Source organism: Bidens hawaiensis, unplaced genomic scaffold (assembly GCF_021521415.1).
Source record: "Bidens hawaiensis isolate Kalapana, Puna unplaced genomic scaffold, B.hawaiensis_p1.1 tig00020589_1, whole genome shotgun sequence".
In the NCBI taxonomy this organism is placed as follows: domain Eukaryota; kingdom Viridiplantae; phylum Streptophyta; class Magnoliopsida; order Asterales; family Asteraceae; genus Bidens; species Bidens hawaiensis.
The window spans coordinates 275,255-347,343 of record NW_027493151.1 but is presented as its reverse complement, the minus strand read 5'-3'; the positions used below and the strand labels follow the sequence as shown (position 1 = coordinate 347,343).

Genomic DNA, 72,089 nt, shown 5'->3' with positions numbered 1-72,089 from the left:
TCAAGTCCCCCCAGTCCAATGTTCTTCTCATGAATGTTTAATAAAGTGAGGTGAACTTTTGGACTTTAAGCAAGGGGTTTTGAAAAGGGTTTTTAGTTTTAAGGTTCTCCGTGGGGATTCTTCCCGCGGGTTTCCTAATGTCACTTGCAAAAATTCCCGATTTTTTTGCTTGATCTTTGGGTATGATGCGGGTAGGTATGTAACCTTCTCGCAAGTCAGGAGCGTTGAGTCTCACTTGTGTGGATTCTCCCTGAGGTTTTGGTAGTTTTGAACATAGTGATCAATTATGTTTAAACCACCAATTCCATCCTGGAGCCTCAAACAATGTAGTTCTCGACGTTCCCGCTATGCGGGGATGTTATTTCCGTTTCCTCAAGCATTGCCCAGAAGATCCTTCTTGGTTTCAATTCCCTGCGGAGCGCTAGGTATGTGAAGGGTTTTGCCTTAACACTGTACCCGCGCTCGTCTTACGGTTACTTTACTTTCAAGGTACCCCTGGCGTCAATTCCCTGCGGGTGCTAGGTATGTGAAGGGTTTTGCCTTAACACTGTACCCGCACCCGTCTTATAGTTACTTTGTTGCCGGGGTATTCTTGGCTTCAATTCCCTGCGGGTGTTAGGTATGTGAAGGGTTTTGCCTTAACACTGTACCCGCATCCGTCTTATGGTTACTTGGTTGCCAAGGTAAGGGGTATTTTCCCGCTTACTTTTGAATCTTTTAGAATTTTGAATTTTGAAATTCGAAAGGTTGGTGAGGATAAGAACAGTCCAAACATCTGAAACGTCGTGCGACGGTTTCTTCTGACTGTGTCAGGACGTGCAGGAAGTTATGGTGACGTGACAGTACATGGTCATTCCAGACGCTTTTTCAGGCGCGTGGGCGCGATTTTTCGGGCGCGTGGCCGCGAAATTAATGGTACGCGTCCTGTCAACAGCTGTTGCCAGCCTGCTTTTTGCCACGTGTCATAGTTTCATTGCACCTTCGATTTCTCTCTCCTCCGCATTAAATTCATCGCATTAATTGCGATTAGTATATAAAGGGGGAGAGGGCTCTTTGCAATCCACACCTTCACCCTTCTCTTCTTCTTCTTAGCGATTTCCGGCAAATACTCCCCTTTTCAGGCAAGCATTTTCCCGAAATCGCTTTCTTTCTGCAAAATGTCTTCTCGTGATCTTGAGTCTTCGGCCGATGACAAGAGTACTGCTGGTGAGTGCCAGTGTGCTCTGCCCGGCGATCAGTACCGGTATGTTGTTAGGAAGTTCATGCTCGATCCTTTCGAGCCTGAGTTTCCTGAACCCCATCAGACCGTGTACGATGCCCCCAGAGGCAAGATCGGGGTTTATGCAGCATTCTTTGTCTATGGGAATCTTAGGTTCCCATTGACAAAGTTTGTTTACCGTGTCCTTGAGAGGCATGGTGTTCATCTGACCGAGTTGCACCCCATGGCGATCGCCAAGATTCGCCATTTCGAGTGGGTGTGCCGGATTCTGGGCATTGAGCCCTATGTGGACCGCCTGATGACCTTCTATACTTGGAGGTGCATCCAGGGGTGGTACACCCTGACAACCCGGATCAAGGGTTTGAAGATTTGCGCGACCGAGCGCAGTCTCCGATCGTGGAAGCGGGAGTTCTTCTACATTTTTGCCCGCGCCATCCCCATTGCCATGAAGTTTAAAAATGGCCAAGCAATTCCGAGCCACCACGCCACCAACTACCAGGAGGCGGAATGGTTTGCGAAGATATCCCGGGTCCAATCTCCGGTTTACCGGTTTGCGGAGTCCGGGATGGTGATGCTGGGGATGAGCCGGGTATGGAAGGAGGCGTCTCAGGTTCCCATCCTTCTCGAATACGGTTTGAACTCTACTCCTTATGGTATGTCTTGTCTTTCTTGCTGATATGAGTTTGTCTTCTAACTGTTTCTTTTCTTTCAGAGGGGAACAATTTGGAGTCGCTCCTGTACCCGCGGGAAGCTGACGGTCCCGTGCGGGTGGGTACTCGTGCTCTTGACGAGAACGAGTTGCCCATCCTGGAGCAAACAGCGGATCGGTTTGTGGAGGTCTATCCGCTGGGCCACGAGATCCTGAGCCACCGGCGGCCAGGTAAGGCGTTATTCTCTCCTCCCCCCCTCAGTGCTGTACCCGCTGCTGGAATTCCTGACATCCTGTCTTCTTCTGAGGAATCCGCAGATAGTCCTCCGTTAGTGCGGAAGAAGAGGGCTGCCGGCGGGAAAGGGAAGGAGAAGGCGGCCTCCACAGCCGATCCAGTGCTCCTATCTGACACTGAGTCAGATAGTGAAGAGGTGGCGGGGAACCCCGGTGGTGAGAAGACCACTGTTCCGGAGGCTACGGCTGTTACCTCCGGAGAACCAATGACGACGACGGTGACCGGCATCAAGAGACCGGCTCCATCGGGTTCGTCCCCGCCCGTCCGTACGTTCAAGCTCAAGAAAACCCGTAAGTACAACTCTCTTAGCTTTTATCTTCGTAGTTTAATCCTCAAGTCTTTTAACACTTTTCTTCTTTACGCAGGCGTGGATGTTGGCGCATTCCAGGGTGAGGGGCCGAGTATTACCTCTCCGCCAATGACGGTAGGCTTGGTCAGCCTACCTGAGGCGTCGACCCAGGCGCCTGCGCCTGCTTCCGCTGGTTCAGTTGCTCATTCTGAGCCGACTGTTCCAGCCGAGATGACGTCACCGCCGGCTGTGAGTGCGATTTTTACAGCATCCTTCACAGAGCCGGCGGTTACTTTTGCCGCGGATTCTGCGGCAGCGACCGCGGCGGCGACCACGGCGGCTGCTACCATGCCCCCGTCATCGGCAACGACGGCCGGTCCCTCAGGTACGCGTGGGGCTTCTCGCATCTTTCCGCCACCTTCCCATCTGCCTGACCTCTTGGATGGATTTCCATTGGGTTCAGGTGATGGGTTCGGCGGCTATCGGCCTGTAATTGACCCTACAGGTGCGTAGGGTTCTTTTGGCCCATTTTTCTATATATATTTTATCATCTTTTCCTAACTGCTTTTTGTTTTCTGCAGTGTCAGATTCCAATGAAGTGTATGTTCCGCGATGGAACATACGCCGAGGAACAACCCTTCGTACCCCTGTGGAGTGCGTGGAATGGGCTCGCCACGCTGCTCCCCATGGTGCGTTGGGGGAAGCCATGGCTAGCTACCAGGAAGGTAGGCTAACCAACGAGCTTCGAGTTCTCCAAGCCCGAATGCAGCCGCGCGTCGAGCTGCTTTGTTGTGAAAACGACAAGTTGAAAGCAGCTCGCGCCAAGGAAGTATCTCAAGCGCGGGCTCTTCGGGAGGAGAACCAAAAGCTGTCCGCAGCTGCTGCGGAGAAGGAGAAGGCCTTCAAGGCCCTCGAGGTTGAGGTTCAAGCGCGACTCGAGGCCCGCTCCAAGGCTGCCTATGCTGTTAACGAACAGCTTCGGCTGGCTAAGGAGACTGTGAGGAACGCAACCGAGAGGGCCACCAAGGCTGAAGCCGTTGCTGAGCCTTTGCGTGTGGAGAATGAGGAGCTCAAGGCCAAATTAGAGGCTCTCCAACGTGCTCATGATGCCTTGGCGATGGAAGATGCCAAGAAGCTCCAGGAGATCTTGGACCAGAGGGGCGTGCTTGACCATACCGAGCGGAAGCTTAAGGGCGTCGAAGAGGCTGCCGCAAAGGAAGTTCTACTTGCCAATCTTAACAAAAGCGAAGCCGAACGCGCCTGCACCCAAGCTCAAGCCGCCCTTCAAGAAGCTCTGGTTGCCAAGGAATGGCTTCTTCGAGAAGCGTTGTCTCAGGTAAGTCTATCTTCATGTCTTCACGCTTTTCTTTGTAAATAGGGTGTTGACACTTGTATATTTTCTTATGTAGGTTGTGCATCGGGTCTTCTCAGAGACATCCTACGACGATGCTATGAGCGCAGCCCTCAACGCTTCTCACGAGGATGGGGAACGGGTCGGCTTCCTGCTTGGTCTAGGGTTTGTTGAGAAAGGCGTCCCGCCATCCAACTTCCCTTTGTACAATGTAGATACTGAAGCCATATATGACCAAGCAGTAAATCAATACGCCGCCTTCCCGCATCCGGTGGTGGAGAAGGTGAATGAAATTGCTGCTGCTGATGATGGGCTGCCTATCCTTAAGGCTTTCCTTGAACAGCCACGCTCTACTGACGGCGCTGGTCCAAGTGGAAGTGGCCCTGAAGCCTGATCCTGAAGATCCCTTCCCGCTGCTAGGATAGATTTAGTTTGTATAGATTTACTTTCTTGTAGGCGGGTAGTCACCCGGCCATTCTTGTAACGAATATTTATGAAATGTAAATCTTTGTGCGGCTAAGACCGCTTGATTCATTGGATTCCTTGCTTTATAAACTTTATATGACTTGCATACTTTAGTTTAAATTAGCAATTTTCCAAGTGTTTAGGATAAGTTAACCTTTGAACGTGGTAGATAGGTGTGGAGTTTTGCTTCATCTTCCGTGATTGTGCGGGTAGGACCGTCACTTGCACGTAGTAGGATGGCTAAACTTTACCATCTGACCTGCGTGTAGGTTTTCCTCATCTTTGAGGATAAGTTAACCTTTGAACGTGGTAGATAATCGGTGTGAAGTTTTGCTTCCTCCTTCGTGATTGTGCGGGTATGACCGTCACTTGCACTTAGTAGGATGGCTAAACTTTACCCATATCTGACCTGCGTGTAGGTTTTCCTTATCTTTTTTTTTTTTTTTTTTTTTTTTTTTTTTTTTTTTTTTTAGGATAACCTTTGAACGTGGTAGATGATAGGTTGAAGTTTTGCTTCCTTGTTCGTGATTGTGCGGGTAAGACCGTCACTTGCACTTACAAGGATGGCTAAACTTTACTTACATCATACCTGCGTGTAGGTTTCCCTTATTAACGTTGTGTTTATGCGGGTTTTTTCCGCCTTCCACACGTAACGACTTACTTCTTCCCGTTTACGCGGTGAATACCTGTATCAGTGGGAAGTTCATAAGTATAAAGGTAAACACATTATGAAAGGAGAATCATTTCCATTAGAAGTGGCTCTAGGCCTTTTCTTTACAAGTTTTGGAATTGATCTACATATAACATTTGCGTAATTGAGCTCCATTCCATGTTCTTGGGATGGGAGTGCCATCGAGCCTTTCGAGCCGGTATGCGCCCTTTCCCAGGACTTCTTTGATAATGTATGGCCCTTCCCAAACCGGGGCCAGCTTTCCCGGGCGCTCTTGGTTTGAAGCCTCGTTGTTACGCAGTATGTAGTCTCCTATCTTGAAGTTGCAGAGTTTTACCCGCGTGTTGTAGTACTTTTGCATTTGTCGTTTGTAGTTCTCTTCACGCACTGCGGCTAAGTCTCTGCGTTCCTCGGTTAGCATAAGATCCAACCGTCTTTCCGCATCATTGTCTTCTGGCTGAATCAAGACCCTTGGTGAGGGTAGACCAATTTCGACCGGGACCATGGCTTCAGTGCCATAAGTGAGGCTGAACGGGGTTTCTCCCGTACTGGCCTTCTTCAGCGTTCTGTTTGCCCAAAGGACGTGCGGAAGCTCGTCCACCCAGCCGGATCTGTGTTCCGATAGTCTCTTCTTGATGCCTTCGACGATGCTCTTATTTGTTCTTTCCACCTCACCATTACCTTGCGGGTGTGCCACTGAGGTAAAGGTGTGGGTGATTTGAAGTTCTTTTAGCCACTGTTGTAGCTTCTTATCAGCAAAGTTGGTGCCGTTATCGCTCACCAAATTCTGTGGAAGTCCAAAACGACAAATAATAAATTCCCAAATAAATTTTTTGATATGTTTCGCGGTTGTTTGGGCTAAAGGTTTTGCTTCTATCCACTTGGTGAAGTAGTCGATGGCTACCACTAGGAACTTAACATTTCCTGCTGCTGTAGGAAATGGGCCTGTCACATCGATGGCCCACTTCTGAAATGGCCATGAAGAAGTGACTGGAACCAGTTCATTCTTCGGGCGGTGCGTGTTGGGTGCGTAAAGCTGACAAGACCTGCATTTTCTGATGTATGCCAGTGCATCCGTAAGCATCCCCGGCCAAAAGTATCCCGCGTTGTTTAGCTTGGCTACAACAGCGCGGGGACCTGCGTGTACTCAACAGATGCCTTCGTGTACTTCCCTTAGGAGGTAGTCAGCATCTTGGTTGTCCACGCATCTTAATAGTGGGCCAAGAAAGTTACGTCTGTAAAGGATGTCATTGACGAGTTGATAATTCAGTGCTTTACAGCGTAGTTTTCTTGCCTGTGTTCTTGACTCTGGTAGTGTTCCTGCTGCAAGGTAATTTATTATTGGTGTCATCCACGTTTCTGTACCGGTTTGGATGACACAAATTTCCTTGTGCGGGACTGATGGTGCTTCGAGGAGTTCAATGCGGATGTCCTTTCCCAAGTGGGTGAAGGCTAGTGATGCAAGCTTGCTTAACGCATCCGCAGATTTGTTTTCGCTGCGCTTGACGTGTATGACTTTACAATCATTAAAATAACGCATAAGGGTTTTTGCCTGGGCGAGGTACAGGGCCATTGTGTCGTTCACAGCCGTGTACGTCCCATTTATTTGGTTGGCCACCAGCATGGAATCCACGTGGGCTTCCAAGTTTTTCACTCCCATCTTACGCGCAATTCTCAATCCGGCCAAGAATGCTTCATATTCGGCTTCGTTATTCGTACTTGGAAAATCCAACCGAATAGCGTAAGTATATTCTTGGCCTGCTGGGTTGGTTAATTTTAACCCTGCGCCTGAACCCTCGTTACTGGCTGCTCCATCAGTGTAGAGTCGCCAGACATCATTGATGTCCTGTGCTGGGGAGGGTTGAGCCTCCTCCTGGCACTCTTTCTCCCGCGAAGCGGGGACTTCTGCAATAAAATCGGCCAGGACCTGGCCTTTCATGGCTGGTCTTGGCTTGTACTTAATTGCATATTCTCCCAATTCAATTGCCCATTTGGCTAGACGTCCCGATAATTCGGGTTTGCCTAGAACGTTTGAGAGTTTGAAGTTGGTGAGAATGGTGATTGGGTGGCCCTGGAAATATCGTCTTAACCTGCGTGAAGCGTGTATAAGTGCTAAGACCAATTTTTCGAGGGTAGAGTACCGGGTTTCTACGTCTGTTAGTACACGGCTAACATAATAGATTGGCATCTGGATGCCTTTTCTTTCTATTAGCAGGACTGCCCCGGTTGCTCTATCTGTTGCGGAAAGGTATAGGATTAACTCCTCTCCCGCTTGTGGTGCTGTAAGTGTTGGGAGTTCGATCAGGCGTGACCGAATCTCCTGAAAAGCTGCTTCCGCTTCTGGTGTCCAGCGGAAGTGCGTTTTCTTTAAGCAGTTTCTCAATGTTGACACGAAAGGAAACGACTTATCCGCATGGTTTGCCAAAAAGCGATTAAGTGCGACTAGTCGTCCATTCAGTGTCTGAGCCTGTTTGATGGTGGTAGGTGATTCCATTTTAACAATAGCTTCGACCTTTTCAGGGTTCGCTCTGAAGCCATCTTTAGTAACAATGACTCCTAAAAACTTCCCTTCTTCCATCCCAAATGAACACTTGCTCGGGTTGAGCTTCATGTTTATCTTTCTGAGCGTGTTGAAAGTTTCTTCAATGTCTTTCAACATCGCTTCTGGCTCGGGGCTTTTGATGACCAAATCATCCATATAGACTTCCAAGTTTCTCCCGATTTGGGCATGAAACTCTTTGTCCATCAGTCGTTGGTACGTGGACCCTGCATTCTTAAGTCCGAATGGCATCATTTTATAACAAAATGTACCATCGGGCGTCCGAAATGCGGTTTTGTCCTGGTCATCTACGGCCATGTGGATTTGATGGTATCCCTTATACGCATCCAAGAAGCATTTAAGGCAAAATGGTGCCAACGAATCCACCTTAAGATCAATTTCTGGTAACGGATAACAATCTTTGGGGCATGCTTTGTTCAAATCTTTGAAATCTATGCACATGCGCCATTGTTTGTCATTCTTCGGTACCATTACAGGATTTGCAACCCATGTTTGATATCTACTAACGCGTACGATGCCTGCGTCAAGGAGTTCCTTGACTTGGGTTCTACACGCGTTAGTTTGTTCAGGCCCCATTACTCTGCGCTTTTGTACGACTGGCGTAACAGCCGGATCGCACTTGAGCTTATGCTCCGCCTTACTTCGGGGTACACCAGTCATGTCAGCTGGTGCCCACGCAAAGATGTCAGCGTTTTTCTGCAGTAAGCGTTTGAGTAGGGTGCGGGTGGGATCAACGATTGTTGGTCCAATGGTAACGGCCTGGTCGGGGTATTTGCCATTGAAGGCCCATTTTTCCGGTTCGGTGATGGTTGGTTTAGCCATTTTCGGTTTGGGTTTAGATGAGACAGATGCGATGCATACCTGGGGAATGCCAGTGATCATCGCTACACCCTCAGCTGTTGGCCATCCCATCATGCCGTGGACTGAAGATACCACGGCGTTGAATCTTGCCATCCCGTCTCTTCCGAATAGGATGTCGTACGTGTGGTGTGGCTTTCTCATCACGACAAAATCCACGTCTTCTGTGCGTGAATGATTCCCATCGGTAAGAGTAACGGGGAAAGATAGGATACCCAGGGGGGTTTCTGTGCTGCCGTCAAACCCTTCCATTGAAGCGTAAACCGTTTCCAAGCGTTCTTTGTCTTCATCATCCAGCTTGTCAAAGAACTGCCTGTACATCACTGTCGACGAAGCGCCGTTGTCAACAAGAGTGCGGGAAGTGATGTAATGCCCCAGCTGGCTTTTGATGACGATGGGGCCTTCTTTGCTGGGGCCTCCTGGCACTCGCGGGAAGCGCACCTCAGCTTCCTTCCACGCGCATGGTTCTGTCACTCGTCTTTTTCTTCCTCCGACCTTGCCATGAACCATGTTGATGCTGATGTCGACGGGCTTTCGTCCGTTACCTCTGTACCGGTTGTCATTCCTTCCTCCCTTCCTGATTGATGCCACGAGATGTGCAAGTCTTCCATCCTTGACAAATGTCTCAACAATATCCTTCAAGGATGTGCACTCTTCAGTACTATGACCCTTTGTCCCGTGGAAATCACAGGACTTGCTTTGATCCGCATTAGGTTTCTGCCGGATCAATGGGGCTTTTGGCCATGGCAATTTTTCCGTGGCAAATATCTCCGTGACGCTCTTGGTGAGTGGCGTCCACCGGTGTTTTCGGTTTGAAGGGTGTGTGTTGTCCCTTCCGCCAACAAGAGGGCGAGAGCTGGATGAGGTGTCAAAGTTTACCCTTGACTGCCAAATACCCAGCCGCCTCTTTTTGTTCTGCCGGGCGGTCCTAACGTTGTTCTCCCTTGTCCTCTGCGTGTAGAGGTGTGTACTCTGGGGAAGATCTCTTCCCAGCTGCTTCTCCGTCTCGGCAAAGCGCTTGGCTGCCGTCATGATGGCATCCCATGTGGATGGCATGCCGTCCTTACCCGTCAATGTGCGGATAAGCTCTGGGTACTCGGCGCCCTGGATGAAAGCGGCGCGAACAAGATCTTCACTTACGTTGCCCAGACTCAGCTTCTTGGAGTTGAAGCGGGTGATGAAGTCTAGTAAAGATTCATCCTCCTCTCTAACGCAGTTGAGGATCGTCCACTGCTCTTCAGTATACTTCCTCTGCTGGCTGAAGTGCTGGCTGAACTTGTTCTGAAAGTCCGCCCACTCATATATGTGGTGGACCGGTAAACGATCGAACCATGCCCTGGCTGCTCCGACCAGAGTCATCTGGAACATGTAACACCACGTGGGTTCCGTCCAGTTACTGACGGTAGCCCCTGCAATGAACCTGTTCAAATGGTCGTCTGGGTCGGATAGACCATCATAAGTGCCAATGTTGGACATTTGTTTGGCACTTCTCGGGGCAATTGCTTCCGCAATGTCCCTTGCAAATTTTGACTTTCCTGCATTCGTAGCAGTTGGTCTAAAGGTTTTGGAGAAGTCACGCGGGTTTCTCTCCGCATTTGTTGGTTTAAAGGCTTCCCCAAAATTCCTTTTTGGCTGGGAGTCCGTTTCCTTACGCTTCCCTTTCGCCTTATGGCGAGGGTTTGCGTCGGTATCGGACTCCTCCCTCTCGTCGTCCGAGTACTCGCCCTCGCTGTTCATAATGAGGTGTTGGCGAGTACTGCCGAATTCGTCAGCCTGTTGAACTGAACGCAAGCGTTCGTCCAATTCAGCTTGGAACTCTTTCTGACGTGCTTCGGCCCACGCCTTCACTTGATCTAGTGTTTGGCGAGGGACCCTCGTTCGTTTTTCCAGCTGGGTATCGGTGAACCCCAGTGGAATATTTACTGCACTTGCCCCGGCTTGGGTAGTCGGGGTAGTGTTCGTAAGGATTGTATAACCGCCGGTGTTCCCCCCAGTTGCTGGGGTTGTTACCGGGGTTTCTTGGTCGGTTACTGGCTTTTGGACCGGAGTAACGTTAACCATTTCTTCAGAAAATTCGAAAAAACTAAATTAGTTCTAGCTTTTATGCACGGATGGCGCCAATGAAGAAACACTAAGCGACCCGGTGCAGATTATAGATAATCTGGGGGTTAAGTAATGTTTCCCACGGATGAGATCTAGCTGAGAAGGTTGTTCTTCAGGAGACCTGCAAAACAGACACCGTAAGCTCGTCACTGAGAAGGGGGGGGGGGGTTCCTCCTTGTGACCACCCTCCGGCGTGAGAATCAGACTAGGTTGCTCTGAATATAAGAGTATATTAAGAGATTGCTAGATAAGATTGAGATATCAGATGATCTTACCATTCCAAGATGTTGGAGTATTTATAGCCGAAGGTAGGTTTCCTAGAAGGTACAGCCGGCTGAATAGTATTCCTGTTCTACCAACAGTGGATTATGCACAGGCCATACTGGTTGGTGGATAGGTTACGGCCAACAGTAACAAAGTCGGCTGCACTATTCCACCAACTGTAGATTATGCACGTCCCACCTACTGTGGATTATACGCAGGCCATGCTGGTTGGTGAATAGGTTACGGCCAACAGTAACACTATTCTACCAACTGTAGGCTACGCACGCCCCTCAGTAAGAGTTGGTGAGTAGGCAGCGGCTAATAGTGACAAACAGTACTAGAGGGTGCTCCTCCTCGTACTGTTGTCGGTGAGCTGTCACCCTGTGATTGGCTCATGGGTTGTTCTGGTCAGATCGTCTGTCCTATCCATACCTTGGTAGGTATAGTACAAAAGATCTTTCAGAATCATACGGACTGGCTCATTTTGGCGGGATTGTTCCCGCCTTGCTCATTCCTTCATGTGACTACTGAAGTAGCTATTGCCTTGTGCGTGTAGCCCTGCTGTCTGCGGGTAGCCTTCCCTGATGGCTTGTATCCGCAACTGCGGGAACAGGCGGGGTACTTCACCATTGGGAGGCTTTCCCTGCGTGTACAGCTTGCGTACTGCGCGTAAGATTCTATGAGCATGGTGGGTCCTGCGGGAGCAGATGGCCTTTGCGCAGACGTCCCTGTTCAAGGTGAGTCTTGCGGGACCAACTGGTCTCTGCTGGGACCTACCTCTTCAGTATAGAATTATTCAAGACCTTTTAAATGTTTCATATTCCATTAAATTTATTGTTATTAGTTTGATTCAAGTTTTCAGAATACTAGAAGTTTGTGTACATGTTCACTATATTTCATTTCAAACATCTTTCTCCTAAAAGTTTACAATATATTACACGTTTGTCTAAAACTACTAATTTGTTAACAAGATATATTGTTTATAGCCTTCGAATTTGTTTCTTATTAAAAATTTTAGAATGAATATTAAATAAACTAATTAATGAAATTACTCGATGTTCGATCGAAAAATGCTCGATTCGGTTTTCGCTTGGTTCGAATTTCAGCCGTTTGGTTCGGTTCGATTGTAAATGAGCCAAGCAACGAGCAAGCCTTTGCTCGGTTTGGCTCGGCTCGTGAACGACCCTAATCCATGCCATGTCACGTGACAATGTCCCATTCCTTAGACCAGGCCCGGCCCAAGGGTGCGGCTGGGTAGTCGACGACCATAGGCCTGACACCCCGATAGGCCCGAATTTTTTTTTTAAAATATGTATTTTTATGAAAAAAAAACTATGTATAATCAATGTTTAAATACATTTACATAAACACAAGCTTGGTCTAGTGGCAAGAGGTATGACTTATAACCAAGAGGTTGTGGGTTCTAGTCTTATTTAAGACATTTTTTAGTTTTTTTTTACACAAAAGTTTTGTACATAACTCAAATCATAACCAAGTAAGCCCACTTAAAATTTAATTGTTTAAACACAACAAAATGTTCTTTTTACTTAAGGGCCAAAAAAAATTTCGCCTTTGGCCCAATAAAAATTTCGACTTCTCGAAGCCGGCCCTGCCTTAGACTTTTGCTATCAAACTTTCGCATGTATACATTTTGGCCCTTTAACTTTATTTACAAATTTGGGCTATTTTACTTTTACCACAAGGGTTTCACATAATTATTATTTGACACCTCAACTTTAGTTTCACATATTTACATTTTAACTCCTCAATTCTAGCACATAAACTTTTAACCTTTTAATTTACATCCTTATTTTTTTGTCCCTCAACTTTGGTAATGAAACTTTTGCCATAAAACATTTACTGTAACAAATAAAACTAATACCGGCCGACTTCCCGCCGAATACCTACCGCACAACATGGTAGCTTTCAAACATGTATTGCATTTAATCTGTTCTACCGCAATGAACAAATAAAAATACTTGTTTTTAACTATATTTCAATACAACTCCTTTTATTTGCGAGTTGAACATTGTGTAAGTCGAATCGATAAAGTCCTAACAAATTTAACTCTTGTAAAAAAATGGCGAAGCGTGACCTAACATGCAATTAATATGCACGTGAAACGATTGAAAAGACAGATAAATCAATTGACGATAACTTCAAAGCCCACTAATACTAAAATAAGTTATATTCTCATTTTTCTCTCTTTTTCGAACTATGAACTTCTATAAACAAAGGTTGAAGCTGCAAGCATCCTTGACAACGCGCGTTGAAACAAACTAGAAGAAAAACAATTACATCAAAAGGAATTTACACCAATTAAACCAAGTAATCGACATATATAGAACTTAATCTATGCTTGTACCAAATGAGACTAGAACATCTAATATCTTTGGCTTTTACCTCTTTACCTTTAAAAAACTTGGCATTGCGGGCCCTTCCAAAGCACCAACACGCAACGATGACGATACCATGAAAAACCTCATTTTCCCTTGGCCCTATCCCCACATGGTTATAAACTTCTAAAAGATATCTATCCGAGAATGCAAAGAAAGACTAAGGAATTACACATGGAAGTCAAAGTGTCCCATGCCTCCCCAGTTATTGAGCAACCGGTGAAAATGTGCTATGAGGACTCAAGCAGTTCTGCCCAACATTACAAAAACAGGATGACTAATCCATAAGGGGAATATTCCTGCTAATAAGAGCTAATTGTGTAGGAATCTATCCATTTCCGGTCTCCAGGCGTGAATATTGATGGGCTAGTTTACTCCATTTCAAAACATTATTTGGGTTGTTGTCCATGCTTGTTATAAGTAAACTTTTATCCGATCTAACAGAGAAGGATCTCGACGAATCCCCCGACACCCATCAACCATCTCGTTAATTCAAGGTGGAAGGATACCTCTTCCGACCCAATTTCCATCTGAATTGACTGTTATGCCAGAAGAACCTCTCGTTTATTTTGCATTTCTTGTTCTTTTCCAGTTGAAGTTGAAAGAGTCAATCAAGGACTAACTGGAGAGGTATTATACCTCTAAAACCATTTTGTTAAAAGTGAAATGATGGCATCTCTAAGTCTCGAGATCCCAAGGCCGCCTCTATCTCTAGTAAGCGACACCCGGTCCCAAGCCACCCAATGCACCTTGTTATTATTGTTGGTGCCTCCTCATAGAAATCTTTGCATAATGCTTTCGAGAGAGTCCAACGCTTGTGATCAGGGCTTTAAAGAGGGAAAAGTAGCATACGGGAAAAGGCTAAATTCAAATAAGAAAAATGATTTTTGCAAGAACACAAAACTTTCTATCTTATCATAACTCTAATGGAAACTACATTCATTTATATTTATAATATACAAACATATTTACCAAATAAATTATAATTAAAATAAAATGCATGTCGAAAAACTACAAATTCTTCAAACAAGCATCTTCAAATATATATATCAATATGTGACAATCCAATAAACTAAGAAGCCTTAAGAGTTGGTAGAGAATTTATGAACAGTGATATAACTTGAACTTTTAAAAGAGGCTGAGAATATTTAAAATTAATATTAAGTACTTAAATATAAAAAAACTAAAATTTTTCCGTCAAATAAAGACCATACTAGAAAAAATACTTCTTTTAATTGGTTTGATTTGAACTATCAAAATCATATATTATCACTCCTAACCCAAAAAGACTACTTGAATATGAATTTTATTGACCGAAAATATATGGCTATATTTAAAAGTTCTGAGCTCAAAAATAGGCGGCTGAAACCCCTTTTCACCCATATAGAGTTCCGCCCTTGCTTGTGGATATGGCCTCCATAAACAATTTTCAGTATTGTGCACTCTTACAAAGCCATTGTCCAGAGTAAAACAACCGAAACAATAGTATAGTTGCAGACGGTGTCACAATTTCAAGATAGCACTTATTCTTTATGTGTTTTATCGAAGAAAAATGAAGAATGAGTAGTTGTTTGGTAACTAGGATAAGATTTATCTTTTAGTTATATGGAATAAACTCTATTTAGAGAGTACTTATTTCTTATTTTGTGTATATTTTGTCTATTTGTATCTCTACAAAATGAAACAGAGAGTACATTTTATAGCTAAGCCAAAAGAAAACTGTTCGATGGTTTTTCACAAATAAGTAACCAAAAGGTTTTGGTCTAGCGATATTGATGGCCCCCTCTGTTGTACCAGATAAGTCTTTCATTAGTATTTATATAATATCTAAAAATATAACATTTTTTTTACGAAAAATAATATACAACATATTTACCAAATAAATTAAAATTAAAATAATATGCATGTTAAATAACTACAAACATCTTCAAATATATATATCTAGCGGTATTATAGCCTATGAGCCGTAAAAAAATCGTTTTTCAACAACTAATACCTTTAATCTGCAATGTTTAATAATAATCAAGAAAACCAATTGTTTCATTAACAATAGCGGTTACAACAGTACAAAACCCAAAGTGTTAAGTGTTTTGGTGTGATATCTATGCCCACATTTCGTCAACATTCTCAAGACAGAGATTTTAATATTTATTGAAAGTGGTTGGAGTAAAGAGAGATTTTAATAATTAATGTATAAAAAATATATAATTTAATTGAAAAAAATATTGTGATTTTTAATGTAAATACACGGATAAATATGTATCGGAAAGCAGTTTAGAATACCTACTCACAAAGATTTGTTATTTCCATGAATCATATTAGTATATATATTAAAAGACAACATCCTTATGCATTATCTATTGTACCACTAGCTTATATTGTTGTACATAACATCTGATCTCCGTATCCTTACGGGTGTGTTTTTTATTTTAACAGCTCATGAAGTCATGTAACCACGTATCCATCTATTCAATTATCCTTAACAGAGGAGATGATAGAGAGAGAGAGACGAAACGGCTCACCTCATCGGAGACGAAACGGCAGCAAAAGACGTTGTGATCACATCAGCCTTAGTAACCGAATGCGATGGTTAGTGTATAGCCCTTCCAACATCTATTCGTCTTTCTTACTAACTGCACATTATACAAAATTTTACATATTAGCATTAAAGCAACAAAAGGTTGAGCTATATAGTTGCTAAAAATCACATACATTGTCCCTGTAATGTACCAAATTTTCCAGTTTCCCCCCCAAAATTGAGCACTGTAGCATAGAGTTCTCACTGGTGCCATGGGTCAAGTTGCAAGAAGGTAACTTAGTTGATCATACTATCCTTGGTCACACTATTATATTGATATCTTAATTCTTACTTTTGACAAAGCAATGTGCTGATCGTAACCGTGGACGGGTTGTATCAGTTGCACATACTCATATTCATTTTAGCGGTTGTACACGTTGTATGCACCACTATTACAATGGCTCTCAGGAGATTAAAGGTACATTACATTTACTAGCATTTTGTCACTTTGTTATCCATTTTATAAACAAATAATGACTTATTTGTGATTATAAAAGTAGGTTTAATGTTATGTGTATCCCTTTAATTTGTATAGCCGAGGCTGGAAGCAATAGGAGGAGACATTATCATACGACTACGAATTTTCTAATGGTAATATTGTTAATATTGTTTTTATCGACTTTTTAATAAAATAATTAAATAAAGGACATCCCATTGTTAATTATTAAATTTATGGAAATTGCAGATCCTTCACAATTTCGGCTTACACATGAGACATCTATCGTGAGAACACATACAAGTTTTTGGACTCGAATCCTGATCTTCTTTTACATTGTAAGTTGTCATGTACTTTGCTAAACTCTTGATGCCCATTGACACATATCGGGCTATAATAAGCATATTTTATGCTATTTCTTTCTCCTCATGGTAGTAGTTTTTTTATATCTAGCGATGGTTCTTCCGTCAATTTTTTAGGTCCGTTAGTAAAATCCGATTATATGACTTTGCTAAATTGATTCATAAACGTGAGACTTTTGTTTTATTTTTCTTTCCCTCTTTATATTAATACAAAAATAAGATAGTAAAAGATTGGTTTTGGCAGTGCAGGTCTAAGGTTTTTTACTACAAAGGTGCAACATGATCTAGGACGTTCTTGGCTACAAATTAGCAGCAAGCTTTAACATACTGTAAATGCAAGTACGAGAACACAATATTCTTCTGTATATTTTATTACACAAAAACTTGCAATTTCAATCATATTAAACATGTTTCCGTCATTTCTTCAATGTTTATTTGTACTATGAAGTCCTTGGTATGTTTGGGATGCTTACAAAGTTTTAAGACCATGTTCACAACGGATGGAATGTGAAGTGAATTTGAAAAGAGCTATGCGCCCATCTCCAATTCATTTAAAATTCTTAATTCAACATTTAATAAAATTTGATTGACGCAAAACACCTAATCAACCTAATCAGTTTTATCAACACAAACCAGTGCAACGCGCGGGTTCTAAAATCTCGTTCAAATATATTTCATAATAACTATTAATCTTCTAGGTGTTTAATATCAGAAGACAGGAGGAATATGCTTTATGAAAAAAAAAGCTATTATTGTTTTAGTAATACATCATGATTATATTAAGTGTTGTGATTCGTTGTAAAAATGTAGTCTTTTGTTTTCTTTTTAAACAGCCATTTAGATCACTGATCATTGCCTAGTGACCACCCGATCATCTTTATTCCATCTTCATAAAGAGATCGACCTATTACGGGTGAGGAAACCGCATTGCATAACCTCTGAGAAAACCCCCTTTAAATAATGTCTCTGAATATATTACCTCAACCACTTAAACTTGTAAAATGTTAATTATAATAATACAGTATAAAAATTAGTCTTTGTCTGTTATATAATATTTTTAATCATCAAATATATCAACTAATAAATATTTCTACTAATGTAACAAAATAACAAATGTTTTTACCCTTAGACGGTCATTATAAATGTTATATTGCACACATATAGTAGCTTATGCCCTATTATAATAGTTGTACAAGCTCATATACGCTAGTTTATGTTATATTGATGGGATGCAAAAATACATCGGTAGGGGAGCGTTACGTTTTAGAATGAAGCACCCGCGCGAGTGGCAGTGGACAAAGCTGAAGCGAGAATGTCGGCTTGAGTAACACATACATTGGCGAGAATCCAATGCCCTGAAAACCTAAGGGTTCCTCCGCAAGGTTCGTCCACAGAGGGTGAGCTAGGGCCTAAGATCAGGCCGAAAGACGTAGTCGATGGACAACATGTGAATATTCCTATACTACCCCTTGTTGGTCAGGGGACGGAGGAGTCTAGGTTAGCCGAAACATGGTTATCGTTTCAAGGACGTAAGGTGACCCTGCTTTTTCAGGGTAAGAAGGGGTTAGGAAAATACCTCGAGCCAATATTCGAGTACCAGGCGCTATAACGCTGAATTAGCCCATGCCATATACTCCTAGGAAAAGTTCGAACGACCTTCAACAAAAGGGTACATGTACCCGACACCGACACAGGTGGGTAGGTAGAGAATACCTAGGGGCGCACAGACTGTGTTTAGTACGGTTTCATTAAATTAACTAATACGTTTTTACATAACCATTGTCTATGATAAATAATCGAAATAGTAGTACTACTGGTACTAAATCACTTCATGATTTTTGTTGTGTTGCATAGTTTGTTTGTTAAAAGAAGAAGAATGAATAGTAGTTTGTTGACAAGCAGAAGAATCGAATCTCCTGATATTGTTGAACGGAATGCAACTTTGAAAGTACTCGTCTCTAATTTCATTTCTAAGTTCATTTTCAGTCCATGTAGTTTGATCGATAAATTCCCACTTTAGTTCTAAAGCTAGATGATCAACTACGCAAACTCAAGACACCATAACGTACATTATTTGATAAGATCGGGCAACATAAGATGCTAATAAATCATGAGATGCACACGATCCATACTTGGTTTTTTGTTAAAACGTGTAGAATTTCAGCCTTTTTAAAAACGGCTACACAAACAAATCCACAAACTAGTGATGATTTTGTGGATAGTGCAAAAGAGAATATGTTCACTTCAAAACACATGAATATGCCAATTTCAAAATTACATTCTAATACGGTATGTGTTTCGTAAATGAGTTATTTTCCTTAGCTAAATAACAAGCCAGAAAGAACATATTCTCCCAATATCATTTCATTTGATTTTACCACGTGGTTCTTTTTATTTCCTAAATCATTCATGTATTAGTTTCCTTCTTATTCTTCTTCTTTATTTTTTTGATGATATCAACATGCATCAATTCTAGATTCTAACAACTAACTATGAGCTTTGTTTTCAAATAAGGTAAATTGAATTTTATTAATCGTGTATTTTGAGATAGCCCGAATAATTTCATCTCAGAAAATTGTTGTCATTGGTTCCACCTTTCACACTAATTTCAAGCTGATGCTCTAATGCTCTTGATCGAAAAGAGAATACAAATCGATTGATGTAAAACGGCTTGTTTTTTGTTATTTGGAAAGTTCAAACACCCACATTGAAAAACAATTTCTTCCTTTGGAGCACTAGTAATTCGAGGTAGAATTTGCACCAATTGATTCGTGCCATCCTTTCTATCAAAAGCCCTAAAGTATTAGATTGAAATCCATAAAAACTTAACGGAGTTAAGTTTATAATATTGGGAGTCAATTAAAAACAAGTAGTGTGAAAAGTGAGAGCACTGCTACATTTAATGAGATGAATTTTTTATCAGCCAACATAAAAGATTTAAAATTAATAAAGTTTAATTTTCCTTTAAATAACAACAAACCTTTAACCGTTTACATAAATAATAATCATTTTGACCTTGATTATGGATGATTCTATTCTGTTTGACCAAACTTACTGTTACTTAAAATAAATGAAGAAAATATTAAAAACAAAATTCGCCCAAAAAGCAAACGACAAAAATGATTTGTTACGTGTATAAATAAATTTTAAATTGAAAAAGTATAGTTATTTCGTCGGATTGTGGGTGTTGAAAGCCATTATGGGCAATATATTTATTTATTTAGACGAAAAAGGGATAGAGAAAAGCAAATCTAAATAATTCATTTCAATAATTGAACACGTATTTTGGGATTTCAACTTTTAAGTTTTAACAACCATTTTATTTTGTCTCGTAATTTTTTTTACAAGTACCAAGTACAACACCGAGATATGAATGATTTTCTTATATTTTTTGGTTATATTCATTTTGATGTAAACATGTTACAAGTGGAGGTGCACAAATTGATTTATAACCCTAAACAGCTTCAGGTTGAAACCGGTTCGGTTCCAAGTTAAGTTCTCGAGTTGTATCGATTAACCAGTTTTCTTGTGCACATCAAATTAAGAGTACAAGGGTGAAATCCCTACGTTGTTTTATTTAAGTTAACATCAAAACCGCAAACTTTACACTAGCTCCATCTATGCTTAGTTTCATTTGTTTTTGTTGAGGTTCTCCTTAATGACTTTATGTTTGAATTGTGTTAACTATTGATTGTAATGTCTAATCAGGTAGAAATTCGTCTTTAACGGTTTTGGGAGCCACCGATGTGTTCATGTTTATATAATCAATGACAATGAACAAATGAACAAAACTCACGTCTATCATCAATAATTTAATTTTGTTTTAACCAATAATGCTGTAATTGGTTTCCAATGAAGGAATATGTGGTCTGCATGAAATTTGTTTAGAGAGAATGGATGGAGAATAGGTGACATATATGTGAGTTTTTATTGGAGTCAAATTAGTGTTGGATCTTGAATTTAAGACCTAAACTTGTCAAATTAAAGATCACGGTATGCTTGATATGACATGGTCTAAATATGATACAAGATGTTGATACGAAGATAATACAAAGGATGTTGACAAGGGTCTAAAGATGATACAACATATTGATAACATTAGTCTAAAATTTAAGTCTACTGTAATTGATATACTTAAGTTAATGTCAACATGTCAACTAGTCAATGTCAATTCATGTGTTCGGTTAAAGAAAACGCTTTGGAGTTTGGACAAATGTTTCTTGTTTGAAGTTCGAGTATTCTCGCATAAAGTTCAAGTTGTCAAAGAAATTGTTATCTCGAGTCATAGAGTATTGGTGAATGTTTATAGTGTTTGTTATCTTTAGGTGCTTATTTGTAATCTTATCATATCTTACTATACTATTAAATAAAAATAATGATGCTTAATTGTTCTAACAACATTCTATCCTAGTATAAATCTTCTAATCTCTCTTCTCCTTAATCCGTGCTATCCATGGGTCATGGGTGAAAATAGTTTGACCCATGAGTTACCACATTTTCAATATATTTAGATATCATGCACACATTAATGACCATTTACAACAATTTAATATCTAAAATATATCAATCAATCAATCAATCATACCCAGTGAAGTCCCACCGACAGCAAAACTATAAGTAGGGTCTGGGGAGGGTGGGATGTAGGCACACCGTACCTCTATCCAAAGGGATAAAGAGGTGGCTTCCAGAGAGACCCTCGGCTCTAAATACATATGTATGAAGCAAAACAAAGGAAATCAAAGTTCAACAGTTATATAAAAACTAATAATAATAATAATATATGTAAGGAAAATACCATTATGGTATGTGACCTAAATAAGTTAAGTATACGCCCTAAGGTATTCATTTCTTTCTAAAAATCCTTAACTTTAATTCTACTTCTCCAAAAATTCTTATCCTCAACCATGTCCTCGAAGAGGTTTAGGTCTATCAAATCATGCCTAATCCTCTCATCCCAAGTCAATTTAGGTCGTCCTCTACCCCTCGTCCCCTCTATAGTAATGTTTTCTACGGATCTAACATGATTCGTCGCCTGTCTTCTCTTCACATGTCCAAACCATCTCAATCTCCATTCTCTTATCTTGTCTGCTATGTTTGCTACCCCTAATCTCTCTCGAAACACAACGTTTCTTATTCGGTCTAGCCTTATTTAATATCTAAAATATATTTAATCTATACCTTAGTTTTTATTAATATATCTAAAATATATGTTTAATATCTAAACACAATACTTTAGATATATTTAATATCTAAAATATAATTATGTTTAATCTATACCTTAGTTTTTATTAAAGATGACAACATTTTTAAAGAATAAGGACTCATGAATTCAGTTTGAATTATACAAAGTGTTTCACTTCATATATGTATAAAACTTTAATTATGTTATTTAATTTAAATTTTCAATTATGTGATTATTTAATTTTGAATCTTTAATTTTATATTCGAAAGATAAATCAATTAAAAAAAACTTTTAAACATTAAAACATGATTAATTATAACTAAAAAATTTAGAGACCTACAATTCGTGTTTTTTGCTGAAAAGTTATAATTCGAGTTAGAAACCATCAATTCGTTTTTTTTACTTAACAAACACCTATCACATAATAAATTTCAACAAAAGAAATAGGATCACATACAAAAACAACTTTTCATTGTAGTTGCTTTCATATGATATGTATCAATCATTCTATGTACTTCTAATTTTTTGGTTTTATTATTGTTGTGAATTCGTTTGGATATGTTTTTACTGCTTCTTCTAACTCATAGTGGTATTGAATTTATAACATTATTTATTTCGTGTTTATGTTTTCCATATGAATGTAAAATTGAGATTCTAGCATTTTTATTGTTTGTATTACATATATCATTTTTTACCTTTAATTTCGCGTCTATATTTAAAATAATGAACTTTATTAATGTTTTCACTTGACAAATCCTGTGTAATACACGGGTTTTAAAGCTAGTTAGTCTAATATAGGATTAGACTATAAATAGAAAGATATTTTTAGGGTTTTAGGTAACACAACACTAGAAAGATATGGGGTTTTAATTGTATTCATCTATTCAAATCAATTCAATGGTTTTATTGTTATAAAGGTGTGACAACAATATTTAGTTTATAGTTCTACAGGATTACTAGGGAAAGTAGTCACTAGCATGATTTTACATACAAAAGCAATAATTATGAAATAAAATATTAAATTAGTAGAAAACAAAAAGGAAAAAACCATGAAAAGCAATAAAAAGTATAAGCATAAAATAATAGTAAAGGATCATTGCCAATATCAACATCTTTTCCATGCTTAGTATTCCACTTATGTACTAATTATTCATATTCAATTCTCTACACATCTTTTCACACATATAAATATATATACCAACCCAATAAGTCTAAATGTATATGTATATATATACATGCACTTACATTCAAACAAGGCAAAGGGTAGTTCCTAACACATCTTCTTCTACTTGTTTTAAGAAGCTTCAACTAAAAGATGAGTTCTCCGACTAAGTCGCCGGAGAAGAAGTCGATAACTATAATATTCCGGTATGCGGATTTGTTCGACAAGTTGCTCATATTGTTGGGCACACTTGGAGCCATTGGTGATGGAATGTCTACAAATGTTTTACTACTTTTTGTTAGTAGACTTTTTAACCATTTGGGTTATGGTAGAAGTGTTCAAAAGAACCAAGACAACTTCATGGATGAAATCTCAAAGGTTAGCATGTATTTTATTCAAGAACATATTATTTGTCTTCTAAAATATGTAAAATGGTGGTGAAATCATCATCATCATCATCATCGTACTCAGTAAATCCCTCCAATAGCAAAGCTATGGCTGGCTCTGAGAAGGGTAAGATGTAGACAGCCTTCCCTCTACCCTGTAGGAATAGAGAGGCTGCTTCCAGTGAGACCTCGGCTTATTAGTAGTTTTGCATCAAGCCTTGGACATAAGGCACATAACACTAAACCATCGGGACATCGGCCGATTGGTGCATGTACCCTTGTCTTTCAGCTATCAACGCCACCACATGATGCCTGATTAACCTTCCGCCACTTTTTAACGTTATTTTCACGATATTAGTAAAATGACGTCAAAATTAGTGCAATTTTACTTTAGTCCACCCGAGGGTTCACACATATATAGATTATATGCGCGCACCGCAAGTAGGACATTTGGTGAATGCTACAAACTGATTATAATTTCTCATTTTATAATTCCTTATTAAAATTTAGTTTTCTTAGTAACGATGTATATATGGCGATTGCATATTCCGCCGCAAATGAGTTTTTTTTTCTATTTTTTTTGTTAGGGGTGGTAATTCCTGACAAGACCTAAAAAATTATAATATCTAACCCGTTTAATATTATTGTGCTAAGGTCATGTTCCAGTTGATCAGTTTAACCCGATTAATTAACCGAGTTATGTAGAGCTGACTTATTTAACCCTTTTCATTTGTTTTCTTTTGTGTTTGTACAGTGTAGCTTAGCTTTTGTTTACATTGGATTAGGAGTTATGGTGATGGCTTTTATGGGTAAACTTCTCTCTTTTGTTTTTGTTTTATTTTGTTATATATTTTATATGTGTATACGGTATATGCACAACTACGATTTCCCAAATTGTATAAAGAAAGTATCTTTATGTGTTTTGTTAATATTATTTAATAAAATCGTGGCCTATGTCATACAATATAAGCACACAAAACCAATAGTGAGATTTGGTTTTCATTCTCATGGAATTCTCGTTTACAGAGGGGTATTGCTGGAGTAAAATAAGCGAACGACAAGTTTTGAAGATCCGATACAAGTATTTGGAGGCTATTTTGAGACAAGAAGTCGGTTTTTTTGATTCACAAGAAGCAACAACTTCGGAAATCATCAATAGTATCTCCAAAGACACCTCCCTCCTACAAGAAGTTCTTAGTGAAAAGGTAAAAGAAAAATAAACACTCGGTTTCTTATAAACACGTTACTTTTTGTTGTATTTATCTCAAACGGGTCAAATAAAATTTTTACCCGAGACTGCTCTAGTCATCTCAAAGCGTCAAATGAGCCGAAAGGTCAAACGTGTTAAAAGTTATCCGAATTCTATTTTTAGCGCATTTGTTTAAATTCGTAATAAAGACTCAAATTAGTTATTTATAAACTTTTTAAAAAAAGTAAGTGTTTTCATGTCAACCCGTTCCAGCCCAGCCCGGCCCGGCCCGGCCCATTAATATAAGCATCATGCTAATGTTTTGTTTCACCATGTTATAGGTGCCAAAATTCTTGATGCATACATCAGTGTTCTTATCAGGACTCGCATTTTGCACATACTTCTCATGGAGAATGTCGATAGTAGCATTCCCGACGCTAATCTTTTTGATAATCCCGGGCCTAATCTATGGGAAATACCTCTTGTATTTATCAAAAAAGTCGTTCCAAGAATACAGCAAGGCGAATAGTATCGTGGAACAAGCTCTTGCTTCTATAAAAACCGTCTACTCATTCACGGCTGAGAAGACGATTGTCAACAAGTACTCAACGATCTTGGACCGCACAACTGAAATGGGCTTGAAGCAAGGCATTGCTAAAGGCCTTGCCGTTGGGAGTACCGGGCTTTCTTTTGCGATATGGGCTTTGATCGCTTGGTATGGGAGTCGGCTTGTAATGTATAAAGGCGAAAGCGGAGGGCGCGTTTACTCAGCCGGGCTTTCTTTCATTTTGGGTGGATTGTAAGCACCTTCACTAAAAATTTTTCTTAGTAACCATTTCGCTATACGGGCCGGTTCAGTTCGGTTATGGGCTAATATTGAACAATATAAGTATATAACCAACCCAATATTGCAGCTTTAAGATTTTTATAAACTATGTGTGGATTCAAGCTACTTTTAATTAATAAATCAAATTATATTTCATTAAAAATATTAAGAATTTTTTTAACTTTTAGAGTATTTAAAAAAATAATATGTTTTCATATATAATAAAAAAAATAAAACTAAAATATCATACTTCAAAAGAATATATAATGAATCTTCAGACAGATAACATATTATTATTATATATATATATATATATATATATATATATATATATATAAAAGAGAAGTTTTGTGCCACTAACCAAGTGACGGCATCAAACTTGTCCATACCATTTTGATTTTCTTTTTTAGTATCGATAGCATAGCGAACGTAACGAGAACTGACCTAACGTCAATTTTTGTCTACGTAACGGAAACAGACTGAATTCGTGTAAACTCACTGCATCAACGCCCGGGACTGGCAATGCTAGGGTTTTGATGTCATTTGGTTTTTTTGTTTCAGTTCCGGTACCATAACGAATGTAACGAAAACCGACCGGATGCCAATTTTCTTTTTTATTTTTTGTTTTAGTTCCGGTACTGTAACGAACGAGAAAGAAACCGACCAAATTCGCGTAAAGTCAGTGCCTTTTGTTTTGGTTCCAGTACCACCGTAACGAAAACCGACCAACTGCCATTTTTGTTTTAGTTCTGGTATCGTAAGAAACTGACTGAATTCACGTCGACTTATCATCTCAACGCTTGAGTTTTACCACCACCCAGATTTTACCGACCTTCTCGGTTCAACGCGCTGGGTAACTTCCTAGTTATTTATAAAAAAAATAATGATTGGTTTTACTGTCAAATCAGTTTGGATAATTCGGTTATTTCATATACGTTTAACCATAACCAAACGATAAAACTGAATCGCTTTCTCAATAGGTTAGGTTTTTTAAATTATAGTTCGTTTATTCGATTTTCTGCTCACCCTTATATTTTAGTCAACACAACCCGACCCGCATAATTCAACTGACCCGCCCATTTTGAAACATTTATCAACAGATCACTTGGTATGGCATTACCAGAACTGAACCACTTCACAGATGCATCAGTAGCAGCATCAAGAATATTCCACAGGATCGACCGAGTCCCAGAAATCGACGGTCAAGACACCAACGGGCTAATACCCGAAACAATCAACGGCCAGATAGAATTCGAAAACATCGAGTTCACATATCCATCAAGACCAAACTGCATTATTCTAAAAGACTTTAACTTGAAAATAGAAGCGGGAAACACCGTTGCACTCGTGGGTGCGAGTGGGAGCGGTAAGTCAACCGCCATTGTGTTAGTTCAAAGGTTTTATGATGCAGACCGCGGTGTTATTAGAGTGGACGGGTTGGATATTAAGAAACTGCAGTTGAAATGGTTGAGATCACAAATGGGATTGGTTAGCCAAGAACACGCGTTGTTTGGGACGTCGATAAAGGAGAATATTATGTTTGGGAAGATTGATGCAACGATGGAGGAAGTTATTGCGGCTGCAACGGCTGCTAATGCTCATAACTTCATCCGACAGCTTCCGGAGGGATACGAAACAAAGGTACACTTGTTCATAAAACTAGCAAACAGCTGCCAGTGAAGTATTCGAGATCAGCTTGCTAAAAGCTTGAATGCCCGAGTTCTAGCCTAAAAATAAGCATATTTATAAAAATGAGCATATTTAGTAAACGAGTCTGAAATGAAGATCCACTTATGAGCTCGAGCTGGCTTGCGAGTCTAAATGACTCTATTATTTAATATAAATATATAATTATTTAACTATTATTATATATAATTTATGGTAAGAATAACTAAATTATATATATATATATATATATATATATATATATAGGGTAAGGATTTTTGTAAATTGAGAACTTTGAGAACTATTTTGAGCCATAGAAAAAACCTCTAAAAAATATTTAAAAACATTATAAAACAAAGAAAAAACAAAAATTTTAAAAAAGTAAAAAAAACAAAATTTTTATTTTTCATTCCGGTTCCATAAAAAAAACTTTGTGTATTATACACATGTGTATAATTTTATTTAATCTCTAGTTACGTTTTGTACACATGTGTGTAAAAAAACATGTATGTACATTTATGTACATATTGTACATATGTGTATAATTTAGCTAAACCGAGACGTTTTTTATGAAACCGGGATGATAAATAAGAATTTTGATTTTTTTACTTTTTTCATTTTTGTGTTTTTTTTATGTTTTATGATTTTTTTTTTAATTTTTGGGTTTTTTGTGGTCTAAAATGGTTCTCAAAGTTCTCAATTTCTAAATAGTTCTCACGTGATCCTGATCCTATATATATATATATTAGTTATACATAAACATTATAAATATAAACATACATAAATTATTTAATAAATAATAACAAGTAGAGCTTGAACTTGGAAAACTACTCACGGGTCAACCTCGAGTTTATTAACCAATTGACTCTATTATTTAATATAAATATATAATTATTAAATAATATATAAATTATATTAATAATAACTAAAAAGTATATATTAGGGGTTATATATAAGCATTATAAATATAAACATACAAAAATTATATAATAAATAACAAACGAGCAGAGGTTGAACTTGAAAAACTACTCATATTGACCCGTTGCCATAACTCATCTTACCGCCACTATTAATGAGTTTTTTTTAATTTTGAAGGTTGGCGAACGAGGAGCGCTTTTATCAGGCGGACAAAAACAACGAATCGCTATCGCTCGCGCGATCATCAAAAACCCCGTGATTCTTCTACTAGACGAAGCAACAAGCGCACTCGACTCAGAATCCGAAAAGCTAGTTCAAACCGCGCTTGACCAAGCATCAATGGGAAGAACAACAATGGTTGTTGCACATAAACTCGCCACAGTACGAAATGCAGATGTCATTGCAGTCATGAGCGACGGTAGTGTCATCGAACAAGGCTCGCATAACGACTTGATAGTTAGTAACACGGGTCATTATGCTCGGTTAGTTAAACTTCAACGACAGTTTAGTTCGTTTAAGGAGCCCGAAAATAATACTCCGTTGGCGGTAAGAAGCAGTGCTTCAAGGTTAAGCACTTCTAAATCTAGCCCGGCTTTGTTCGAGTCACCAATGATAGGTAACGAGTTGGCCAACTCGTTATCTTCACCGAACCACCCCCCACCGTCGTTTTCTCGGCTGCTTTTGCTAAACTTGCCAGAATGGCGGCAAGGGGTGGTCGGGAGCCTGGCTGCAGCCACGTTTGGGGCTGTGCAGCCGGTATACGCATTGACTATCGGTGGCATGATATCGGCTTTCTTTTTATCAAACCACGAAGAAATGAACGTGCGAATTAGAAAATATTCGATAATATTTTGTTCGCTTGCGGTGATATCGATTTTGGTTAATCTTATACAACATTATAATTTTGCATACATGGGTGAACAACTGACAAAAAGAATAAGACTAAAAATGCTTGAAAAAATATTAACTTTCGAACCGGCTTGGTTTGACGACGAGCACAACGCAAGTGGCGCGTTGTGTTCTAGGCTAAGTAACGAGGCGTCGATGGTGAAGTCACTAGTGGCGGACCGGATGTCGTTACTAATCCAAACGGGGTCGGGTGTGTTGATAGCTATGGTTATGGGACTAGTGGTAGCTTGGAAGCTAGCACTAGTTATGATCGCGGTCCAACCGTTAACGATACTATGTTTCTACGCGAGAAAAGTATTGTTGTCGACAATGTCGGCTAACTTTATCAAGTACCAAAACCAGAGTACGCAGATAGCAGTCGAGGCGGTTTATAACCATAGAATCGTGACGTCGTTTGGGAGTTTAGGCATTGTGTTACAAATATTTGATAAGGCGCAAGATGGGCCAAGGCGAGAGGCGAGAAAAAAGGCGTGGTTAGCCGGGATAGGGATCGGGTTGGCGCAAGGGCTAACTTTTATTTGTTGGGCTTTGGATTTTTGGTATGGTGGGAAACTAGTTGATGCAAATGAGATATCTGCAGGGGATGTGTTCAAGACTTTTTTTATATTAATAAGTACTGGTAAAGTTATAGCTGATGCTGGAAGTATGACTTCGGATATAGCGAAAGGGTCTACGGCTGTTGCGTCGGTTTTCTCCGTTTTCGATCGGCAGTCGCTAATCTCGAGCAATGTTCATGTAAGTAACATGTAAAATATCAAATCTAACACGAAAATTTTGGGTTTTGGTTTGGTATAAATGAGCCCCCAAACCCGTTTAGCTAAACGGGTCGGGTTCGGGTTGACCCGTTTAACCAATTTATTTTTATTATATGTAATAAATTAAATTGGTTGGGTATATTATTCCAAATTGTAAAACTAAAAAGAAAATTAACATAATATTTAATAATTAAAATACAAATGTTCTATATAAATTTGCATTTTTGTTGTTGTAAAATGTAAATTTTAAGTATTAATATGTTAAAATGATAAAAAGAAAAAAACTTTCGAGTCAAATGGGTCGTGTTAGAGTCAACCCCGAATATGCAGGTCGAACCCACGAACCTGTTTAACTACACGGGTCGGGTTCGGGTCGACTGAACGGGTTGACCCATTTAACCAATTTATTTATTACTATATTATGTAATAAATTAAATTGGTGGGGTATATTATTCCAAAAAAACTAAAAATAAAATTAACATAATATTTAATAATTAAAATCGAAGTGTTCTGTATAAATTTGCATTTTTGTTGTTGTAAAATGTAAATTTTAAGTATTAATATGTGAAAACAATAATATAAATAAACTATTGAGTCAAATGGATCGTTTTCGAGTTAACCCATGAATACGCGGGTCGGGTTCAGGTTCACGTGTCTTTCACAACTATCAGATTCGGGTTCACAAGTATTTCGCGAATTTCGGGTTTGAACTATTTTCGGGTTCATATCGTGTCCGGGTTCGTGTCGAGTTAGACCTGCAACCTGAGAACACAACCCGTTTAATTAAACGTATAAAAAACTTTCTTCATATCCGTTCGTTTATTAAATAAACGAACATAAACGAACGTTCACATGAACAAACGAAACATGTGCTCATATTTGTTCATTTAATTTAATTAAACGAACAAACATTTCATCAAACACCTTGCGTGCAACATTTACAGGACGGAGCCGACTCCACCGGATCAAAGCTCCAAAAACTGATCGGCGGTATCGAAATCAAGAAAGTTGATTTCTCCTACCCGGGCCGACCCGAAACCCCAATCCTCCGCGAGTTTTGTTTAGAAGTAAAACCCGGAACCAGCATTGGACTTGTCGGTAAAAGCGGGTGCGGTAAGTCGACCGTGATCGCATTAATCCAACGATTCTACGATGCGGATAGAGGCACGGTTAAGGTTGATCGAGTGGACATTCGAATGCTGAACATAGAATGGTACCGAAAGCACATGGCACTTGTTAGCCAAGAGCCCGTGTTGTATTCGGGTACCATTCGGGATAATATTATGTTTGGAAAGATGGATGCTTCGGAACATGAGTTGATTGAGGCTGCGAAAGCGGCGAATGCGCATACGTTCATCTCGTAAGTATACTGTTAAATCGAACGTGAGCTGCTCGAGATCGGCTCATAAAAAGCTTGAACGTAAAAATAAGCCTTTTCATAAATTAGTTGGAGCTCGAGCTTCACTTATTCTGTTCGAGGCAGCTTGTGAGGCTATAATTTTATATAATATACATAATATTATTATAAAAATAAAAAGGTAAATAACACATATATTGTGATATATATAATTATAATTGAAAAAAATGTATAAAAATAGTTATAAATGTAAATGGATTAAATAAAAAATAACAAACGAGTTGGGCCGGAGCCGAGCTCAAGCGTTGAAAACTATTCACGAGCGGGCTCGAGCTTTAGAAATAAAGCACGAAACTAGTCGAGTTCGAGCTCTCTATAAGTAAAACTGTACGAGTCAAGCTACAGCCTAGTCAAGCTCTGGCTCGGGTCGTTTACACCCATAAATAAATGGTTTAAAGAAATTTAAATAATAAGTAAATTCAGAAGTTAAAGCATAGGGATTAAAAAAAACTTAAAAAATGTTTTTGGGTTAAAAGGGTCGTGTTCACGTCAACACAGGAATGCACGTTAAGTGTTTGATTTCATGTGTGTGACGTGACTTCATTCTCGGATTGGTGTAAAATACCCGAGTTTGTGTCAGGTCCGACCCGACAGTCCACGAACGACCCATTTATCAGTGTTATGACTTATGAATGATGGCCATTATTTTCGATCTTTTGTAGATCACTTAAAGATGGATACGATACCGAATGTGGTGAAAGAGGTGTTCAACTATCAGGAGGACAAAAACAAAGAATCTCAATTGCTAGAGCAATTATTCGAGACCCAACAATACTACTATTAGACGAGGCTACAAGTGCGCTAGATGTCCAATCAGAGCACGTTGTTCAAGAGGCATTGGACAAGATTATGGTCAGAAGGACAACGGTCGTGGTGGCACATAGACTAAACACAATCCGAAACCTTGATTCGATTGCATTTGTTTCGGAAGGAAAGGTTGTCGAACAAGGGACTTATAACCAACTCAAGAACAAGGAAGGCGCGTTCTTCCAACTAGCTAATATTCAGAAAGCATGAGTATTATCTTTATTATATATGTAAATGTTTAGTAACGAGTGTTGTGAGAATGAAAGATATGTGCTTATAATCAGGCGACAGTCAGGTATGTAGTGCGGTTTTATGTCCATAACTAAGATGCGATGTATGACTAGAGGCTAGGACCTTTAAGCTTAACCATCTTTAAGTTGAACTCTAGCATTTGTTTTGTGAATGTGTGCATCTTTTCTTTTTAATTGAGTTTTTGCTGATTTAGGTCCATAACAAAGTATTATTTTGAAGGACTAACTTGTATATATCCTAAAGTATGAGGATCTTAAGGAGTACAAGGGTGAAAGTGGAGTTGCACACCGCAACTAGTTAACCGGTTTCTAACTGGATCCCTAACTGGTCGGTATTTGAAAATAATCGCCGATTTATTACAAGTTTTTCATTTTGACCAAGAACCGGTTACAAAAACAGGTTAACCAAAACTGGTTTTAAGTTTTTTATTATTTTTAAAAACTGATTTTCTTCCCGGTTATTTATCGTTAACCAATTCGGTTATACCCGAAACCAGTTATATCGATTAAGATTTTTGCGCTTAAAAATGGGGTAGTACCCGACCTGATTCACCGATCTAACCGGTTAGTTGACCGTTAACCACTAACTGATTATTAAATTAACCAGTTTTCGAATAACCGATTAACCAGTTAGTTGACCGTTGACCACTAACTGATTATTAAATTAACCGGTTTTCGAATAACCAATTAACCGGTTAGTTGACCGTTTACCACTAACTGATTATTAAATTAACAGGTTTTCGAATAACCGATTAACCAGTTAGTTGACCACTAATTGATTATTAAATTAATTGGTTTTCGAATAACCGATTAACCGGTTTGTGCATGTCTAAAGCTAAATAAGATAATTGTTTTGGGACTTTGGATATGTCTAGATGGGTTAGGTATTTTTTATACAAAGACATGATTGAAGCCCTTGAGCCGGTTACAAAATCAACCAACATGGATACAAATTATTGGGCTGAAATTATACTTGTGAGCCTGTGAGGGTTATTTGGAATAAACATATGGTTAATTGGGCCAGAATATGGTTTTAAGCTTCTTTTTTGTTAAAAACTAAAGTAAACCATGCATGCTCGTTGCTTGACTTTCTTTATGCTAAATTAAATATTGAATGTTTTTAGTTTCTTTAACATCATTTCGGATAAAATGTTCAATTTACAGATTATTGATTTTTGTAGGCTGGATAGTTTTTAAAAGAGTGGATTTTAATTAGCCTTTTTTTTTTCTCAAGGAGTAACGCACAATCACGTGTTTTATTGGTTCAGTAATTAAAGTTTAATATCATTTTGCAATTGTTTTAGTGTGGCTGCTTGCTTGCTTGCTTTTGTATCTTGCACTTACACCCTACTCGCGGAGCTCGCATATAATGTATATATGTGTGAACCTCCGGGTGGGCAAAAGTGAAATTGCACTAATTTTGACGTTATTTTACTATTCTCATGAAAATAACGTTAAAAGTGGCGGAAGGGTAATCATGCATCATGTGGTGTCGTTGATAGCCGAAAGACAAGGATACATGCACCAAGCAGCCGGTGTCCCGATGATTGAGTGCTATGTGCCTTATGTCCAAGGCTTGATGCAAAACTACTATCGAGCCGGGGTCTCACCGGAAGCAGCCTCTCTATCCCTATGAGGTAGAGGTAAGGTTGTCTACATCTTACCCTTCTCATATCTTACCATAGCTTTGCTATTGGTGGGATATACTGAGTACGATGATGATGATAATGATACTTTGATTTTTTAACCTATCTTTTAAATTAATCCAACGGCAAAACTACCAAGGTTCGGGGTGATTCATGTTCTCAATCATAAATGTTTTCAATTGTAACACACAGAAGAACTGCTGAGAGAAAAGAAATTTACTTGGCATCGAACTCTTAGTCGCCGAATTAATTTTTAATGGTAATAAAGTAAATTGGTTAAAACATATATTGGCCAAATTAATTTTTTGAAGCAGTATACTTTTGGTATGCAATGTGAATGGAAGTGTTCATTTTATGACTTATGGTGTTATGTTGAGTTTGGTGTTGGAGTTCTTTCAATAATAAAAGCTTTTGAGATAACACAAGTGAATGCAGGAAAAAAAACGCGTGTTTTATTGTAACACGCGGGTATATTTCCTTGTTAAATAAATTCCAAATATAAAAGATTAAAGTATATCTCCATAGAAAACAAGATTAAGTGGGAGAGACTGTATATTAAAGTATATTAGTCAACACGTACAATATATAGCGCTATTGAATGACACTGTGAAAGATATTGGGATCAAGTCTTACATGCGATAAAAAAAAAAGTGTTTGGAGGTTGAGTCAGGGAGTTTTCTCATCTTTGTTGGGTTTCCAACTAAAAGTGATAGAACTGATCGGTTGAATTAGTAGCTGAAGGATTAATCTTGAATTATTAGAAAAGTTAAAGGTTTATTTTGTTAAGTTATAATTTAGTTATTTGAATTGTATTAGGTTTAGGAAAGGTATGACTTGGTGAGCAAGTTTAATAAGTCTATATATAAGGTCTAGATTATTAGTTTTATTTGTGAGAGTTGAGAGAGAGCCAAGAGAGAGCCAAAGGAGTCTCATCTTCATCTACGTTTGATAAGTTCGTGAAGTTCGTTTGTTATGTTCGTTTGATTATATGAAAAGAGTCGAGGGTTGTTACCCCAATATCACGTGTTTGTTTGTTTGATAGGTTTGTTTAATTCGATTGTTTGATCCGTCTAGGCCAACAATTGGTATCAGAGCTTAGGCTCATTTGTTTCTAAATAAAATTCACTTGAAGTTCTTAAAAAAGAAAATTCAAAGATCGAAGTTGCGTTTTTGGTTATCAGGGTGTTTGCTTATTGAATAGCCGAGACGTCCGTTGAGGTATCGCCAGAATTTTTATGCTCCTTGATGTTTGTGTTCGATCGGACATAAGGTGAAAAGTATCTGTCCTTTAATCTCTTTTAGGAAGTTATACTCAGCCGCCGCCATATTGATTTTATTGTTGTTCATCAATTAAACAATCATTGCAACATATTACTCACGAGCTACCTCCTACCTGCTTTGGTTGGCACAATTTTTGAGTAAACACTTGATTCATACTATGAGAATTAATTTGTTATTCGTATGAGTTTTCAACAATTTGTTATATTAATCGGAAGGTGCAAGTGCATACGTTAGATTATTTTAATTGCTATAAATCAAGGGGAGTAGACAAGGTTTGTGAAGCCTCTTTTTATATTCAACAAGTGCGAGCAAGAAAATACGTAGTAAGAAAGTAATCAAGTGTGTTCTTAAAGAAAGTAATAAAGAACGTTTCTTGAAGAAAGAAAGAAAGGTTTGTGGTGTTTGGTTATTTATAGGAGATTGATTTCGGATCGGGAATCAATTCCAACTGAAATAGCAAACCGGAGAAGAAAGTAGAGATATGAAAGAAACGATGATGAATGGAGGACTTCCAATATTGACGAAATCAAACTACAAAGTATGATCGATCAAGATGGAGGGATTTCTGAAAGAGTATGGTTTTTGGGATGTTATTGAACCTATAGTCGACGTAGCTCTAGATGAAAGGAAGATGTACACAGCGTTAGGGTTCGTATGTCAAACCCTACCGGAAGACATCTTGGTACAAGTTGGCATACTTATGAATGCTGAGCAAGTATGGCGTGCTTTGAAGATTAGATATCTTGGATTTGATTATGTACGAAAGGAGGAAGATGAAAAAGCAGCTTAAGAAGCCACTGAGAAAGAAAGATTGGATAAGATTGTTGAGAAGGAAAGATTGGATGCTATTGTTCAAGAAGAACAAGCACGTAATAATGAAGCTCAGGAAGCTACAGAGAATGAAGAAGCTTTGCAAGATGTTTTGAGAAGTGAAGGAAAAGAAATGTTAAATGAAGAAAAAGAAAGAATTTCTTCAAAAGAAGAAGAAGAAGAAGAAGAAGAAGAAGAAGAAGAGAAGATGGTGAATCTTCATGTATGTTTTTCTGACTCAAACAACCTTGAAGATGAGAAAGTTGTTAAGATAAGTGAGCGGAAACAAAGATCTGCTACTAATGATGATGAGAGGAAGGATATTGTACCGAATGAAAGGAATGATGCAGCTAACTGGTCTGCAGATTTAAAAGTGTATGTGAAAGTTAACAATCGAGCAATTGTTGATGAAAAGTCAGATCTTAATGAAAGGTTCAGAAGTATTGTCATAATAAATGGCTCGATAGGGTCTGATAAAGAAGGAATGAATAGCCCATCTGCAAGTTTTGATGAGCAAAGAATGAAAAGAAAAGTGAAAAAGAAGAATGTGGAGAATGGAGTGGTATGTCAGATCAATGTGGATGGTTTAAACGATGAACGTGAAGAACTTGTTAAACAGGTTTGTTACAAACAATTGAAAAGAAAGGGTAAAGATGAACCAATGATCAAAATTGAAGAGTTGAGGGTGCTATCAGGAATTCAAGACCTTGGTGGTAAAAATTCAAGATTAAGGGGGTGAATGAAGGATTAATCTTGAATTATTAGAAAAGTTAAAGGTTTATTTTGTTAAGTTATAATTTAGTTATTTGAATTGTATTAGGTTTAGGAAAGGTATGTCTTGGTGAGCAAGTTTAATAAGTCTATATATAGGGTCTAGATTATTAGTTTTATTTGTGAGAGTTGAGAGAGAGCCAAGAGAGACCCAAAGGAGTCTCATCTTCATCTACGTTTGATAAGTTCGTGAAGTTCGTTTGTTATGTTCGTTTGATTATATGAAAAGAGTCGAGGGTTGTTACCCCAATATCACGTTTTTGTTTGTTTGATAGGTTTGTTTGATCCGTCTGGGCCAACAATAGCCTGTCAGTAATCCGAATAGCCTTTACAAAAAAAAAATTAACTATTGGATGACACAACCATTAATCTATATTGTGTGGATTGTGACATCACCATTTAATCAAGAAGAACAAGGTGATTGATTATCTTCTTGCCAATTCTTGCCAACTTTCCTGGACCCTCACTTTTTCCTTCTCTTTGTTATATGCATGTATAACATTTCTTCCCCTTGATTGTGATTTATCATCATAATTATTGAGGCATAATTTTTTCAAGCTTTAGTCCAAGATCAAAAACATCCTATGAGAGAGATGATTATGATAAAGATACAAATTAAGAGGTGTGAGAGAGGAAATCATAGGACTTAAATTAAATTTGAGGGCCATAATTTTTTTTCTCACTTTTCGCTCACTTCGGGTTCACTAATCCAATTTCGGCATGAGGCTACCCGATTTGAAGGGGTTACCCACCCGATCACCCTTATTGAAAGATAAATAAGAAAAATAAAAAAAATGAGTTTACTCTATATTATATCAAAAGTATGAATATAGAGGCTTCAATGTAAATGTTGTCATTATCTATTATACATATGTGTATATATGTAACCTCTTATTTAACTAATAAAAACTTAACAACCATAAACCGGGTGTTACAAAAATGATTACATTATCCATAAGGATCAATTATCTTTAAGAGGTTATTAGCATTTCAACTTTTCCAATCAGTTTTCCTAAGTTGCTAATTGTAGTTATATAAGGCAGAGACGTAAATGTACTTCAAAATTCTATTGTAAGAGGCATGATTCCAACTCTGATATGGACAATGTAACAGAGTTTTGCACTTTCTTTTAGTGGTATGTAACATCCAAAAAAGGAGTTTTTTTTGCATGACAAGAACAATTAGTATATTAGAAGAAGGCGCAAACGGCTCCAGCAGGAGGCTGAAAAATTGTTGAAACTTTTGCAACTTCCTAAAAATGGAGTTGCAAATAAAAGATTTGGAAACATTACAAATAAAGATTGTTGAAACTATTTTGCAGGATAGTAAAGGTCTTCAATGGACAAGTAGTGATACATTTGATGCCACTACTCACTATATTTTGACTCTCAAATGACACTTAACATACTTGTTTGCCAAGAAATTTTGCTCTAGATATTCGTTCTTATACATCATGTATCGATGGTCCCATCTTGTAGATTATTTGTTAAGATCGGGAAATGGATGACGCTTATAGAATCATTGATGTATAAGATCGATATGTGTGTGCTCTTAAACCATGTGGACGTTTCACACCTTGTTTAAATCTTTAAAGAACGATCACACAATAAGTAATGTGGTGTCATGTTACACAATTCTATAAGCCCAACATTTTTATATTAGAATTCTGTAAGATTCCTTCCTAAACGCAAGGATTAATGTTTATAGTTATTAAACTTTAATAACTAAAAACATCTACTATTGGTAAAGACATGGGACCTAATTGGTTTTAAAAACATCTAGAAAACACATTCTTATGAATGGAGTAAAGCAATTATTATATGGCAATTCAAGGTTTAAGAACATAAACTAATTTAGATTAAAACATTTATAAATCCAGATCTTTAAACAATAAAATTCAATGGCAGAGCAAGCGCGGGCCAAAGAGAAAAATAGCTCTTCCAAATCAAATAAAAAATGGGTCCTGAGGTCCGACCAGACTGGTTCCGAGTGAAGAGGGGGATATCTAGCTTTAATCATTATGTTTATACTTAATAAGTAAGTAAATTTGGTGCCATGTGTTACAATTCTATGACGACAAGATAATCTTTACACCCAGTAAATAAGTAACTTGTTACGTCACACGTCATAATTTTACGAGTACAGTAATTTTTTTCCTGCTTTTTTTATATTTTATACTTTAGAAGTCTTTTTCCTAATTTAAATGTAGACATAGTAATTTCGTGACTTTCGTCGGATTGCGTGTGTTGGATGCATTATGAGCAATAATTTCATCTTGACAAAAAAGAGAAAGAAAAGCAAATGTAAACGATTGATTTCAATAATTGAACAGATATTTTGGGATTCAACATTTAACAACCATTTTATTTTATCTCGTAATTTTTTTAAACAACTTTTAACAACCATTTTAATTAAGAAAATCCCTAAAATAATAAAAAAAAAATCATTTTTTGTTACAACTTTTAACAACCATTTTATTTTAAGAAAAATCCTTAAAATAGTCAATTTTAAATATTATTTTTCAACTTCAACCATGATTTTGAAAAAAATACTTGAAATAGTCATTTTTCTGTCGGATCCGACGTAAACAAGACCGACGGATTAACTCAGCCTATTAGAAGTCGCCATGTGTACAAATTCTCCGTTGTATCTGACGTAAAAAAATCCCCCGACGTAAAGTGAGGAACCGACGTAAAATTAAACCGTCGAGTCTGACGAATTAATCTTCCATTGTTTTTCTCTTAATTGAACTAATGGGTTCGTCACTTTCTTGAGTGGATTCTTCAACAACAAATGTGATTCGTGAAAAACAAACACTATGGTTGTGTTCTCGAAAAATTAAGTGAGACGAAAAAAATTTCATCGGACGACAAAAATCTTCATGTTTCGTCGGAAGACCAAACATCGTAATATGGGGCGATCGAGGTTTTAGAGGGCCATCTAATCCGTCAGATTCAACGGAAAAATGACTATTTTAGGTATTTTTTTTAAATTCATGACTAAAGTTAAAAAATAATGGTAAAAAATGGTTATTTTAAAGATTTTCCCATTATTTTATCCCGTAACTTATTTTGGCAACCATTTAATAGTCTACCCTATACAGGATCCAACAAATCTTAATCTGTATCTATATATACATACACATGCAAAAATATTCAAACAAAGCAAAGGGTAGTTTCATATATCTACATCTTCTTCTACTTGTTTTAAGAAGCCTTAACTAAAGGATGAGTTCTCCTACAAAGTCCCCAGAGAAGAGGAAGTCGATAACGATAATATTCCGGTATGCCGATTGGTATGACAAATTGCTCATATTATTGGGCACAGTTGGAGCCATTGGAGATGGAATGTCTACAAGTGTTATCCTACTTTTTATTATTCGTGTTTTTAATCATGTGGGTTATGGCAAAACTGCTCAAAACCAAGATAACTTCATGAGTGAAATTGAAAAGGTTAGATATATAAACTAGCATACATTTTATTCAAGAACATATTATTTGCACATTCTCTCTCTACAAAATTATAATCAAATTTACAAAATGATTATAATTGCTCATTTTGGAGTTTGAAAAGTTTTTCAATTAACATTTTTTTATTATTAAAATTTAGTTTTATTAGTAAAACGGTATGTAGGGATGACTTATTCCATCGAAAGCTATTGTTTTCAATAAGGATGGTAGTTCCTGACAGAGCCTAAAACACTTAATGTAAAATAATCAGGACTTGGTTATCATATCTAACCTGTTTAATATGATTATGCTCAAGACGTCATGCTTAATCCCGTTAATTAAGCAGGTCGTGTAGAAATGACAAATTTAAGAAATTTAAGTGGTTTCACTTATTTTCTTTGTGTGTTTGTAGTGTAGCTTAGCTTTTATGTACATTGGATTAGGAGTTTTGGTGATCGCTTTTTTGGGTAAACTTCTCTCGTTACTTTCTATTTTAACTTTTTATATATACACACACAAAACTGATAAGATACGTTTTTCGTTCTTTATGGGAATCATTGTTTGCAGAAGGGTATTGCTGGAGTAAAGTTAGCGAACGACAAGTTTTGAAGATCCGATATAAGTATTTGGAGGCTATTTTGAGACAAGAAGTAGGATTTTTTGATTCACAAGAAGCAACAACTTCGGAAATCATCAATAGCATTTCCAAAGACACCTCCCTCCTACAAGAAGTCCTTAGTGATAAGGTAATAAAACGAAGTTCATTATAAACAAGTTGCTTTGTGTCGTATTTATCTCAAACGCGTGAAATAAATTGATGAGCTAAATAATATTTTTAACCCAAACTTGTCTTGATTCGTTACATGTTTTACCATTGCCTCTGATAACGCTAACACCTGTTACCACTAGTTGTCGTAACAAAAGTAAACCAGGTTAACCCGTTTTAATACTTTGTCTTCTAAACCGACTTCCTTTAATCCAATCTCATTTTTATCGGAACTTGTTTTGACCTGAACTCATTATTACCTGGAAAATCTAGAAAACAAAGATTTTTAAGCGGGATAAAAAGAGGGTGTTTTCAAGGTTTTATTTTCTTGCTAAATTCGAGATATCTTAGCCGTAGAGCTTATTTGTCGAATCATGATTGGCTAGTTTGGACATGTCTGTTTTTCCAAATGCTAAATGTGAAAGAGTATTTTAGTAAAAATGATGGGACACAATGTTTATTTTGATGATTCCCCCTTATCACATGAACCCGTGTTGAGTTGACACCCAATCGAACAAACCCGCCGATTTTGTCAGGCTTAGTTACCCATAACCATCATACTGATGTTTTGTTTGGCTATGTTGGGTAGGTGCCGGTGTTCTTGATGCACACATCAATGTTCTTATCAGGAATAGCATTTTGCGCATACGCCTCATGGAGACTTGCACTAGTCGCTTTCCCGACACTAATATTCTTGATAATCCCAGGCCTAATCTACGGAAAATACCTCTTATATTTATCAAAAAAGTCGTCCCATGAATATAGCAAGGCAAATAGTATCGTGGAACAAGCCTTTGCTTCTATAAAAACCGTGTATTCATTCACTGCTGAAAAGACGATTGTCAATAAGTACTCAAAGATCTTGGACCGCATGACTGAAATGGGATTGAAGCAAGGTCTTGCTAAAGGTCTTGCAGTTGGTAGTGCGGGGCTTTCTTTCGCGATATGGGCTTTGATGGCTTGGTATGGGAGCCGGCTAGTAATGTATAAAGGCGAAAGTGGAGGGCGAGTTTATGTAGCCGGGCTTTCTTTCATGTTGGGTGGATTGTAAGCACTCTCCTTCACTAAAAATCTTTGTTACTAACCAGAGCCGGCTATGAGGCAGGCACGGGTGGTAGATGGACCCCGGCCAGACACCCCGATAGGCCCAAATTTTTATATATATTTTAATCATATACATATTCTTAATGTTTAAAAACCCAATTACTCAACTAATTTAAGACCCAATTTTTTTAGGCCTTCAACTCAAATATTTTTCACGATTCTCGGAGATGGCCCTGTTACTAACAGAGTCGTAGCTTAGTCGGGGTCAGGGATGGCCCCGACCCCCTTCGTTTTTCCGCAGGGTGGTGAAAATTTATCATTTTTCGACCGAAAATTTTTACATAGTGTAAATTTACTCGTTTCCGATCGAAATTTTTTAGGCCGGCCCCCTCCGTTTTTGCTCGGTAGTGTAAATTTATCCTTTTTGGGCCGAAAATTTTTATACATTGTGTAAATTTACTCGTTTCCGACCAAAATTATGAGCCCGGCGCCTCCGTTTTTTTCGCTCGGTAGTGTAAATTTATCCTTTTTCGTTCAAAAATTTATATATATAATGTACATTTATCCGTTTCCGACCAAAAAAATTTTCGCTCATCGACACCCGGCCCAACACCACGATAGTCCCGAATTTATATATATATTTTTAAAATTATATATGTATTCTTAATGTTCAAAAGCCCAATTACTTAACTAATTTAAGGCCCCTTTTTTTTCGCCGCCTAAAATTTTTTCACGATTATCTGAGATGGCCCTGTTACTAATGATTTGAGTATGTGGGTAGGTTCGGTTACGGGCAAAATCCGAACCCATAATTAGTTAGTCAATATATCTTTAACTCAAATAATATTATATATGTAGATCACTTGGGACAGCACTACCAGAACTAAAACACTTCACAGATGCATCAGTAGCAGCATCAAGGATATTTGATAGGATCGACCGAATCCCAGAAATCGACGGTCATGACAACAACGGGCTTATACCTGACAAGGTTAACGGTCACATAGAATTCAAAAACATTGAGTTCACATATACATCAAGGCCAAACAACATAAAGATTTTAACCTGAAAATAGAGGCGGGAAGTACCGTTGCACTAGTTGGTGCAAGCGGGAGTGGCAAATTAACCGCCATTGCTTTACTACAAAGGTTTTATGATGCGGATCATGGTGTAATTATGGTTGATGGGTTGGATATTAAGAAACTGCAGTTGGAATGGTTGAGATCACAAATGGGTTTGGTTAGCCAAGAACACGCGTTGTTTGGAACATCGATTAAGGAAAATATAATGTTCGGAAAGATTGATGCAACCATGGATGACGTAACCACGGCTGCCATGGCTGCTAATGCTCATAACTTCATCTGCCAGCTTCCCGAGGGATACGAAACAAAGGTACACGAAAAGAACCTCATTTCATATTTAGTTCATTGGCATTAAACTCATTTTGATCCATTACATAGAGGTCTAAACGAGCTAAGCCCCTCATGAGCTACTCAATATCTACATGATAAAAGGCGAAAGCTCAAACCAAGCTGAGCTTAAAAGAGCTCAAGCCTAAAAAACAAGCCTATTAAGTACATGAGGCTGCACCCGAGCAGCCGAGCTTCACTAATCAAGCTTAAGATAGCTTAATTGCAAGCTTAAATGAGTCACATTACACCTATATCTATAAAATGATAATTATTATATATAAATCAAGATAAACATAACTAAACAATATATAGTAAGTTCTATATACTAAATAATAGACGAGTTGAGCTCGAGCTTAGGATAACTCAGGTTTAGCTTGTTTACACCCAACATAATCGCTCCGTTTTGGTAACGAGTTTATTTGTTTTGAAGGTTGGTGAAAGAGGATCGCTTTTATCAGGTGGACAGAAACAACGAATCGCTATCGCTCTTGCAATCATCAAGAACCCGGTGATCCTTCTTTTAGATGAAGCTACCAGTGCACTTGATTCAGAATCTGAAAAGCTTGTTCAAACCGCTCTTGATCAAGCTTCAATGGGAAGAACAACAATGGTTGTTGCACATAAACTCGCCACGATACGAAATGCAGACATGATTGCTGTTATGAGTGAAGGTAGTATAATCGAACAAGGTTCGCATAATGATTTGATTAATAGCAGCATTGGTCATTATGCTCGGTTAGTCAAGCTTCAAAGGCAATGTAGCTCGTTTAACGAACATCAAAATAGTAATAGTAATAGTAATAGCCCGCTGGTGTTGAGAACTAGTGCTTCAAGATTAAGCACTACAAAATCGAGCCCAGCCTTGTTTGGTTCACCAAAGATTTGTCATGATTCAAATTCGTTATCTAAACCAAACCCATTACCCCCACCCTCTTTTTCCCGTCTCCTTTTGTTAAACTCTCCAGAGTGGCGACAAGGAGTAGTCGGTAGCCTTGCTGCTGTTGCATTCGGGGCAATAAACCCGTTTTATGCTTTGACAATTGGTGGGATGATCTCAGATTTTTTCCTAACGGATCACGACGAGATGAAGGCACGGATTAGAACTTGTTCAATAATATTTTGCTCGCTTTCGGCCTTCTCAATTCTTGTCAATCTTTTACAACATTATAACTTTGCTTACATGGGTGAACAATTAACAAAAAGGGTAAGAATAAAATTGCTTGAGAAAATCTTATCATTTGAACCGGCTTGGTTCGACGATGAACAAAATTGTAGTGGTGCATTGTGCTCTAGGTTAAGTCACGAGGCTACAATGGTTAAGTCACTTGTGGCAGACAGGATGTCGTTACTAATCCAAACGAGCTCAGGTGTCTTGGTCGCGATGGTTATAGGCTTACTCGTGGCTTGGAAGCTTGCGCTTGTGATGCTCGCGGTCCAGCCTCTTACCATTCTTTGTTTCTATGCAAGAAAAGTATTGTTGTCGACAATGTCGTCTAACTTTATCAAGTATCAAAATCAAAGTACTCAGATTGCCGTTGAGGCGGTTTATAATCATAGAATCGTGACATCGTTTGGGAGTTTAGGGATTATTCTTCATATGTTTGATAAGGCTCAAGATGGCCCTAGACGGGAGGCGAGAAAGAAGGCATGGTTAGCGGGGATAGGGATCGGTTTGGCTCAAGGGTTAACTTCTATGTGTTGGGCTGTGGATTTTTGGTATGGTGGGAAATTGGTTAATGATGGGGAGATATCATCTGGGGATGTTTTCAAGACTTTCTTTGTATTGATCAGTACTGGAAAAGCTATAGCTGATGCCGGAAGTATGACTTCGGATATAGCTAAAGGATCAACAGCCGTTGCTTCGGTTTTCTCCATCTTTGATCGCCAATCGTTAATCTCGAGCAATGTCCATGTAAGTAACTAGTAAATGTTTCTTGATTTTTATGCTTCTAATGTTCACATCTTCATTATTAGTTTATCTCACATTTACAGGACGGAAATGAATCCGGAGGAGCAAAGTTGGAGAGACTAAGTGGTGGAATAGAGATAGTAAAGGTTGATTTTGCATACCCAACAAGACCGGAGACCCCAATCTTACGAGAATTTTGTCTGGAAGTGAAGCCGGGGACGAGTATTGGATTGGTTGGAAAGAGCGGGTGTGGGAAGTCCACAGTGATTGCGTTGATCCAAAGATTCTACGATCCAGATAGAGGCGCTGTGAAGGTTGATCGAGTAGACATGCGAATGCTGAACATAGAATGGTATAGAAAACATATGGCACTTGTTAGCCAAGAGCCTGTGTTGTATTCAGGTACCATTCGGGATAATATAATGTTTGGGAAGATGGGTGCTTCGGAGAATGAGTTGATTGAGGCAGCTAAAGCGGCAAATGCTCATACTTTCATCTCGTAAGTATAATATCTTCATTTCGTTTTCTGTTCTTTTCTATCCACTTCTTTCTTTCATAAGAAAAAAAAACACAAAAAGAAACAAAGAACTCGAGAACATAATTGTATGTTAAACTAGACTTGGGAACATAATGTTAAAGTTAACAAGATATCTTCTATTTTTTTACATAAAGGTAAAAATGGTCAAATGGCAATGATGACAATTATTGGTAATCCTCGTCTTATGCCCAGTTGTAAAACCGTGCCACATAGATGACCTAAAACCTGTTAGGTAGTATTGGGCATACACATGGGTTTTCTAATATCGTTTTAAATGGGCCAGTTTAGCTAGATGGGGTTTTGGGTCGCAACCACAAGCTCGTTTCGCTAAAATGGTTTGTTTGTGTCCCCGTTGTATATCTCGGTTAAGGGGGCGTAAGACTTGGAACAATAACCTAGAGGTCCTGGGTTCGAAAACGATCCTAAGCGTCAATCGTCTTACCGCTGAATGAGGCTGATTTAGCTCTCACGTGATGGGCCTGGGACGGTCTGGCGTGGGCCGGTTAGCGTGTTCGGAACAACACGTTTTGGAACAATAAAATGGTTTGTTTGTGTCAACTTGTTCATGTGTTAGCAGGTTAAACACAACAAGTTAGTCTATTTATCACATTTTTTTAATATTTAAAAATGTTATTTATATATAATAACTTAAAACTTTTTTGCCTATTTCTATTCAAAATTTATAACTTTAAAAATAAATTGGCAGATAATTAATTAAGTTCCTCAAATATAATAAGAATAATATGTGATTTTAGAATTTTAAAGCATTCATATGTAACAAAAAAAAAACTAAATATTTTTTTCATATTAAAGGAGACATGTTAGTGTCAACCCGTGAATATGTGTGTCGTCATTCGTGTTGATGTGACGCTTTAGGTTCGTGTTGGGTCTAACCTGCCAACAAGCGAACACGGCCCATTTAGTAGTGTTATGAAATATGATCATCATTATTTTCTATCATTTCCAGATCACTAAAGATGGATACGACACCGAGTGTGGTGAAAGAGGTGTTCAACTATCAGGAGGACAAAAACAAAGGATTTCAATTGCTAGAGCGATAATACGAGACCCAATAATATTACTATTGGACGAGGCAACAAGTGCGCTAGATGTCCAATCAGAGCATGTTGTTCAAGAGGCATTGGATAAGATTATGGTCGGAAGGACAACTATCGTGGTGGCGCATAGGCTAAACACAATTCGAAACCTTGATTCAATTGCATTTGTTTCAGGAGGAAAAGTTGTGGAGCAAGGAACTTATGATCAACTCAAGAACATGAAAGGTGCATTCTTCCAACTAGCTAATATTCAGAAAGCATAAGGATTATCTTGATTACATATGTAAATTTTTAGTAACTAGTGTAGTGAGATAACCGAAGATGTTGAAGATGTATGCCTAGATGCAAGGGATTTGAAACTTACTATATTTAAGTGGAATTGTAGTATTTGTCTCATGAATGTTTAGATCATTTCTTTTCAAAACATTTTTATCTTACACCTTGTGTTAAAAAAAATGTATTGAATAGTTTTATTCAGTTGGTCTTGGAGGTTGCTAACTTCCATGAGTACAATTTTGCAAGACAACATAAACCAAAAGACAAAAGCACAAAATTAGGATAACCAAATGATCTTCATGATCGAATTATTACAATTCATACATATATACACACATATTCATCGTTTAATTTAAGCTCGATCCATCTGAGGTGAGCTCCCCTCGGGTGGCGCTTATTTCACATGCCTAGCCTAACACACACACACTCTAATTGCTCACATATACAAATGAAACAAGCAATCAATCTATTATACCAAAACCCACTTAAATGCAAAAACTACTAAACAAAGTTTTCATTTTTCTTCATACATTTAAAGTTTTCGCTTTTCTTGTCAGTTTTTGCATTTCTTATATTGATATTGCAAGTCAAATATAGTCCTTACATTTGGCTCATTTTTTGTATCACTAGCACAACTATTTTTCATTTCTGCTATTCTCAGAAACAATATAGGGTCACTTTTGCTCGTGTTTTTAAACACGTTCAATCACCAGAATCGGAATTTCCTTGGAGATTTGTAATTTGTTGTATGTTTAGGTTTTTAGTGTGTTATATCATTTTCCAGATCGTTTGTTTAGATGGATTTCATAGTTTTAGGGTTTGTTCGAGTATGTAATATGCTCATATGTATCAGATAGGGATGCTCTTAATACATGAGTCTAAATTTGAGGTAGTGAAGAAGAGGATGCTAGGGTGGATGCATGGACATATAGCTTGGACGGGGTATGAAACGAGTTTTTTAAAAAAAGAATAAGAGTGACTAGTATATCTGATAAGAGGAGGAAGATTGAGATTGTTTGGATATGCGTAGAGGAGACTTACACATCACTAGTTAGAGCCGTGGAAACCCAAAAGTCTTGTGAAATTTAAAAATGATTATACATTGCTGTTAATTGAAATTAAAAAATCACACTTGGACGCTATTTTATTCTTTCACTTTCAGAATAACATCACAAATTAAAAAATAGAAACCAACATTACAACTGCGGTTTATTCGAGACACAAGAGAATAAGAGAAAATAGACCCAAAATTATTATTTTTTCTTATTCTTTTTCTTAAACGAGATTTACAATATATAGAAAAACAAATACATAAAAATAGAAAAAGATTCAATGACACAGGGAAACCGCTCGTCACCATAGATTGCGTAAAAGAGAAAATATCGTTCAACTTCATAGATCCATAGGGCATGATTAGATCTAGTAAAAAGAGGTAATCGTGGATGCTCCCACAACAGTTCTTCCAAAGCCATCTAGGCTAAGGCTCAATGAAAGCATCAATTGTTACGGTTTATTCAGACAACCGTCAATCTCCCAAGAACACAAGAGAATAAGAGAAAACAAACCCAAAATAATAATTCTTTCTTATTCTTTTTATTAAACGAGATTTAAAATTTATAGAAAAACAAAGACGTAAAGATAGAAAAAGATAAACAAAGAAACATAATTTGAATATAATAAGGAAACTAAATAAAAGATAAACTTAAATAAGAATAATAATAAACTTATTAATGTAATAGGAACATATCAGTCATGGATAAACTTCAATAACAGAATGAGGGGCTCGAATGTGTTTTATATTATAACGAGTGAATCCGGCCTGATGAAACAAGAAAGACCATTCTTTCAAAGTCCGCTCTCTCCCTTTACTCGTGTAATTCATCATCATTATATCACACATTAATCCCACACCTTTCAACTCGTGATCTTCATCCTCTCCCACAACCACTTCTACAGCGATCACTTTTCCTGTATCTCGAGGGATGGCCTCCAAACATTTCTTTAATATGTCGATGCATTCTTCATCTCCCAAATCGTGAAGTACTTTCGGCACCATTAATACATGATTCTGTAGATTATATATAGTGCTACACAACTCTTTAATAAAAGTAACAAAAGTGAAAAGCAATTTTTTAAATGACTTAGTTTTGCTATTCAAAAAAGGCTAGCGGCACAGTTTGTTGCCCGTTTTATCTTCCATTTTGTTGTAAATTAACAATATTTTTTAATGAATGAAAACCTACTCCCTTATATTGTGATTGACAAACTTACCATCATATAGATAGCATCAGCTTTCGGAACATGATCAAACATATTGCCTCCAACATGTTCAACACCTACAGACTCCGGGGCATTAGACACAACATGTGGGAGATCGAAATTAACGCCTTTGATCCATGGACAAGCTTCCACAATCGATCTTAGGGCCGTCACCACCACCAACGTCCACCATTGTCCTTTGTCCCTCAAAAACCTCTGGACAACCCTCAATAATAGCGGCCACACCCACACAAGCATCACATGCCATTGCATTATTAAATAAATTACTAAGGTCCGGATTGCTACCGTTAATCCCCAAAAATCCGTGCCATGTGCCGCCTCAAATGGCAACTCTTTATTACTCAAAACCCAAGAACTTAACTTCTGCCATGGTGCTAACATAACCGGATTGGAGGCCAAAAGCACCAAGTCAGCCATACTATTCTTTCCATGTCTTGTCATTAGCTGAGACACTGCGGTTTGAGCATATCCGACAGATGTTTCAGATACTGGTTTTTCTTGAAATACTTAACAGTGAACCAACAACCTCATGATCCTATGCAACGATGATTGCGAACACCCAATCTCCGTTGCAAGATCAGCAAGCGTCACTGGAGCGTCACACCTTTCTAGAATATCGGGTATCCCAAGCTCAATGGCACACCTTACAACAGCCATGGGAGTGAAACTATGGATATATGTCCATATTTCTATTTGGGCTGCTGCTTCTACTTCTTCTTTTGAATTAATTTTCTCTTTTATAGTTTCTGTAGCCATGATAGGTGCCGCGAGATTCAACGAGGGTATCGCTACAAATTTCAAATGAAGGTGATGGTGTGGTTTAAACTTTAATGGCCTTAGATAGATATAAGTAAGCTGTGAAACACTAAAATAATTGGATCAATCATTTTAATAACACTAAAATAATTAGATCAAAGAATTTAATAAATGTTTCCATGAATGGTATTTCAACGTCCTTAAAAAATTGAAGAAAAGCCAGTACATTTCAAGTTAGAACTAAAAAAATCATCATAAAATATAACATGTTGTTTCTTATTTTTATATATATAGTTTTCATTAAAAATGTGTTAGGCATGCTGTTAGGCATATGCATTGGTTAGATAAGTCAATATTAATCAAAGTTTATTGTAATATTCTTTTATAATAATTAATAAAATATTATGATTATGTTTTATTTGTACTCTTTATTATTGTGTAAATATAGACTTTTTTTAATAGACCAATAATATTAACAAACTAAAGGAGAGGACAAATCGGAGTGGTCATTTCACATGACAAATGTTGGATGACCTTTCGCCTGGGTTCAAGTCTTGATACCGCCTGGATTTTACCGTTTATTTTCAGACTCGTTCTGGGTAACTCGACTGTCGTGCCTTCGGGTGGGTTGGGGCTGTCAGGTTTTACCAGTAACGTCCAAGCCAAACTCGGATGCCAGCGTGGATCCGGCTAAGATAACATCGTCTGGCCTGAGTGGGGTGGTGGGACTCCTCTTATAGGAGTTGTGATTACCCTTAATTGAGAAGGTCACCGTTCGAAAAAAGAAAACAAGAAGCCCAAAATATAGTTGACTTTTAATACTCAACTAGTTATTAGACCCCGTCCGTTGCGGCGGAGTTGTTAATCTTAGTAGCGGTGGTGTTAAGAAATTGTTACGTTGAGTTCATCATTCGTCTAGTGTTTCCAATAGAACTTAGTTCTAGCTCAATAAGCTTGCTATGTATATTTAATTATTAGTTTTTGTATTAGATTTTAGTTATTATAATCGACATGAGCAATGATTTATAACCGCTTTGCTAATCAAAGCTGCTAAAACTACTCGTGCGTTGTGTTGGGTTTTGATGAGGATAATGTATAGGCATAGACATATTGCATTATAAGCTATAAAGCTATATTGCATTATAAGTTATAATGTTATATGTAGTTACAGAAAGAGTTAAATGGGTACATAAATATTCTAGTCCTAAGTTTAAATTTGTAAAAAAGTTTAGATCGAGCATCCTATGCGTTGCGGGGCAACGTCATCGCTCATTGGAAGAACCATCACCCCTCGTTGCTGACCTTGGGATAAAAATAGCATAAGCATACTTACACATGGTATGTTACCAATCCAAAGCCTTTGTTCAGTGCAAAACAGAAATGATAACCAACTTATGAAACTGAAAATACCTGCATTATCATATTGAAAAGTCTTAAGTAACATATCGCACTTGAAGAATGTTTAGTTGTTTGTAAAAAAAAAAACATAGTATCAAGGAGTAATGTTCTGCATTTTCTAGATGGATCTCAAAGCAACTAATATGTGTATCAAAACACGATAAGAAGATGAATAGTTTTAGCAAGCAGTCCCAAACACCTAAATTTCGAATCGAGGCTCATTATTCTATCTTGCTTCTTCGTGCACAACTATTAGAATAGGTTTTGCAACATTGTGCTTACATTTTGTATCTAGATGATGTGTGTATAATGACAATCTCGTTTTCTTAAGTAACTGAACCATGACTCACAGTACATCATGTTGATTGTCATTAATATTTTCTTAATTGTATTTTCTAAGATCTAAATGAACTAAAATATAAATTTGTCATGGAAGCTACAATTGTAATCCTAATTTGTAATAAGCATACAAGCATCTAGCAGGCTGCGAGCAGTACTATCCTCAACCGAACAAAGCTCAGGTAAACACACAATGTTGCGTACGCAAACGAAAACTACAATTCTAAAGTCTAAACCCACGCAATGCGCCAGGTAGGTGACAAAGAAAAAACGCAATGCACATGTCCTAACTATCTGTGTAATAGAGTGAAAATTTCGAGTTCAAAATGTCAACTTTCCAAAGTTAAGGGACTAAAAATGTCAAAATTCCAAACTCTAGGGTTTAAAGTGAAAAATTTGTTTTATTGTCCTTTCGCGATACGCGACGGGACAAATGACAGGCCCATCGCGTATCGTGATGTGACTTGGTCAAACGTTCTAGAAGATGTCAACGGCGAATCGCCGTTGAACCAACGTAATCGCGATACGCGATGACGTGGCCTGACACGTTGTGACACATGTGCCACGTGGCAAGCGATGGCACAACGTGTGCCACGTGCCGCCACGCGTCACAACGCCTGCCACGTGTCGAAACGTGGCATGCCTATTGTGTGCGTCATCAAGCCTACGTCGCGGTACACGACGAGCTTGACAAGGAACCCATCGCGTACCGCGATGGGGTCCAAAATTTTGTCTATAAATAGCAGCCAAGGGCAGCTCATTTTCACACACCAACATCAGCTCTCAAGTCTCTCTCTAACTTCTCTCTAAAACCCGACAATCATATTAACGATCCACCTCGATTTGTGTGCCCTAATTCCTCAATTTGCGTTCCCAATACTTCGTTTTCCGTGTCGACGTTTCCTCGAAGTACGTGCCACCCTCCACCCACATTCAAACAAGGAAGATATTGTTCTCTAAAGGCGTACTATCGATTGTTGAAGATTGGTGTCGTCATTGGCATACCAAAGTTGATCGAGAAGTGAAGCGGCGTCGGGGTGCTGCTCGAGTTCCTAGGGTTTCCAATACGCCAATAAGGTTAGGCGTAACGACAAATTAATATAATATTATATTATAAGGCTTAAGCCTTAAGTCGAGGTTATTCTCGATACCTCGATAAAAGAGAAATAAACATAACAAAGAAAAGAATATGAGATTAAATTGTAAATCTGTATATATGTGTGTAAGTATATACGTATAATCTTTGTTATGGAATTATTATTTAAGCAATAATGAGTATTCTTAAATAATAAAAGAAAAAGAATACGTTTCTTGGAGAAAAAGAAACGTCGGGTTTTTATATAAACTAAAGGTTTATAATTACTTTTAAACTAAAGGTTTTCAAGTAAATGAGATATATGAACTAAAGGTTCATCGAGGTATAAAACAAGACTGAAGGTCTTAAGCCGGATTGTATATCCGACTAACAAATATTTATACTCGTACTATAGGTGCGAGATAAAAAGGGAAAGACCCTCGGACGGTGAGTGAAGCTGATCCCAAAGTGATAAGGTGAATACGCCCCCAAACTTTTATAAACTTGTTTTCAAATAAGTCAAACATGTTATATGAAAATTGTTTACAAGGAACTATGTGTTCCTAAAACCGTTATAAATAAGAGTATAAACCTAGCCCTCAGGCTGTGGTATATGTGTGTCTGGATCCTTACATAGGTGGTACTACGCGGTGGGCACACCGCACCACCCTTGTTCGTAGGACGCTCTCCTGTAGGGAGTACGACCTTTGTGTATATTTTACGGGTACTTAACTAAGTCGAACGCTGCGGTGTTTGCTGGGGTGACCTAGAGTAGAGACTCGAGTTTATAAATGTGTTGTTTGAACTTTGTTATTCCTAAATCACGTTGGGCCGAGGCAGGCTTAGTCTCGAGGGGTAATAAAGTAAAAGAAAATAAGCGTCAGCGTGTTCACCAGCATCCGTTGCTGACGTATTTTATTTACATTTTTGCAGGTGAACAAGTTTAGCGCTTGGAGTGTCGAAGTGCTACTTATATATCCGATGGCTCGGATTTATTTTGTAAGCTTGATATATTAAATGGTGGTTTGTAATTATAAACAAGTAATCTTTTGTTATAACCTAAACGGGTATTTTAAATCCCGTCTTTTGTAATATTTACAACTTTGATCCACAAGTTATAAAAGTCTTCCGTTAATTAAACGCAACTCTGATTTATTTACAATTGTGGTACCAACATAGTCGTCACACTCCTAGGCCGTGTTTTGGGGTGTGACAATCTGATGCGCACGCACACCGGACATAATGCTATAGCCTACAAACATTTAATAGGGACCATACTACAATGAATAAAAACACAATGCAGATACGCTATCAGATGGACACATAGGCAGAAACACAATAATGCACACTTGTTTACTATTAAAAATCACAGACAGAATTAGACAAACCTCAGACAAAGTAGCAACGAATAAGTAGAAATTAGTCCAAATCCCGCCACGTCACCACCACCCAACCGACCACCGGGCCCCGCCTTCAGCGAGGCGGTATCATGGCTGCAACATGCATTCCTACGCCAAAACTGAACATCATCATAGCCACAAACTGATCTGAAAGAGGGGCAACAGATTCAGCTCCGCACCATGGCTGCAACATAAGTTGCCATGCCTATGAGAGAAAGATCATCATAACCATATACGTCAGATATCCGCCATTTCAAATAACGGATTGTCATCACAGCCTAGACATAAGATTCAAGCGAATACTCGTGGCTCAGATCTCTGTTATGGCAACAACATCAGTTGCCTCCCCAAATAACGAACTGTCATCATAGCCCTCAACAAAGCAACACCAGTTTTAACGAAATTGATTTTTGACTAAAAAGCCCTTGCACTAAGCACAAAGAAAAAATGAATCGAGACAGCTTCGGAGGCTCAGATGAAATCAAATTCATCATTTCTTTACCAACCCAAAAATGTTATGGTTTTAATTACCGACGTTTTGAAGCTACGATCCATCAAGTAAATGTCTAGATGGAAACAAAGTGTAGAAATAATATTAAAAAGACCAAAAATAGCCATACTTCGGCTTCAGACACATAAATACCACAAAGCAAACGGATCACAACCTTGAACACCATTCAAGCCATAAACATCCAAAAATCGCCACTATAATGATAATAATCTCATCATTTCAGCTCTTAATTAGAGAATTTTGGCTCTCGCCATAAAAGCCTGACAGCCCGTTTGTATGTCTAATAGTACCGATTGTTAGAATATGGGATCGATTTTCTCTGTTTGTATTTTGATATTGGCTTCATCTTTGTTACACAGTAATAAACACAGCAACAATAATATTGAATGAGATTAAAGGAGAAGAGAAATAATAACAACAATATATTCATTAACAGATTGATTACAACTGAATTTGTGAATCGGTATCTATAGAGGTGAAGAGGCGCGAAGGAAAACATCGTGACTGTTGTTGAATTGAAATGCCGTTTGTTTCCCTGGTTGCATCGTTTATCACTTTTTACAACAATCATGAGTTTTGGGCCTGTTATTAAACAAAGTACATGAGGCCCATATATTTACAACTAATTAAATACAAATGGTCTTAAAAACAAGTAAACTAAAAACTCATCTAAAAGGCCCAAGCCTTTAATGGATTAAACGAGTTAACATTCACCCCCTTAATCCATAAAGGGTTGTGATATGCATCTTCGTTTATTCCGAAGAAAGTTCTTTTTCAACGAGGAAGAAGTCGTCAATTTCTTCAAGGTCCTCCAATGCATCCAACTTGTATTCTTCATCTTTGTCAGCATCTAGTAAAAAAACTTCTTTAACATCATTCATTTGAGTATCTTGTATCTTGGTATCTTCATTGGCATCTTCACAAGTTTTATCATCTTCATTAGTAATCACAACATTATTTCCTTCTTTCACATTTGTACTTGATTCTCCTTCTTCATTCTTTGCCAAACCATATCTCCAAGCCATCAATTCCAAGTAACCCGTATAGATCATCATTAGATTTGCAGCATAACTTTGTTGCAAACCCATTTTTGACACTATATCCAACCATTTTCCATCCGTTGTTGCCTTCTTATATCCACCGGCCTCTTCGACATATAAGTATAAGTCGAATAGATCAATTTCTTGCCCATTTGGAAGTTTAGGTGGATATTCCTTATTGGTTTGATTGAAATGATCCTCATAGAACCACTTTACAAATTTACCGAATTCTTGACGTAGTGATTCTTTACATAACATCACATAATTTGGTATGTGAAGGGAATCTAAAAAATATACCCAACCTTTATTGGATTGTTTATTTGGTTTTCCTTGATCCACATCAGAATCATCAACCAAAGTGCCCATATTATCCTTAGCATCATGATCAACCCATCCTTCAATTTCGGCTTCCAATTTTCCCTTTTCTAATTCAAGTATAGTTTGATCATCTAAGGCATCAAAATAATTTGGGACATAATTATTTTCAGAATTAACATTATTACTAGGTTCCCCCAATGTGTCAAACATACCGTTTATGTAACATTTATCCCCTTCAAGTGTTACTTCGAACCCTTGATCATTTGATTGAGACAAACTCAAAACATTCCTTTTAAAAGTTGGTACAAACCTAACACTTGGAATCAATTTCGGGTTTTCATTCATAGAAATTTCTATTTCACCGATCCCACGGGAATATAGAATTCCATTATATTTGCCCTTTGTTTCAATTGAAAAACAACTTTTCAAGTTTTTAAACATTGACTCTCCGGTCATATGCTTTTTGAACAAAGGATCAACAACCCATATTTTGTTTCAATTTCCAAACTCGGTTCCCTTAACCAAGTAATCTTTAGGATAATTGTTATCAAACGAAAATAATTGAGGAGACTTACTCATACAATTGGCTGCCACATGACCGCGAATACGGCACCGATAACATTTAACCCGTTTCATATTCTGTTTAGAACTTGAATTACCCTTGTATACAACCTTATCAATACCTTTGCTTTCGAGATTGATTTCCAGGTTGCCAAGGATTTCGCGGTCCCAGAATTATGGGTTTGTTTTCTCCATGTGCCTTCTCTTGGACATGATTCGATATACATGTCTGCCAAGCCCCTCGTGGTTATCTTATTCCCAAAACCAAGTTTTGAATCACTGCCAGAACATCAATGTTCAAGGCTGTCGGCAGGACTTCGAATACTCCCAGTGGCGTTACAATCGTAATGTGAATCGCCTCTGATCCTTGCTCTGATACCACTGTTAGAATATGGCATTCCCTGGATCGATTTTCTCTGTTTGTATTTTGATATTGGCTTCATCTTTGTTACACAATAATAAACACAGCAACAATAATATTGAATGAGATTAAAGAAGAGAAATAGTAACAATAATATATTGATTAACATATTGATTACAACTGAATTTGTGAATCAGTATTCATAGAGGTGAAGAGGCGCGAAGGAAAACGACGCGACTGTTGTTGAAGTGTCGTTTGTTTCCCTGGTTGCATTCACCCTAAAAACCGTTTATCACTTTTTACAACAATCATGAGTTTTGGGCATGTTATTAAACAAAGTACCTGAGGCCCATATATGTACAACTAATTAAATACAAATGGTCTTTAAAACAAGTAAACTAAAAACTAATCTAAAAGGCCCAAGCCTTTAATGGATTAAAGGAGTTAACACCAATCGTGTCGGGAAAAAAAATTGGAAAGTTTGACTGGAAACAGTTTTGGGCCTAATGCAGTTAAGTAAACCCAAGTCATGTCTAACAATCAACAATAAATGTAGAACTCAAGCTCCTTATCTTCCAAAACGTGCCTGCCAAAATAAAAAAATAAAAGCCAAATAAATAACTACAAAAAAATCTAACTGAATGAACCAAGACGACAAATTTTTTTAATTCCCAAATACAAAAGTCATGTTTTCAACTGCTTTAAACATCAAAACCTCCAACAACAAAAAAATCCAATCTTTTTTTAAGATTCAATGCAGTAATCAATCAATTAACTACAAAAAAACATGCATTGTTGAACACTTCATGATGCAACCAAATATTACAAATTAAACTCTATTTCAACATCTAACAGCATGTAAATACTGTATCAGACTAATGACACCTAAACAATCCATACCAACAGATAATAACAAATGTAAAAAGTAAAATGACAACCCAAGACGCATAGCAAAGACTTGTAGAGCAAACAATAACAAAGAAATTGATGATACCTTCAAATGTACGGGTGACCACCGAAACCGACTCCGCTGCCTTGCAAATAAAATCGATAGAGTGTCATAAACATAGGAAAACAACATGAAGAAGACGTGTGTCATGAAGAAGACATGTGTGATCACACGTGGCGAGTCAAAAGTTGATACAATAAATTGAGCGAATGTAACAACATGTAGTGCATCATGTACAATAAATGAAGCCAAGTTTACAACATACAATGCACGAATTTGGTTAACAAAGTTCTCTTTTAATATATACTAGTACCGTGCCCGCGTGATGCGGCGGCGCCAATTTGCAATGCTGTAGTCGTGTATGTTGGTTTGTAAGCTAACTTGTGAAATAAATAATAATTTAACATTAAAATTATTGTTTTCTTTCGCAAACCATTATGACAGTGCAATAAACTCAAACAAGAATAATAAATTTTAGTCATACTTCTCGTACATCATAATTATCTCATCTTGATTTTTTAAACACCATTCATCATCGGCGCTATTTGGCTCAATCCAAAACTTAAGAGATTTGCTCAAATTTTACATAATGAATTCTTAACAGGATAAGATTTTACATATTATTGTTGTTTTAGTTTACCTATTTTTTTATTTTTTTTTATCAAATTATGCAAAAACAATTGTAACATGCTAAATGGTATTCAGTGAGATTTGATTAATAATGTTAGTGCAATTAGTTTAATTCTTAAGTTGCAATTTTTTTTTGTCAAAGCTTTTTTTTTAATTTGGTTGATTTTTTTAAAAATGTTATATATAATATTTTAAGTTAAATATTCTATTTATACAAAATTTTTAATATGTGCAAATATATAGCAAATGTAGCAAATAAGCATCAGGTTACTATAATTAAGGTGATGTTAAAGTAAGATAAATTAAAGCTTCAACTTTTATGCTTTAAACCATTGTAAATAGATGCAACTATGACTTGTACTATATAATCCGTATCTTAGTTTTGTACATAATTTATATCAAAACGTAGATAAAAATAAGAGCGTTACAATGGTATATTTTAATTTTTAAGAAAACATGATATACTTGAAGATATAAAAAAAATAGTAAGAAAAATAAATTTGAGGAATATATGAAGAAAGATTATGGGTTTGAAATGTAAATATTGGTTAAATTTACAAAAAAATAGACAAAGATAAAGGGGAAATACTGTAATTATATATCTACTAAATTTGTAACCGTATGATTTGTTGATGAAAAGACAAGTTTAGCCCTTAATATTCAAAAATTAATGCTATAGGAATTGTACTTGTAGCAACAAGTTAGGTACCTCTTAAAATTTAAGAGGTCCCTAACTCCTATATTATATATAACTAGCTGTGTGCCCGCGCGATGCGGCGGGGTTGCACGCAAACATTACATCGGATGCGTAACCGGTGTTACTGTTTCTGTATGTGCGTGACTTAACAATAGTACGCGTGTAACCCGACGATAGTATGCTCATATTGCGGTATTGGAATCTTAACCGGTGTTAGTAAGCACGTCACACAACGACTGTGCACGCTCAGTCAGGTGTAGGTGCGCACGTAACGCTACATTGAACTCGTCTTGACCCACAACCTGTTTCGCTTGGCAATGTTCTAACCGAAATTCGTTATGACTTGACCCCTTTCAACCCAAACCCGTCTCGACCCAAACCAAATTAACCTTTTTGTATCGACTCATTCCAACCTTAACCTTTTAGACCCATGACCTGAACGGCTGAAACCGCCCGATTCGTTTGTTGGTTTTTAATGGTAATCACGTAACACGTTAAGTTTTTAAAATGAAAAAAGTATAGCAATACCATACTCAAATTAAAGAGAATAAAATACTCGTTTTTATGGTATAATATTTTTAAAAAAATATTAGCGTGTGAAAAAGTTATAAACGTTTAACGTCGTCGGGTAGTTGGTTTAAACTAAGAGGTATATATATAACTATTATACAAATTAACAAAATGTGATTAAAGTTAAGGGCCAAACTTGTAATTATTTTTTAATAAATTAAAAATAAACCGTAACATGATTTTAGTTATGCTAAATGACAAAATTGTCAAAATACAAAATTGTCCCTTAAATGTCTTAAAGCAACAAGTTTGGTACCTCTTAAAAATTAAAAGGTCCATCACTCATGCTTTATATATAGTATAGATATAGATAGAGACAGAGATAGAGATATATACAATATTTTGTTTGAGTGTTTTTATTCATTTCATTTGTTTTCTTGATTTATTTACTCTCCACCATACTAACTTATGTTGTTACCTCTTTAAACATTTTGTTTGAAGGTAAAATTTGTTGTTAACCTCTATTTGTTGGTGTAACACATTGTCATCGTTAACAGGTGTTATCAACTATCAAGATAGTAGTTATTATCAAGATGAACATACTTTTCATCATGTAAGAAATAAGAAAATATATGTGATAGACCATTTCATGCCTGACAATATGTTGATAGCTGTGATTAATAATACAAACACCTCGTTTGCTCGCAATGGGTTGTCGAATAAGGTAATAGTAACCTCTGTCATTATTTTATAAATGTTTCAGCCACATATGATCACGATACATAGTTCTTCAAGGACCGTGTCAAGATTGTTGGACTTGACATTGAGGTCATCCAACGCACACTGCAAACCAATAACTCCATGGTCTCCACCATATGAACGAGGAGGTTGATTTATTCCAGCACAACGTGCCATCGGGATACTTACAAACTCTGATACCACCTGACACCCAACAGAAGCGATAAAAGTGATATATACGTCCTAGCAAACATATAGATAAACCAATATGAGAGAAAGTTTGTTATAATATGAAAGTTGTCCTAATTAAATTTAAAATGAACCTTTATTAATAACCTAATTTATTAGGCAAGCATTGAATTTAGTCAAATAACCGACCTAGTAATGAGAGAAATTTTTTAACTGGCAATAAATATAGAATTGGCTAGGTACTTTATACGGGATGACACAATGGTAAAATGTCACCGCCAGCTTGGCAGCCGTACAAAGTTCTTAAGTGCCTCCAAGTTATCTCCAGTTTCAGAGAAAACTCACCCGTCCGAAAGCTCACTTGTGGTAAAACCCGAATGCCCTCAGGATTGAATGAGATCACAAATATCCCAGTCTTTCTCCAATTCTGCATTGTCACCAGTCTAAAAAGGAGTCATTCATTCGATTTATCGATCCTATTAGATATGGTTAAACTTGTATCCTTATGTTTTAAAATATTTACTAAGTCGCTAGTACGACCAACACGCAGATTACTTCGAAACTATATAAAGATCTTTTGTGATTTATAGCATACATCAAAGGTACTAAATTTAATGCTTCAGTTCTGTCAATTTTTTTTAACTATCATAAGTTTTGTATGAAGTCCTTTCGATTTTGTGAAGCCATTTAAGCATATCTATTAGGAATTTAGGATTTGAAAAAGCAAACCTTGTGATATAAGTCGTGTCATACATTGCAAAATCTGATTGTTCTCATTTCTTTTTATTGCAAAGATACCCACTTATAGCATACTTGTTTGACATATATTGGTGTTCAAACTATATGTTTATAAACGTTTTGCAGATTAATAATGAACCTTAAGGGTATATTGTCAATTTGCCCAATCTTAAGTGTATGAACTATCGTACGCACGTAATCATTACATTGAACACATTTGCTAGTGTATGCAAATGTTTAGTTTTATACGTGTTATTATGGTTCCATATTTGTCTATTGTGTACATAACTTGTTGATATGTCATATTCATTTGATACCTTTGGAATTTTATATTCTTTTACTAAGGTATTATTAACTTTTCTTGAATGCGATTATTAACGGGCCTGTGACATTCAGCTAAAATTTGGTTTTATTTTCATTTGGAAAAATATTAGAATATTTGTTGATGCCATTTGTTATGTTGGCTTCGATATTTGTTGCCGTCGATATTCAAATGCTTTAGTATTAGTCGTCGTTCTAGGATTCGTCATTATTGTAATTATTTGACGTTTAGATTTTTGGTTTGTAGTTAGTAGTAGAGATGTCCAACGAAACCGGTTCCTGGAACCGAACCGGTGGACTCGAACCGGACCCGAACCGGTTCCTATCCGTTTTTTGTAGGAACCGGACCCTATCTGATTCAACCCGATGATCCGTGACCGGTTCTTGCATTTCTGAGTGGGGGCGGGTAGGAACCGGAACCGGTTCTGCAACCGAACCATCCGGAACCGGTTCCTAACCGGTTCTAGAAGATATTGCAAACAGAATGCACAAAGACCTAACATATCTTCTAATCTTCTAATATGAAAGATGATTTAGATCACTTAAAGACGACTTGACCATCTTAAGGTTAATTATGAACATGCATCACCTATCCTTTAATACACGTGCCTTGTATACTGAAATTCATATAAGCTCTTTATTGACATAAGAATTTTCTACTAGTTTAGTTTAATTAGACATGGTATGCTCAAATGATCGACGATTGAGCTCGAATGACGATGAACCGCCCATCGACCATGGTTCTTCTGCTACTTGGCTATTCAAATTCTAATAAGATCCTTGTTAGATACATCGACTTGTATGACATTGCATCGACTACATATGTTCTTTTTATGAAATTCTTCAATTTTTTATGTTTGTTTGAGTTGATTTTATCTTTACAAGCTATTAATGATGGACTATGCATTAGCCATCCCTCTGGTTCTATATATCATGATTTTCTTTTCACTTGTTTGATCTTTTGAATACTTATTGTGATGATTTAAGAATATAGAATATGAATATAAATTTAATTATTTATATCTATGGATATTTAGTAAAAAATTATAATCTCTCTAACAAATCAACTGATGCATGGAACATATTCCACTAAAATTGTTTCTAGTTTTAGATTTGAATAATTGTCACTATGAAACAATTAGCTAGTGACTCTGGGAACGATCACTAATGGTGGCATTTTAGCTTTAGGAACAAACATATATTTGCAATTCTGTATTCTAGATAAATCAATGTAACACTTCTAAAGGTCAATATTACACCTATACATAAACTTTTCAATAAATGTTTTAATGACATTATTTCACTAAGATTTCCACTATAACTTTTTCAGCATAAAAAACCCTGACGTTTTCACGCTAATCTACGAAATCATCTAAATCGCAGATTGTGATGATTGATGAACAAATTATCTTGAAAAGGTTATGATGGGAAACCATAAAAACAAGATTTTAACATGATACCACTTACCACCACATAAAGATTTTATTTGACGAATTTCTATGAAGTACACCCTAAAAGCATTGTACTTTTAAGACTATAAATCGCAAACGAAAAATGAAAAAAAAAAAAATTTTTACACTGTAACCGGTTGGAACCGGTTACGGTACAGGAACCGGGTTAGGAACCGGTAAGAACCGGTTAGATAGGTTAGGTGTCCGAGGGTGGGAGAACCGGTTCGGTTCCCTAACCGGTTCGAGCCTGGAACCGGTTTAAAAGGGGGTTTTGAATATAGGAACCGGTTAGGAACCGGTTCCGGTTCCTAGTCCCAAACCGTTTTGAACATGGCTAGTTAGTAGTTAGTGTGTGAGTCCATATTATGTTATGGGTTTCTAGGCCTTGTTTGGCCCATGCCATTGGAAGCACAAAAGCCCATCGACTTCCTCCTCCACTTAGAGGTGCACAAATCGGGTTTTTTAAATACCCGAGTTCGGGTATAGTACCGGGTTCGGGTATGACCGGGTATTGGTAATAATCGGGTCGGATTCGGGTCGGGTATTGTCTCTAAATACCATACCCTATGCATCGGGTTTGGGTCGGGTATAGAACCAGGTATTTGAATACCCTATTATGGGGTATTGAAAAAAACCCTATTTACGGGTTTTTTCGGGTTTTTTTTCGGGTTTTTTTCGGGTATAGATTGGATTTTTTTTAAAACTTTGCACATTTTAGGGGTATTTTAAGGTATTTTTCGGGTATACATCGGGTATTTGAAATACCCGGTTTCGGGTATTGGAAGACCCGATTCTGGGTATGGAACCAGTTCGGGTTTTTGGGTATTACCGGGTACAAATCGGGTCCGGTTCAGCTTCGGGTTTTATTGCCAAAATGCATTCCCTATCCGTACCCTACAGGTAGGGTCGGTACGGGTTCGAGTATTAAAAACCCGGGTCTTAAGAATGGTTTTCCCTCATGTAGAACATAGCAATTCGCGTCTCATGAAGAGTTGTTTAATGATTGTATACAATCGCTAATTAAATAACACAAATAATAGCATCAGTTTCATTGTTTATGTGTAAACATGAGCTACTGAATATTTAACATTTATCAAGACAAACATACAATAGTTGTTAACGAACATATGTCATCTCGACTGCATATGCCTCTCACTATTCATCACATTGTGACTAACAACAGTCTTTATAATTGCCTGGTTAAAGAGCACTATCAAACCATGTTAAAAAATAAAAACAATGTTCCATATTGTCAAGCGAAAGCTCAATTGGGTAATTGAAAGATTTAAGTGTGACCATATAGAGGTACATCTCTTATTAGAACCATAAAATATTATAAATGATTAACATGTACACTAGTAGGCCCACACGCCACACTGGGTTCTTTTAAAAAAAACTAGGAGTTTATTTTTATTAAAGATTGACTCGTTGAAGAGAGCTCGGTGTATACGTTGTAACATTCGTTATTTTTGGGGTGTGACACATGTGATTACCGTTTTGGCTGCAAGGCTTTTAGATTTACTTAGGGTGTCTTTTGGGACTATCGTTTATTTATTATATATGTTATCATATCTGATGGTAACTAGATGACTTATTTGGTAATCTGATCGGTTTATTGTAAAAGAAATTTATTTCATATTAAATTGTGGTTAAATGCGCGTTAATATTATTACATATTACTTTATTTTGTACCGTTTTATTTTTTGTAGACCGCGCGCTTATAGAGTTTGTGGATGGAGATTGAGGGAACGAATGGGTAACAAAAACAACAAAGCGTGGGAAGGTGAGAAAAAAGTGGATAGTGATTGTATGTGTGGTATTGAGTTTAGTCTTATTTGAGAGAATGTTCAGGAGTTATGTAGCCATTTGAGGACATAGTGCCAAAACATTGTTGGAACGGATCCATTTGTAAGTAAGGTTTGAATAATATTATTAAGTGAACGGATTTATGTTCGACCTTGTCATTTTGGGAGGATGTGCGAGGGCATGAAAATCCAAAAACTATGCCATTTTCTAAGCAAAATTATGAATAGAGTTTGTATTCTCTTCCATAATTGTCAAACTGAAATCATTTTGTCTCATTCAAAGTTCAAACTAAGTATTAAAGATCGAGTTTGTGGAATTTAAGATCTTTAGAGAAAACATAAGATTTGTGGCTCAAGTGGTATGTCCATAAGAAAATGATCGTATCATCAAGCAACATAATATTTGTGAATTATAAATTTATAATTTTTAAACCCTAACTAATTGCCATTGCAGTTGTTGCTTTCCTTCCTGGACCACACCATGGCTGAAAGCAAAACCCACTTTATTATTTTGCAAAAGCAGCAAGTTGCAAGCTTTTAGTTAGATATCTAAATTATTGTAATTTCTACGTTTACATGTTTGTTATAGTAAATAACTTTATTATTTACGTTTACTTGTTCACGTTAACTTGTATCATTATGTTAACTTTATAATATGTTTTTTTTTAACGGCCACTATTATTATTTGTTCTTTTGTATTAGGAACTATGGATATAACTTTTTAATAAGTGGCATATTAAAAGGGAAAAGTTACCTGATAATATCCCCTGACCCTATGTCCCACTCCTTCTATGATGATGATGTCTTATTTCTAAAACGTTTTGTGTGGTAGAAAAAGATGTATTTGCCAATGTTATTAGGTTTGATGTTGTTATAGGCCTAATTAATACGTATAAAAATTATTGGGTGAAAACGTGTAATTTTACATTACTGGGCAAAAAAACTTACGTCCTTATGAAGCTTCGTCCATTAGTCCACCCTCACTAACAACCAATTACATTTTTTGTCCTTTTGCTTTTTTGATTTTACCTTTTTAAACATCTTGTTAAATCCAGTTAATTACAACACGCTTGTTGAAAAGTTGGCAAGTTAAAGTCCACAGTTTGACACATGGTGTTGTTATGGCGCTTACACTAGCCTTTGCTAGTGAAACAACAAACACACAATTGAAAGCATGCATGTAAAAAACATTTGTAAGATTGTTTTTTCCTGTTATATTTTTTGAACTATGTTTGTGTTAGTGATTTTAGTGTAATTGGAGATTAACTTATTGATCAAGTTAATTATAATATAAATATAAAAAGTAGGGTGCGATGCACACACTTATTTGATCTTATTATAATTTATATCATATTGTTACATAGGGGCGAAGACCCTAAGGTGTTGTTTGTTTTTTCAGATGTAAAATGTCTGCATATCACATTTGCAGAAATCTGTAGTAGAAGAGGTGGACCAAACATCTGCAGTCTGCAAAAAGAAGACTGTTTTTTAACATCTACAGACTGCTAAAATCAAACAGAAATTTTTAAATAAGCTGAATTTAAATAAAAAATCCTTCAACTTTGAAATTTAATTAATAGTCAAATAACACTGAAATAATATTTATAAAACTACAATAACATTTTTTTTAAATCACTTGTTCCATACTTTGCACAAACAATATTATTTGATAGATGTTAATGCTTAAAACAATGTTGAATGTAAATTGTGAAAGTTGTGAACAATTTCTCTTATGTATCTATTCTTTCTTTTGCTAATATATAAAAATATACATCAAAGATGAAAATACAAAAAAACTTGCTTTAGGGTAAAATATTATGTTAAAAAATATTAGATGTCAACAAAACCCATGCCCAATTTATCCTATTTTAAAGCCTAAATGTTCAATCCTATAATCCTAGGTTCATTCTCGTCAAATCTCGTAACATTATTTTTTTAGCAGAAGCATACATGACCATTTGTAACACGGAGATACTGCATATTTAGATTGCTAAAATAAATGTCAACGTTTGTAAATTGCTAAAACAAACTGATGGCGGTGTACGAAATTGCAAAAATAAACTGGTGGTGGTGTACGAACAGTGGTAGTGATATTGCTGGATGGTGATAGTGGTAGTGGTGGGTGGTAGTGGTGGTGATAGAAGGCAGTGGTGGTTGGTGGTGGTAGAAGGCGGTGGTGACGATGGTGGTAGATGGTGGTGGGTGGTGGACGTTAGGTGGTAGTGGTGCTGGATGGTGATAGTGATAGTGGTGGGTGGTGGTTGGTGGAGGTGGAAGAAGGTGGTGGTGTTTGGTGGTGGTCGTAGAAGGCGGTGGTGGGTGGTGGGCAATGGTGGTAGACGGTGGCGGCGACGGACGGTGTTTGTGGCGGACGGTGGTGGTGGGTGGTGAACGATAGCAGTGGCGGACGGTGTGTGGCGGGGTGGTGGTTGTGGTGGCGGACGGTGGGTGGGTGGGTGGTGGTGGACGGTGGTGGTGAACAGTGGGTGATGGTGAACTGTGGGTGTTGGCAGGGTGTGGTGTTTTTAACTTCTGCAGACCTTATAAGATTTCAGAAGTGGATGGACCAAGTCTGCTCCAAGAAGAGCTTGCGCAGACTTTTTTAATGAACGCCTTCGAGAAAACAAACAGTCTGCAGACAGAAATGTCTGCGCGTGGTCATCACGGTGCAGACAAAAGAGGCTGCACAGACCTTTTTCAGAAAAACAAACATCACCTAAGTCATGGGAGTTCCAAGGGGGCAACACCCCTTGGGGGGGTCCATGGGCAGCGTCGCGCATGTGGTAGCAGGGTCCATGAGGTGGCAGCCCTTGATTGAGGTCGATTTTTGAGATAATTAATTGCTTTATAAAAATGTATTATAAATGTAATTTTATTAAATTCGTATATAATATTTTTAGTGTCTAAATGGAGCGTATATGATGTATTATGAATTTCAAAATACGTAACTGATGGTCGGCTATAAATCATGTGTATTTATGTGTTATTTCATGTATTTTAATTGTTTATGTATAGGGAACACAATTACTTTGAGTTCTTTTAAGATTGCAGGTGTTAGGAGCTTAAACGAGCTAATCAGAGCCATTCAGATAAAGATTAAGCAAGCCTCGAGAAGATGAAAGCATAGGGAAACATATATGGATGGTTAAAAAGTATTCGGGAATGGTTTGGATGCGAAACCCGAAGCCGAAGCGAAAATTGAACAAGATGGGTTACCAGGAAAGTGCCTTTTGGTAAACGGGCATATCTCGGCCTAGAAAATGAGTTACGGAACCCATAATATATGAATTTCGGGTTTTTCAAAGAGATAAAGCTGATCATGGTGTCAGATACCACTTCGCGCCGCGCGAAAGGGTTCTATAGATGATTTTAGCTCCGTGCGAAAGTCCTTTTAGGCGGGAAAATTAAACCTAACTTTAATATATTGAGTTTTCAGCCCCCTCTCGATATAACCTTCATTCTATCAACCAAGTACTAGGACGATTTTGCACCATCCCGAAGCCTGCAGTTATTTCGTTCATCGCATGCTTTCGTCCTCTAATAAGATAAGTGAATCCTTCGTGATGCCGATGTCAGGCTAAACCACTTTATTCACTTTAGTCTAGAGTTTTGTGTAAACTAACTTTGATCCGGTTCTATGTTTTATGTTTTGAATGAGTATGAACTTGATTGATTGTCTTTAATCTTATTTTACATTATAATTGATTGTTTAAACAGTTTATGATTTTGATTATCAAACTTTGCATCACTTATCTGGTTGTGTTCATCACATGTAGGGTTAGCTCTTATGTCATTGAACCAGTAATCGTTAGTCATTGCTTAAAAGTGGTTTTCATATATTAAACTGGTAATTGGGTAAACCAGAGTTCAGTTGTGTCAACAATTCGGTTAGGGTATCGTTTGTCCTCACAACTCAACTGTTAGGTTTAGTAATTAGTTCGCAATTAATATTTAAGAATCTGTGATTAGTCGATTATCACTTTACCTGAACCTGAAGTAAATCTTTTTCTCATAATTGTTTACAAACTTTTTAAGTAATCGTGTGTTATTATAACCATCTTTATAAATCGCTTGACATCGTCTGTCCACCTTAGTTAATTAATTAATAATCATTAACTTTACTTGCACTTTCCATTGATTCCTTATTGATTCCCTGTGGAGACGACCTTACTTACCCGTACTAGTTATAGGTATTTAAGTCTTAAAAATACTTGTTGATTAGAGAACGACATCTACATCAATAACTACCAAAGGCAGTTACCAAGACCCCAACCCTAATAAATTGTTTCCTAATCATACGAAGATTTCTCTGGTTCATTATACTCTCACAAATATTATACTCAACTCTGCTCAAATCAATATGAGTTTCATCCGGTCAAAATATTTGAAAATCACAAATAATTTTGATCTGATAATTTTTACACGGCTCTCAGATATCTAAAGATACTTGTTTGCAGAAATTCCCCAACAATTTGTTATTTTATTTGAGGGATTTAATTATTTTATCAGTTATTTATATTTTTATAGGTACATTTTAAACAACTCGAATTTAGTTTCATGTTTAGTTATCTTTGTTTGTTAGTTATATTTGAGGGATTTAATTGTTTTGACACATTCAAGTCAGTTTAATGAGGGCGATCACGAAGTCACCGAAAGAGGTTAGTCACTTAGTCGGTCTTTTCCTTCACCCTAGTTAATTAACATGTTTGAGAATATCTGGATCTATGCTTATTTTCAACTGTTCGGAGCATTTTGTTTCCCTATTTTGACCCATTCAAGGTGGAAAATGGGGTTGCTTCCTCAACAAATCTGAAGAGTAACGAATTTTTGGATATGTTAATCCATGTATAATCATTTAAAGAAATATTGTATATTTTTTTATTTATTTATTGACAATTTGACATAAGAGATGTTTTACGACAATGATTAAAAGTGAAATATTAACTTAGTGAACTTATTTTAATATTTAACACTTTTTAAAAATAACTTGCCTCGTACCAACACTCTTATTCTAATATATAACACCTTTGAAACATGTTTATTTTAGTAAAAAATTATGTTACCTTGAAACTTGGAGAAAAACACCAACGGGGCCGGATGAGAATACGTATGAAAAAGAAAATCATAAACGGTGGGCGCGGCCGGACTCAATTTTTTGGTCAAAAATGGGTCTACGTATAAAAAAATTCCAACAAAAACAGGTAAATTTACTCTACTTAGAAAAAAACGAAGGGGACCGAGGCTACCCGTAGCCCTTGAGAAGCGCCTAGCCCAGGAGTATGTACACAATGGAGTATCACCGATGGAAACCATATTGTAATTATCCACGGTCTAAACCTGATGACAACGCAAGTTTAATATGAGACTGAGACATGCTAAACAGGCTTGATATGTACCAGTAATTTATTTTTAACTATTGTAGTTGTGTTATTTAACTTTAATAATTAGAATTTGTAATTTATTTTTGTTTTTTCCTGTAAACATAAAAAAAATATAAACTTTTTGAAAATTAATCCTTATCGATAAAATTTAAAGGAACCTGTTGGTAATCTGTTCGAAAAAACTTATGTGGACGGCACTCCAAAAGTTGCCAGTGATCCCTCAGTAATATCTATAGTAATATCTATCGATGATCGGTAAGTATTATATGTAGGTAATATCTTTATGTAACCAAATTACCTAAACTCTTATATATTTCCTATGACTAATTAACAATAAATTTTCATTGGCATCCCAACTTTACTGATGAATGCCGAAGGATAAACTTGTCGGTAATACTAGCTTCGTTTTGTAACAAGATTAAACATTCATTAAAACGATTGTTTTTGACCTAAACTTATTTTGCCCCCGACGTGTTTTGACCCATTATAGAACCTAACATATATGTTTTTCCAGGCTTATTTTTTTGCGAAAATAGATTAAAAAATAATTTGATAAATGCTATATTTGATTATCTAAACAATTAAATTCACATAATTATTAATTCTTACATAACATTACAAATGAGAAACACATGAGACTCAGCATTACAATGCTTAATTATTAAAACAACACACTAAAGAACAACGAGTCATGGTAAACTTCGATAACAGAATGAGGGTCTCCAATGTGTTTTACAGTGTAACGAGTGAACCCGGCCTCAAGAAACACGTAAGATAAGGGTGGCAAACCCAACCCAAATGGATTGTTTTGGGTCAAGATGGATAAACTTTAAAAGTGAGATGGGTTAGGATGAATCATAAAAATTCTTTAAGTGGGTCAGGACAGGTTGGAAATATACAAGTGAGTTTCATTTATAGGTTAAAATGGGTCAAAACAAAAAACCGGAATGAAACCGAAAAACTGACCAAAACGAAACAAAAAAGCGAAATACAACCGAAAAGCTAACCAAAACTAAACAAAAACACCGAATCGACTGAACCGAAACAAAACTGAATTGAAATAGAAAAACGAACAAAACGAAACAAAAAAATCGGTATGAAACCGAAAAGTTGACAAAAACGAAACAAAAAAAAAGCGAAATGCAAATGAAAAGTTGACCAAAACAAAACAAAAACACCGAACCGACCAAAACGAAACAAAAAAACCGAAACGAAACTGAACTGAAATAGAAAAACGACCAAAACGAAACAAAAAAATCGAAACAAAACTGAAATAGAAAAACGATCAAAACGAAACAAAAACCAAAACGAAACTGAACCGGAATAGAAAAACAATTAAAATGAAACAAAAAAAAAAGCGAAATGTACTGAAAAGCTGACCAAAACAAAAACACTAAACCGACCAAAACGAAACAAAAAAAACGAAATGAAACTGAACAGAAATAGAAAAACGACCGAAACGAAACTGAACTGAAATAGCAAAACGACCGAAACGAAACAAAAAACTGAATTGAAACCGAAAAACTGACCAAAAGGAAACATAAAAAAACTAAATGCAATTTAAACACCGGATCAAAACGAATCAAAAACACCGAACCGGTTAAAACGAAACAAAAAAACTGAAACGAAACGAAACCGAAATAGAAAAACGACCAAAACGAAACTGAACTGAAATAGCAAATCGACCGAAACGAAACAAAAAACCGACTTGAAACTGAA

The 72,089-nt window shown here is 37.2% G+C and overlaps 1 protein-coding gene, 1 long non-coding RNA gene and 2 pseudogenes across 3 annotated transcripts; 3 read left to right on the top strand and 1 right to left on the bottom strand.

Moving 5' to 3' along the window:
* Positions 1 to 16,075: 16,075 nt before the first annotated feature.
* Positions 16,076 to 17,067, top strand: LOC143561175 (uncharacterized). Its single transcript, XR_013140254.1, has 3 exons — positions 16,076 to 16,471; positions 16,587 to 16,662; positions 16,745 to 17,067. It is a non-coding gene; the product is annotated as an uncharacterized LOC143561175 (long non-coding RNA).
* A 5,886-nt stretch (positions 17,068 to 22,953) lies between these two features.
* On the top strand, positions 22,954 to 32,088 carry LOC143561183 (putative ABC transporter B family member 8). Its single transcript, XM_077049308.1, has 8 exons — positions 22,954 to 23,217; positions 23,980 to 24,034; positions 24,252 to 24,430; positions 24,756 to 25,213; positions 26,341 to 26,881; positions 28,001 to 29,467; positions 30,432 to 30,847; positions 31,567 to 32,088. Exons 1-8 carry the CDS (start codon positions 22,993 to 22,995, stop codon positions 31,919 to 31,921), a joined length of 3,696 nt encoding a protein of 1,231 aa, XP_076905423.1. The 5' UTR covers positions 22,954 to 22,992; the 3' UTR covers positions 31,922 to 32,088.
* A 7,542-nt stretch (positions 32,089 to 39,630) lies between these two features.
* Positions 39,631 to 46,963, top strand: LOC143561184 (putative ABC transporter B family member 8; annotated as a pseudogene). The gene is made up of 8 exons (XR_013140256.1): positions 39,631 to 39,922; positions 40,332 to 40,386; positions 40,487 to 40,665; positions 41,275 to 41,732; positions 42,588 to 43,121; positions 43,572 to 45,053; positions 45,134 to 45,553; positions 46,556 to 46,963. The product of XR_013140256.1 is annotated as a putative ABC transporter B family member 8 (transcript).
* A 1,709-nt stretch (positions 46,964 to 48,672) lies between these two features.
* Positions 48,673 to 49,958, bottom strand: LOC143561174 (acetylserotonin O-methyltransferase-like; annotated as a pseudogene).
* Positions 49,959 to 72,089: the final 22,131 nt, after the last annotated feature.

Excerpts from the sequence above, each read along its gene's own strand:
- LOC143561183 (XM_077049308.1), top strand. The coding sequence starts at position 22,993 with ATGAGTTCTCCGACTAAGTCGCCGGAGAAGAAGTCGATAACTATAATA. Across the intron at positions 23,218-23,979 it reads TCATGGATGAAATCTCAAAG|TGTAGCTTAGCTTTTGTTTA; the intron begins GTTAGCATGTAT and ends GTGTTTGTACAG. Across the intron at positions 30,848-31,566 it reads AATGCGCATACGTTCATCTC|ATCACTTAAAGATGGATACG; the intron begins GTAAGTATACTG and ends GATCTTTTGTAG.